Source organism: Benincasa hispida, chromosome 12 (genome assembly GCF_027475165.1).
Source record: "Benincasa hispida cultivar pf3 chromosome 12, pf3_genome.v1.1, whole genome shotgun sequence".
Lineage (NCBI taxonomy): Eukaryota > Viridiplantae > Streptophyta > Magnoliopsida > Cucurbitales > Cucurbitaceae > Benincasa > Benincasa hispida.
In genome coordinates, this window is record NC_143489.1 from 52,420,403 (window position 1) to 52,492,491 (window position 72,089).

Sequence of the window (72,089 nt, forward strand, 5' to 3'; positions counted from 1 at the left end):
TCAACTCAACCCAACCCAATAACAAAACTAACTCGACCCAAACTTTATAATTTGGTTTAGGTAGTCCACGTTATTTGGATTTTCAAATTTTTTGAATACCCATAAAATGTAACATGTGCTTATTGATTTGGATGAACTATTGGATAAATTTTTAGTAGAAAACCACCTATTCGTTCTGGTGTTTAGAAATAGTCCACTAATTGAATTTTTTTTTTTTTTTTTTGGGTTGTGAGTTAAATCAACATACAATGTTTTGGGTTTATCCTTACTATCTATTTAGGCTTTGAGTTTTGTTGCATAAAAGAGTTGGTGTTTGCAAATGAATTTGCTCTGGTTGTATATTTGGGGGTTTTCATTTGTCAGTTGTAGTTGGTTATTGGAGAAGACATAATTTTGATTGACATGCATGAAGATTAGATTGACCAAATTTGGTTCTTAAACCTTTGTTTGTGGTTCTTGTGTTCTTGTTAGGACAGGAAGGGAAATCATATAGCTTTGCTTTAGGTAATTACTAATTATTGTTTTTATTTATGAATTGTAAAAGTATGAATTACTAAGTTTGAATGTTGTGTTCATGAAGTTTGAATGATTTAGAGGGTTGAATTACATTTAATCATCAAGTTAGATTGGGCCGCTATGGGTGTGAGTATTTTGTTTTTTTTTTTTTTTTTTTTTTGGTAATTGTTATGCTCATGAATTTTTTTTGGTAATATTTTGTTAAGTTTTAATGCTGGAGAGTTATTTGTACGTTTAATCTTAATAATAATGTGCTCTAATGTCTCAATTTAATTAAATTGCAGGTAAACTTGATGTTTTGGAGGAGCATTTTTTGGAGTCACGAGCTCACAACATAGTCATCACACTTTCTCCTATATGTTCCTCAAGATATATTTTTGTAAACCACTATATCTATATGTAAACATTATTCTCTAGTACACTTCTCTCTCCTTTATGCAACAAAGAATAATATCAACACTTTGTTTAATTTCAATGTAAGTGAAGAAAATTTATTTGCTTAAATATTATTGATTTGGGTTCAATTTTAGGTTATATAGATCAGATTTTTTTAAAAAAAAAATAGAAGTAATTATTGAAATATTAAAAATAAAAATGGGCTAATCTCCCGAGAGGATAAACAGTCATTGGGAGTTTGAATCACGAAATTCATTTAGTGATTCAAACTCCCGACGGTGCAAAGAGAACCCCATGCCCGATGGTCTATTGATGTTGTCGGGATCTATATACTCTCGAAGCAACGTATAGACCATCGAGAGTTATGGAGAACTCCCGATGGTTAGTTAACATCGTCAGGAGATACTTACCCCCGACGGCGTATATTCCTTGTCGGGAGTTCACCCAAATTCCTGACTATTAGGCTTTACGTGTCGGAAGTAAGGCTTGCGACGTCTATTTTCCGACTATTCTCTCGACAAGGTCATGTGTGTTAGGAGATAATCTCCCAACGTGTTTTTCCGCTATGTCCCAATGACATTAGGCGTCAGAAAAATACTATTTTCTTAGAGTGGTGTTTGTATATTTGGTCAATCAACTAATATAATATGTAATATATATTACTATGTACATATACTCATTTCAAATGTTTGGAATACAAATATATTCATCTGATATAATATACATCTACTTTTTTTTATATGCTCCTACTAAACTAGAATACACATGGGATATATTGTTGTGATGATATTGATGTTTATGTATATATGATATATTTTGAATGTTATAGAAACAATAATTGGTGTTAAATTTCAAAGATAGAGTGAATAGAGGCAAGCAAGTATGAGGACCCAACAAGACAATTATGTAATTGTCTTAATATAATAAGATGTGTCGAGGCAACAAAGTGAAACGATAATGGGTTCAATGAGTAGACGGATATGATGACGGACAATAGGTTTCTCAAGACAAATCTAGTCATCTGCTCGTGGTTTAGTATGAGGTTTATATACTATGTAATAAGTACTATATATACTACAAGAATGCTTCACATATTATATATACGAAATTTATTTTTACATTTTATTTTTTATTCAAATATATATTGGCATATTTCAAATCATGTATTACTGTATTATCTTAGCTTATGTCCTAATTTATCATGTGTGAACATTAGTATTATATAGTATGGGGTATATATTTGCAAAATAACAAAATATACATGTGTATATATGACAAAGTAGGTGGAATATATATCTCAATAGAAATGAAACTAAAATTAAAATATAGACTATATATATTATATAACAACCTTAAATTTAGATTTGTTCTAAATATATTTGAAATAACTTTGTATATATTTAAAATCGTTGAATATATTTGAAATAAACTCATATATATTCATTAAAAAAAATAAACAAAATAGCGCATAAGAAAACAAAAATTTGTGATCATAATTCTATATTAAATGGAATCCACTGAAATGGAAAGTTCTGAATTTAAGGCAAAGTTTGAAATCTATTAAAAAAACTTATAACTAATTGGACAATTTGAAACAAAATCTCCTAAACTCGAGATATTTTAATTATGAAAAATCTTGAATTAAATAAATGAAAATGGAAATTCATTAATACTATTTTTAAAAGTAAAAAAATTAAAAAAAAAAAAAAACGTAAATAAGGAAGCAAATCGATATTACGAATTTCCAAAATTAAAAATGAAAATTTTAGTTTGATCCAAAATTATAACTAGCAGCTCTTTACTAAGATTTCGTTTGGCAATAATTTGATTTTTGTTTTTTTTTATTTTTTAAAATTAAGTCTATAGACACCGACTTTCATCTTCATTTTTTTTTGTCATCTAATTTTTATCAATATTTTAAGAAACCAAGCCAAATTTTAAAACTAAAAAAATAGTTTTTAAAAATTTATTTTTGATTTTTTCTTTAATTTGACCAAAAATTCAACCATTGTACTTGACAAACAGCAAATCATTCAAAGAAATATAGAGAAAATAGATTTAATTTTCAAAAACTAAAAACGAAAAACAAAATAGTTATCGGACGGAACCTAAACAATTTAAATTTTAAGATATTTATGAAATTTATGGTGTAGAAAAGATTTTTCAAATAAAAATCTCCTTTTAGTTGTCATTTCTAAACATTCGTTGGGTTACGTCACCAATATTTGAAGTAATTGTTAATTAATGATAAAATAAACCACGTTAAATTCTTTATCTAATTGTTGACCTTTTACTTATCTAATGGTGAGTGATCATAAATCTCTTACTTGCCCCTCTATTTCTTTTTTTTCTTTTTTCCTTTTTTTTTAAGTAGCTCTCTATTTTGTTGTGTTAAAAAAGTTTCTTACTAATAAATAGTTTTTAATAAATCTATAAACATTCAATTTCTTGTCTAATAACTTTTTTTATATAATAAATCTTCATATATTTTTTATTTTTTATCTAATAAATTATTAGGATATTAAGAAAAAAATCAAATCAAATTAATTGGTTTATTAGATTCAAATGTAAGACCCTAAACAAATCAATTACAGGTGTGTGCTGTTATGAACCTTCTAGTTTTATTGAAGTTTATATTCAAAAAAAAAAAAAAAAAAAAATGTAAGATCCTAAGCTTTCAATTTCCTGAAAAGCTAGTTTGATATTTTTTAAAAATTAACAAACTAAATAGGAAGCCTAAAAATTTATGGACTAGGTAATTTAACCTTTAAAATCCTATAAAAGTACCAATTTTCACTGTTATTAGTTTTAACTCTAAATTTCATTAATAGTTGAAGTATACAAAAAATAACTTTTTTTTCTAGTACAATATACAAAAATAACTTTTATTTAGTTCAAATAGTTGTCTGAGGTATATTCTCTAAAATTGAAATATAAAAACTTTTCTCTACGAAGTCATGTTCATCAAAATATATCAAATTGTAAACTCTAGTCACTAATTAATAATTGACGTCTATTATCTTTCTTGAGAATGAAGATTCGAATCGTTTGTAAATTTAAAAAATTACTAACCACTCAAACCTATATATAACATTCCAAAAACCAACAAAGAAAAGTAAATTTTTCAAGAGATTTTTGTACATATGACCCTTTCACATATGCCTAAGTGATTAATACTCATCTCCACAAACATATAAAATCTAACTTTCTACTTATCTCAAAAAGCACTATCACATTTTATACATAATCACATTAAAGATGGTCATATCCATCGTAATCCTAACGTGATGGCATTATTTAATTGCGATCTTCATTTTTTTCACATTGTGTTGTGCTTTTACCGTGAATTTTTCAAGAAAAATGAAGATTACGATAGATATAGTCATCGTGTTAGAACTATGATAGACATGATCATTCTTGATGTGATACTATCTAAAACATGATAGTAGATTTCATCTGTTTCTAGGCTAATCATTGATCATTTAGGGTTGGAGAATAAATATCAACGGGATAAAAATCTCATCTTCAACTACCTTTCAACCAAACCTCCCTTAAATTCTAATGCCACGAATTCAAACACCCCGAATGCGGCGACCATTTAAACTCAGCCGTCGCATTCTCCACACTATTATAAGAACTCATCTCCCTGAACTTCTTCCAATCATAAAGCACTGTCCGGAGATCGGCAACCTTTGCGGCGATGCTCCGGCAGCAATTGGCATGAACCGTCGCCACTTCCCTAGGGTCCCGACTGTCCTGACAAAACCCACTGAAGTAAAGCGTGTCAAGGAATCGGACTCTGAGGCCAAGCTTGCCGATGATTCCGCCATGGATGAGCTCTAGAAGAACATCCTGCTCCTTCTTCCCTGTGGAATTGTCTTTTAGATCATACCAATTTTGGAAGAGGGAAATGGTTTTGTTGTTTGATCGGACGAAGTAGAATCCGGTGTTTATGAAATTCTCCTCCCCAAATGGGTTACCGGAGAAACCGTCGGTGCTGATTTGGAGATCCTCTGTTTTGTTGGGGCTCAGCTTCGTGAAGGGGTTTCGAAGCCACATTACGTCCGTGTCCTGTGGAGGAGAAATCAATGAAGATTGGGATTAATTGGGCTTCATTCTTTAAATGGGCCATGTTTCATGTTTTGGTGGTTATTGGGCCTTGATTCAATAATTGGGCCCTCAAGAGAGAAGATGGGCTTAATTCTTGTATGTTAAAATAAATGATATTTGTAATAGTGAGTAGAATAAATGAAATTTTTTTAAAATATATTATATCTTTAAAATATTTGTAAATATGGAAAAGTTGACTAGTCAATTTTTGATATTTTTTTTAATTTTCAATTTCACCCTCTCTTTGTCTGTTTTGTTGCACACTTTTTTTTAGTCTTTTTATTTTTTTTATTTTCTTCTATTTTTGCTTCATCCCTCCCTTTTTCCATTTTTTCATTTTATTTCTCCCGTTTTTGTTCTTTCATTTCTCTGGTTTTTGCTTCTTTTTTTTTTTTTCTATTTAATCTTATTTCCTTTCTTCAAATTTTGCTTCTTCTCTTTCTCTTATTTTTTAAATTTTCCTTTCCTTTATTTGAATTTTTTCTTCTTCCCTTTTTTCACAAGAATTATGAGGTTGAGTTTCGTACCCAAGTCTTGAAAGTATATTCATAAGTGACTTAACACCAATAAGTCAATCATCAAGTTTGATTATTATAACAAATAATAAATATAAATAGCAAATGAAAATCTATTAGTGATACTAATATTTTCTATCACTGATAGCTTAATCTTTGATCATATTTTCATAGTTAATAGCCACTTATAGAAATCTATCATTGATAGCCAACTTAGTGAATTTAATTAATAAAGTTGAATCTTGAACTAAAAAGTAAGTGAAATGCCTAGAAATTATCACTAATAGCATATTTATCAGTAATAGAAGCTATCACCGAAAAGAAAAGGGACTTATAAATATTCGGAAAGGACAAGAAAGGGGCAAAAAGGTGTTTAGTGGCTATGATTGATAGAAGCTACTACTGATAGCATGTTACTAGTGATAGAAGCTCATACTAATAACATGTTATCAATGATAGAAGCTACCTGATAGCACGTTATCGATGATAGAAGCTATCTGATAGTACGTTATCGATAATAAAAGCTACCCGATAACACGTTATCAGTGATAGAAGCTACCACTAATAGCACGCTATCGGTGATAGAGAACTACCACTGATAGCAGGATATCATTGAGATCATTGATAGTATCTTATCAATGATATTACAGTGAAAGAAGCTATCACTGATAACCACAATATGAGTGATGTTAGTGATATTGGTGATAGAACTTAGTTGATATCTATATATCGAGTTTCTTTCAAGGATGATAACCTTGCGATGTTAGTGATATCGATGATAGAACTTATATGATATCTATATATCGAGTTTTCTTTCAAAGATGATAACCAGTTATAGAAGTCTATCATTGATAAACTTAAGTGTTAATATTTCAAGGTTGATTCTAATTGATGAAAGTCTATCAGTGATAGCGACTGATAGCTACTATCAGTGATAGCCATGATAAAAGATTATTAGTGAGGCTACTGTGGTAATCAAAGTTGTTGGTCTTCTTTCAAATTTGATCACTATTTATAAATCTATAGTTGATAGCCACTGATAGCCTTAAGTATTGATATTTCAAGGTTGATTCCAATTGATGAAAGTGACTAATGATAGATACTATAATTGATAGTAAATTAAAAGCTAATATTTCGAGATTGTATTAATTTTTCTCAAATTGAAAGCTATCGCTGATAGCAACAATCATCGATAGCAATTGATAGAAGCTATCAGCGATAGTAACTGATAACAACTATCAGTGGCTATCAGTGATTGCTTTTAATTTGAGAAAACTGGGAAGAAGTGAGCAAAATGGTGGCGTACTACATATTCTATTATTTTGGACTTGAATTCTATTTATGTAATTAACCCTAAAATAAATGAGTAAGTGATTTTGATAGATGTCTAATTTGTTTTTTTACTTGAAAAAGTGAGCATTTTAGTTACATATCTTTTTAATTTTATTTCATCTTTTTCCATCGAAATTTTAACATGTCACTTACTCACTAAATTTCTTAAAATGTAATTAGGGATGTTCAAAAAGCTCAATAACCTAAAATTCAATCAACCCAGTCCAACTTGTATCGTTTAGGTTGGGTTGAGTTTTGTTCAAATAAATAAAAATCTGATTCATGTATTCACCTGAAATAACCAAAACTAAATCAATCTTATTATTAATTTTAAAAAGTATGTGTTTTGTTACTTGAGGTCATGTGTATTTATTTTAATTTTATTTAATTTCATGATTTTTTGGAACATTATTCTCTAACAACTCTTAAAAATAATTTTTTAGCACTTTAGAAAGAAAATCTTTATAATATAAATTAAAATTTTGTTGTTAATTTTAATTCAATATATAAAAATAATTAAATAATTTCTGTCACATAGTAACATTTTACTTATTTTTAGAAAAAAAATTTAAATAAATGATCATCATCCAAACCAACCTAATCCAACTCAACCCAAATGTTTAATGGATGAGTTCATTTGGTTCATTATTTAAAAAAGACTATTTGAGTTGAAGAAACTTACAACTCGAAAAATTGGGTCGGATTGTATTTCAACCTGACCCAATCCAATCTATGAACACACTTAAATATAAACATAAATTTGTATTAAAATATAACCATTTTGGTATTTCAAATAGATACCAAAATGGCTACTTTTAAAAAATACGTTATCAAAATTGATAATTTTAATTTTGTAGACTTTTTTTTTTTTTTTAAGGTCGTATAATTCTCTCTCCCAATTTGTGTCAATTCCTTAGTATCTTATATAAGTTTACCATGTGCCAATTTTAACATCAAATTCAGCTAGAACAGAGTTTCAACTCAACCACAAAAACTACCATACCATAAAATAATCTTTAGCTACAAGATTCCCTGGCTAGCAATAAATCATATAATAAATTAACAATATAATAATATCAAATACTTAATGTAAGATATTGAGTTAATTATTTATTAAACTAATTTAAGATTCTAAAAGTCAAATCTTGCTCAATGTGTACATTAGACTGCTTGAGTTTAGATCCCTAGAATGGCTGCTTAAAGATGCTAATTTGGTGTGGAGGTGATTTCTATGGATGTTAACATCTCATTGGCTCATACTCAAATCCGGTTTTGAAAAAATTTATTAGTTAAATCATTAAATTATTTAGTTCATAAACTTCCAAAAATACCTAATAAATTTCTAACATCTATTTTGATAACTAAATAATTTTTTTATTTTTTATTTTAAAAATTAAGTCTATAAATATTATTTTTATCCATTATTTTCTATGTGTTCGATGTTTATTGTAAGATTGCTTTCAAATCAAACCTATCAGATCTAGTTTGGTAACTATCATTTTTCGTTTTTAGTTTTTGAAAGCTAAATCTAATTTCTCTTATTTTCTTACAATGATTTGAAGTAAATAGTTAAATTTTTAACCAAATTCCAAAATAATTTTTAAAAACCAGGAAATCTATGATGGAAAAAATTGTGCGAAACAAGCACAAATTTCAAAAAAAAAATCAAAAGATTATCAGTAGATCTCTAATAAATTCATTTTTAAAATTAATTAATTTATTAGATGTAAATTTGAAATTATTCAAAGATGATGTACATTTTGTGTCACAATGTGCCTTCTTCTTATTTTTTGTTTGACAATTCAAAAGCAACTAGCCATATTGTTTTAGAACATTTCAATTGACAGGTGGAACTAGAGTTGAATAGTAGTAGTTGTAGTTGTTTTTTTCTTTTTCTTTCTTATTTATTTATTTTAATTATTCGAGGGTGTCTTCCTAGTTTTATTTTTAGACAAGTTGTACAATGTAATTATACTAAGAACAAAATTTCAATTTATTAAATAGTAATCCACATGGATCGAATATCATTTAATATTTCAGATTTATATAAAAGGCTTTTGATCATCTCCTTCCTAATTGTTATATCTAGTCGTCTTTTTTTAAACCTCTACAACTAAGTTTTCATGGACAATACACCCTTTAAAATCATACCATATGGCAATATATAAAAATCTCTCTTTCAAACATAAATCAAATAGTTAAATCAATTATTAGTGAAGGTTAAATATAATAAGATGCTCATTAGGTAAGATACCCATGGATTAATTTGAGTGATCTTTTTTTTTTCCCTGTTTTTTTTGGCAGAAATTTGAGGGAGGTGAAAAATAGTTCTAATTAAGTTAATATTTTTTCTTAAAAAAATTGATATTAGTTTCATACGAGAGAAATTAGTTAGGAAATGAACGCAAATCAAATTAACACTTTACATAATCATCAAATATTGTATTAGTAATATTTTTGTAAACAACTAAAAAACAATAATGATAGTAATAGTTTAATTTTTTTTTTTTTAAAAAAATAGTACTATTGGTACTAATTATTATTGTTTTGTATTTGATATATATGTATTTTTCTGTTTAGAGTTTACATATTTTCGTAATTTTCTTCTTTTCATTTATAATATCTGACTTTCATAAATTTCCTCCGTAAATCAAGTTGGTTCGTTTAGGTCACATTGAAGAAAATCTTCTTTTCTAAAAGGCTGATCATATTTATTTTGTAGTCATGGTTTCTAATTTAAGTTATTTAGTCAAAATATATGAGAAAGAAAAAATATATTGTTTGTGGAAATTTCTGAGCTTTAAACTTGAAGAAGTGTTGTTGTATTTGGTAACAAATACTAAATTATTGTATTTTAGATATAATAACTAAAATAAAATTGCTATTATTTGTATTTTAAATACAATTTATAATTTTTTAAATAATTATTCTAAATGTCATATTTTATTGCTTTAGACTAATCCTTAAGCATTAAGGAGAATAGTTGTAATTAAACAAATCGATATGGTATGAATTTAAAGATTGAAATTTAATTCTACTAGAATTGAAACATATTTTAAAAACTGCCTAAGTGGTTTTAATGAATTTAATCCCAAACTGTTTTACCAAACACAAAAATTTGTTAAGATTTGTTAAACCTGTCAACCCAAAAGCACCCTTAGATCTTAAAAAAAAAAATTAATTTCATAAATTGAATCCTAAATTTAATTAAAACTTTAAGCCCCTTAACCATTTAATATTTTGTTTTTGTTTTTGAAAATTAAGCTTGTGAACACTATTTTCACTTCAAATTTATTCATTTGTTATTACTTTTTCACCAATAATTTAAAAAACTAAACTAGAGAACTAGAAAAGGTAAGCACCTTTAGTAATCATGCTTATGGACGTTATTTTCACACCAAATTGCTTCCTTTGTTATTACTTTTTACTAATAGTTTAAAAAGCAAGTCAAATTTTGAAAACTAAAAAAAATAGATCTTAAAAAGTTGTAAAAAAAATAGATCTTAAAAAGTTTTTTTATTTTTAGAAATTGGCTAAGAATTTATCCATTGTACTTAAAAATGCAAATTATTGTAAGAAATAGCATGTAAATGGACTTAATTTTCAAAAATCAAAACAAAAAACAAAATTGTTACCAAATGGGGCGTAACTTTCAAAAAATTGTTTTTGTTTTTGAAATTTAGATAGGAATGCAAATCATTATAAGAAATGGGAATAAAGTAAGTTTAATTTTCAAAAACAAAAACAAAAAACCAATGATCCTTTTGGTTTTTAGTTTTTATTTTTAAAAATTAAGTATATCTCATCTACATTTCTTACAATAATTTGCATCTTAGAATTCTTAGCCAAAATTTGGTTCTCAAAATTTGGCTTGATTTTTTAAATAATTAGTGAAAAGTAGATAATTAAAGAAGAAATTTGGAGGTGAAAATAGATTATATGAGCTTAATTTTCAAAAACAAAAATAAAAAATAAAATAGTTACTAAATGGGACTCAAATGATTACCAAATAGAATCTTAATTTTTTAATTTTTACCATAGATTCATTTTCTTCTAATTTTATCATAACAATAGTAATCATCTTAATAAACTCATTACTCTAAATAAAATACGATTTTACAACAAAAAAAAAAAAAAACAAATAATAAGTTTTGACCAATGCACCAATTATCCATTAATATTTTCTTTTCCCAAAATTCATAAATTTCTATGAAAAGAAAAATGGAACATAAGTTATTAGAGTTAAAATTGTAACATTATAACACTTATTGAAACTTTGATTTTAATTTGATAAAATAAAACATTCAGGGCTAAAATTGATGATCCTTTTTTTTTTTTTTTTTTTTTTTTTTTTTGGGAAACTAATGATCAATTCTCAAATTAATTTTTCAAAGGGAAAAAAAGAATTAAATAAAATTATGCTCGAAAAAAGAGAACGTACCGTGAAGATGAAGTTGTATCCCCGTTGGAGGACTTCCAAGAGAAACCGAGTCCTTCTCCACATCATCTTAATGAAATCCTCCGACATGTAAAGCTTCTCGCCGCCGAAATCGACGCCGTCCGTTACCAGCCGGAAGCAGTTCAGACGAAGGAACTGGCACCGTTCGTACGCCGTTTGATCGACGGCGACGAGAAGGAGGTGATTTACCAAAGGCCGCGTGCCTTCTCCGAGCCAGAAACTATCAAGAAACACGTTCAGCATAGTCGTAACCACTGCGGTTTCTTGATCGGCGTACGCCTTGTTTACGACGGCGATTATCACCGTCTTGTTTGCCATTGACGCTCTGGATAGAGCCAATTCAAGCTCGTCTCGTGGTGCAACAGAATCATAATCGCTGGTGTTATTCTGCAAACATTGAATCCAGAACAAATTCATAATCAATTTCAAGTTACGCAAAATCGATAGCGAATTCGCACGATCAATTCTAAATTACACAAAAATGACAAAGACTGAATCAAATAACTAGTAATGTTCAGCAACAATTGATCTAGAACCAATTCACAGAAATTGATCCTAAATTGCACAAAAATGATAAAGACAGATAATCACTAGTAATTTTCAGAAACGGTTAATCCGGAACCAATTCACACAAACGATTCTAAATTGCACAAAAATGATGAAGGCAGAATAAAATGACTAATCATGTTCAGCAACAATTGATCCAGAATCAATTCACGGAAATGTATTCGAAATTGCACATAAATGATCAAGAGCAAAACTGAATCAAATCACTAGTCATGTTCAGCAACAGTTAATCCAGAAGCAACTCATCCAATCGATTCTAAATTGTACAAAAATGATAAAGACCGAATGAAATAACTAGTAATGTTCATCAAGAGTTAATACAGAACCAATTCAAAGAAATCGATTCGAAATTGCACAGAAATGACAAAGACAATGAAATCACTTGAAATGTTCAGGAACGGTTAATCCAGAACCAATTTACACAAACGATTCTAAATTTCACAAAAACGAAAAGGATAGGGGACTTCATAAGTAGCGTAACAACAGAATCAAAATCCCGAGGATTACGGTGCAAGGATTAATCCAGAACGATTTCACAATCAATTAAAAAGCAGAGATAGAGAATGCGGTTGCGCCAGTGAGACCTGATTATGAAGCTTGTTGCTGCTGCAATGGCGTCCGTTGGAGAGAAGAGTGAAAGGATTCAAAACAGAGGAAGCAGTAACGCAAAATAAGAGAATTCCAGCGAAGAGCAGAGACGGAATCACATAATTACCGACGGAAACCTTGGGAAAGTCCATGGAAATGCGGTGGAAGAACGAGAAGAATTAGAGAATTTTAGGAATGGCCTTCTGATTTCTTGTTGAAAGAAACTTGAGTGAGCGCAATTATTAATTCTCACAGCTTCCTTCATTTAGAGAAGAAATTTAAGGTCAACCAGCGCGGGCAACCTTTGTTTGTTTCTTTTATGTTATTTTATTTTCTTTTGAGTTGAGATTCCAACCTCCACTGGAGGTTTAATATTTTCTTTTGAGTTCCAACGAACTCAAATCAAATCGAATGGTAAATTTTAAAAATTTATCATATGAATCGAATGGATCACTTGTTCGGTTTGGATCGAACCAAATCGAACTATATATATGTACAGTCATTTGGTTCTGCGGTTTTGTTTTTTTCCCCTTATTTTCTAAATGTTTATAATTCGGAATTTCCTTCCATTTTCTCTTTTTATTTACAACCTTTTCTAAATATAATTTTAAACTTCAAATCCAATCAAACATCAGAGATTTGAGGAGTGAGACTGTGAGAGAGATTTGGTCCGATGGAAGGAGGCTGGTCCAACGACTGATGAGTGAAACTGTGAGAGAGATCTAAGTGAGAGAGATTTGGTCAGACAGAGTCTGGTTCAATAAGTAAGACTATTAGAGAGATCTGAGTAAGAGAAATTTAGTTTGATGGAGGGAGCTTGGTCCGATGAATGAGAGAGAGATCGAAGTGAGAGATCTGGTCCGTCGGAGGAAGTCTAGTTCGACAAGTGAGAAAGAGATCAAGATGAGAGATAGGGTTGGCAACGGGGGTAGGGCTAGGCGAGGGAGGGTTCTCTGTCCTCATTCCTGATGAGGGATTTAACCCCATCCCCACCCTCATCAATGGCGGAGACAGGGGTAAGGATTCCCCGTCGGGAAACGGGTGCCCATGAGGATCCATTCCCTATTTTTCTTTTTGTTTCTCTATTAAGATTTTTTTTTTAATTTCTTTTCCTAAAGTTCTCTTCGGTTTGTGCTTGAACACTTTAGTTAGGTTTAGATTGAACTAAATTAAAAACTAGACTAAATGTAAAAAGTTAGATACCTAATATATATATATATATATATATATATATATATATATATATATATTTAGAAAAATATTTAAAAATCTAATTCGGGGTGAGGTCGAGGTCGGGGGATACCCTCCCCATCCCTACCTTGTCCCCAGTCCGGGGACCCTAAAGATGTCCTCTGTTTGACCTCATCGTCGGTCAAACCGCGAGGACCCAACCCTGCAAGGAATTTTACCAACTCTAGTGAGAGATGAAAGATCTTAAGAACAACCCCAATTAAAAAAATTGATAATTACCCCAAGAAAGTTAAACAGATTTGGCTTGGAAGATTGATCGATGATCAAGAAGAAATGAGAACTTGTTCCTCACTTCAAGATTTCAAACAAATGATAAAGGGAACTACCTCAATCACGTTTGAGAACTCCCCCCTAAGCAAGGTGAACCCCCACAACAGTAATAAGAATAACCCTAATTAACTAATTAATAAGCACCCCCAAGAAAACTAAACAAATTTGAGCTTGGAAGATTGATCAATGATCAAGAAGAAAGAAGAACTTGTTCCTAATTTCAAGATTTCAACTCTCCACAATCTAATTGATCAAACTAGATTGAAAGTTCTAAAAACATGCATTCTAAATACAAGAATACAAAGAAAGCATAAAGTTTGAGAGAATAAACTCTAAGAAAATTTCATTCAAATTCAAAGTCTTTTAGCTCTAACTCTTGTCATTGGTCCTTGAGGTATAATGATTGCTTCATGATTGGATTGACTTGGAAAGTTCTCCCATAAATTTTCAACATGAGCTTTAATTGAGCTAATTTGAGCTTTGTGAGCTTCATTTTTCTCTTGTAAAACTTCATGTTCTTCTATGATGGTCAGCTTCTTATCAGATCTAGTCCTACAGACGGAGACCTAGTTCGACAACTACGAGTGAGAGAAATCAAGGTGAGAGATGAGAGATCTAAGTCTATCGGAGGGAGACCTAGTCCGACGACTATGAGTGAGAGAGAGATTGTGGTCAATGGTCCCATTTGCATGTGTCTGCCTCACGAGGAAACGTAAGAACTAAGAAGAAGATGAACTGAAAAACCCTCTAAAGTCTAAACCCTAACTAATATTATATATTTTAAATTTGGTTTTTAATTTTGAAGTCGAACCTAAACGCTAAATTCGGTTTGAAAATTATACTAAACCGAACATAACCGCATTATTCGATTTCTAGCATTTTTCAGTTCGATTTTGTAATCGGTTCGATTTTCACAGTTTTGAATGATTACCCCTACCCTCATTGTAGCTCAAAAATTATGAAAGTGGGCTTAAACCATCAACCTTCTAAATAGTAATTGATACTTTATTTATTGACCTATGTTTGGATTCTACTTATAAAATTTTGAATTCTTCCCTCCCCCTTCCTTTTTTTCTTTTTAAGAAAAAAGAAACTTCATTAGGACGAAGAAAAGCCTATCCGTTCATATAAAGACTCATCTGAAAGTAAAACACGAGAAAGCTAGTTGAGGATCCCCTTAATTTTCACCTTCAGCATCGACTCCCTGATTTCCTCTTACCTGCCCCTTGGGGGGACAACACTTATGCATGACGTAGATAACATTAACTAACACTTAAACATCTAATTAAACCTATAGATAACAAATCCCATATGAGGTAATCATTTGCAAATCGAGAAGAGGCGCCAAGGATTCAATAGAGAAAACATCCAATCCATGTTTTTCTTCTTTTCTAGACTTTGCCACCGCCAACCAATTGGCTATGACAATCACGAATGAGCATCTCCACTCCAATACATGGCCATTTGAATGGCAAGAGGCATTAACCTTTAACTTGATAAAAGATTAATAACCTAAATCTAATTTGATAAAAGAAAAATGCATACTAATTATATGACTGGAATCTTGATGGCATTGAAAATGTGTTATCTCGTCTACCTAATTCAAAGTTGTTACTTGATTTTATGTATTTATTTAATGCTTTTACAGGTATCGAGCATCAAAGAGGTAGAATCGAGTGTTACAAATGTTTGGGGTTAATATGAAGCAACTAGGAATTAAAAAAAAATCGGGCTTCAAGAAGTGAGAAAATGACGGAAATGCCCCTAGGAGGTTAGGCACAGCGACAACGATAACACTAATTCTTGAGAGTAGCAGCAACGGTAGCACCACGGTATTCCAAAGTTTGACGAAAGACGTGCGAGCACACAATGCATCAACACTGCTAGGCGCTGTGGCACTGCACCTCAACTCGAGGGCACGTGAAGGCACGACATTGCGATGCTAACCAATTGTTATAAATTGGAATCTTCGAATTTAGGTAAAGGGAGGAGAGTCTAAGCTGATTTTGAGAGCCCCCAGCTTGGTTTTGGCCATTCTTGGCCAAAACCCATGAGATCTCTTTAGATTTAGACTTGTATTTGAAGATTTGGCGTTGGGGGATTCAAGTTTTGATGAATGGTTGAAGGTCTAAACGTCGATTTTGAAGTTTATTGGGCATTTTCTATGGATTTATGAGATTTTCACGTATGTTTTTGGAATTTTCTGTTTGTTCTTGTTTTCCTCTCTTTGCTTTAATTCATATGCAATGTATGTTCGATTAATTTGACAGATTGGTCATCCTAAGCATGTGTTATGTATGTTCGGTATGCATGTTATGGTTATCTGTAATTATAACCATAACATGCTTAATTTGAGTAGCAATAGGTTTTAGTTATAGTTAAGGTTCGATTGCTAGTTTTTCTAGGATCATCCAATAGTGAAAGATAATGAAACCTAAGGAAAGAAAACACGTTAGGTTCGATTTGGCTAATGTAACTTAATGTTCTAATCGATCCAAGAGACTAATATAGTTAACTAAGTAAATAGGCTTGCGTGAGAATACTTAGTTAATTTAGGAATCAACATCCATGTTGGTTTTCAAAAGGGGGAGTTTGTCTAGTTTTTCTAGATAGTCAATTCGGCTTAATGAATTAGGTAACCCACGAACCCTTGCATGGTAAATCATGAATTAATCTATAGATAACCCAACAGTCTCTTAATCGACGTAAGTAATCTCGCGTGTATTGTTCTCTCTCTCTTAATATATCTTACTTAACCCCCCTACTTTTCATAGACCAAATTAGCTTAAAGAGATTTTATCTTAGGCTCTATGTGGTTCAACCTAGTCTTACTACTAATACTATAAATCATGAAATATTATTTAATTGATAGATAGTCTTGACAACTTTTTGTCCATCAAATCTTAATACCATTGGTAGAGACATTATAAAATATTCTAACATTGATTTTTTTCCCAAAGAAATTGACGCTTAGGTAAAATAAAGTGACAAGTATAATATAATGTTTTTCAAAAATAATTTTTTATTTATTGAGTTAAAGCTAGACAATACACATATTTTAGCATAGTTTTCTTTTGTGAAAAAAACAAAATATCATTTGAACTTTTTTGTCTGTGATATTCATAATAATTTGACTTGTTAATTTTCCAAAAATGCAAACATAAATGTTCTTTAGCCAATTAGACGGGGTAATTTTTGTTTAAATGAATAAATTTTATGCTACGAAATGAATAAATTGTTGTTTTGTTTTGTTTTTTTGTTGGATGTCATTTATTGGAAAATATATTGAGGTGTCTCATTTCGAGAAAAGTCGAGGAGGTGTCTTATTCAAAATTAATTTTCTCTTTTGTTTTTTTTCTCATTTCACACCTTAAAACGTATTGTTCACTTCTTATAGAGACGACTGGATAGAGAAAATAGATCTTTACTCTCATAAACAAATCAAATGGAGACAAAGTGCGAATTATAGCTCAACAGATTAAGCACGTGGCTAACTGCCTTTGAAGTATGGTGTATAGCTTGCCAATATGTACTTGTTTCCTTAAAAGTTGAAAATTAAAATTCTCATATCCTATACTAAAAAAAGTAGCTTTATTATAATTATTATTTATTCTTTATGTTCAATTATTTTCAAAAGTATCAAGGTAGTATACCCACCGTTTCAGTTTCTTATATAAATATTTTTTTATATATAATTTAGATTAAAATACTATTTTGATTCATGTCTCTTGAGTTTTGCCTTATATTAGTCCATATATTTTCAAATTGCAATTTTAGTAAATGTATTTTAATAAATTTTAAAATTAGTTATTTTGAAGTTAATTTTTTTAATCAAAATTTTGTAAATAATAATAATTTTTTTTTTTGCAAGAAAAGTAACAATGTAAGTATGTTATCCAATTTTATGGTTAGTTTATGGTACTGATAGTTGAAATAGACGAAATACCTTTTTGGTTCCTGTTTGTGTATTTAGTGCCTAATGTTTCAAATTGGCCACTTTAGTTGATCTCTTCTATTAATAAAACCATTAAATTTAATTATAAAAATTACTAAATGATGATGTGGCAAGATGATTAGGAAAAAAAAATATTTTTTAATTTTTTTCCTCTTCTTTCTTTCTCCTCTCTTCTTTCCCTCATCTTTCTCCTTTCTCTTTCTCTATCCTCTCATTTTTACTCTAAATCCCTCCTCCATTTCCATCTTCTTCTTTTTTTCTTTTCATTTTCATTCAGATGCAACTTTTCCTTCCAGCTACAAACTTAATGTGTCATTTAAAATTTTCAAACATCAACTTTCCTGTTATTTTTGCTTTAATTTTATCTCTCTAAAATTTCAACCCTTCTTTCTTCACATTAACCCTGCTCCAGAGGCAAGGATGAAGCCATAGGAAAGTAAATTTCGAAATTTGGTTGAGTAGTTAATTTTGAAGATGGGTAGAATGACACAAGGTTTATATCAACAATTTGTATACATCTTCAAGTGATTTTTAGAGAGTATTAGTCATTGATTTTGATATAGAACCAAAGGAAAGCTATCATTATCTGTCATGTTAAGCAGTTGTAAACGTTTAGAGGTTGAAACTTGGAATGAATTGATGACGAATCCACCAGAATGGCTCATAGAGGAGACTCATCTGGAAAATTAGGGAAGAAGTTTGGAATTGAGAGCAGAGTTAATTGAGAAATGAGACATTGCTCCGAAGTTGAGGTGGATTTTTCTGATTGGGTAGTTACCAAGAATTGATTTTGCCCACAAAGACAAAGAAAGAAGAAAATAACTAAAGTCGAAGGATGATTCTGGTATTATGTATAATGTTTATTTATCTTAAAGTTTTAGCATCTTTTTCTCCTTTGATTGAAAAATGAAAAAGGAAGTTGCATTTGAATGAAAAATGAAAAAGAAAGAGAGAGGGGATGGAAAGGGAGGAGGGATTCAGTGTGAAAATGGGAGGAGAGAGAGGAGAAAGAGAGAAAAAGAAAAAAAATTAAAAATATATGTATATATATTTCCTAATTTTCTTACCACATCATCATTTACTCAATTTTTATTATTAATTTTAATGATTTTATTAGTAGGAGACCATTTAAATCTATTTTTAAAAATTCAATAACTAAAATAGCCCATTTAAAACATTAGGAATCAAATACACATATTCTTGAAAATTCAGGGATGAAAAAGATATTTTTTTTCCCTTAAAGTAAATTGAAAACTAAAAACTAAGACAAAAGGAAAACGAATCTCTACACACAATGCAACTACAAAATATGGATGCTCTCTAATCTAAATACCTAAATGTTCCACCAAAGGTGGATGCTCTCTAATCTAAATACCTAAATGTTGTTCTTTGCATGACATACCAAACAATAAACAAGAAGCCAGGAACAAGATATCTCATTTGGTATGCTCGAATGCCGTCAACAAATTATAGATTTGAAGTTAATTATTGAAACAACCTAGACCCTTAAGTAATTTTCAAAAAGTCAACGAACTTATCATTGTCGATAAACGACCGATTCCTAGCTTTTTAGTTATAATCAAAATTCAATATATTGATATCGATGGAAATATCGAGGCCTTGATTTTATGAAAATATAGATGGAAATATCTATGTCGATAAAAATTTTGGAAAAATTTATAGAAATTGATGAAAATTGGTATAATTAGTTAATGAAACATTGATTATGACTTAATTAGATTATAATTGACCATTTTTAATCATAATTCTTATAAAGTAAGACACATTTAGATCTCTATTGTAAGTGTCTGTGTAAATATTGATGCGAAAGCAAACATTTTAAAAATAAATGGAAAATAATTACAAAGTAATATAAAACTTAGGAACATTTTGAGGTGAAATGATGTGAAAATTATGAAAGTTTTGGATGGTTTTTTTTTTTAAAAAAAAAACACATCATTTTGTGTGGAGAACTCTTCATAATATTCTTCCTATGAGAGTGACGTTACATCTTAGTGGTATGGATATATATACTCACTGCCCTTTTTACTATGAAGAACCAGAGTCTATTGATCATGTATTATTTTGCTGCCCCGGGGCCATGGAGATTTGGAGTCATATTTCTTGTTACCATCTAATTTTTGAAGATTTCAATCTAAGTTTCATACATAGATGGTCCCATCTAAATGCAATATGTCTCTTAAAGAGCTTGGTTCAATTGTAGTAACATGTTGGAGTATATGGAATTATTGAAATCAATTGATAAATGGTGCTACTATTCCTAATATTCTTGTCCGAACAACTTAGATTCAAAGTTATTTATAGGAAATCTCTACTAGTAAGAAGTCCCTGAATTGCTCTTATGCCGATTATTTATCCAATTTATGTTCTTCTTCTTGTTGGGGTTGATATCCTAAATCTCATGGGTCCTGTAGTTTGTAATTGTATTGTACAAACAGCTTTTTTTTATTTAATAAAATCTGAGAAATTCTATTCGACATTTAGTAGCATTAACTCACAAAACCAATAAATAAACATCCAAGGTTATCTTTTGTAACTTAAACATGTATGTAGAGACATATAGGTGGATTGTGTTTAAGTCATAACATGAATGGTCTGTAGTAGATAAATAAGGCTAGATACCTTATCCTGGTGACACTACGAATATGACCTGCCTTGTAGATGTTACAATTATTGTAAAGTTCTAAAAATGATCTGATTCTGATCATGCATGTAGAGACATATGAGCGGGGGTATTTTTATACAAAAGGGTTTGTATAAGACTGAACCATGAAATGAATAGTCTCATTATCTAACACCATTAATAGTAGAGACTTACATTTCACCAAGATAACCATAGGTGACATGACCTAAATCCTGAGTGAGTTGTGAACTCCTACTTATGAAGGCGGTCCTTTAATTTGCATGGTGAGAGTGGTCAGTTTGCCAACTCAATATGCTTACCATTTTAGGGATTCATTTGATTGGGGTGTTAGGAACACAACACAACTATACAAGAAAGAATTCACTCATTCCTTAATATCGGGTTTGGTCATAGTTGGACTATGACTTATTGTTCATTAGAGGGATAAGTGGTACTAAAAGAGTTAGATGTAACTACAAAGGCAAAACGGTAATTTTGGCCCAATTGTGCTTACGAGCAATTTATGAAAGGTCATCGCGCTATTGACTGGTTATATCTAATAGACACAAAAATATATCTATAGTGCGAAGAGTGCAGCGGTTGGTCTTTAGTGGAGTGACTGATCATTAACGAAAGTTGGGTAATTTAATTAAAGGAGTTTAATTAATTATTCAAGTACCATTGGAGCTTCAATCTAGAGGTCCATAAGAATTATTGAGAATTATTTTTGGATTAATTTGAATTGTTCAAATTAATTGAGGGATTAATTATATATGATATAATTAATTTAAATTAATTATATGTGATATAATTAATATAATGTATTTGATACATTATAATATAAAATTTATCTAAAAGGATATAAATATTTGAATATGATTCAAATATTAATTATATGAATTAGATTCATATATTTAATATAAATTTGATTTATATTAAATTTCATATATTATTGAGAGAATTTTAAACTATAGGTTATATTATATTTAATATAATGGAAACTATATGTTATATGTTATATTAGATATAACATATAGTATAATATATACGTTATATATTAAGATGGTTAATGTATAATTATATATTAAATAAATTAAAATTAGTTTTAATTTATTTTTATTTTTAATTTAAATGGAGGGAATTATTTCTAATTTCCTCCCTATTCTTCTCTCAATGAAGATCGTGAATGCGAGTTAGTTTTTTTTCATAACGTTCTTCTTCTTCTCCCAAAATATAGATGCTCCGTGTGGAAAAAAAGTGAAGCCAGTATTCTCATGAAAGTTGCTCTCTCTCAAAATCTTTTTCCCTCTCCCAAAATCAACAGAGCTCACAAAAGTCCCGTAATTCTCATATCCTAAGGAGAATATAGAGGATTATCTTGTCTACATCGAGTGTTGCTGTTTTTGTTCGTGTTCCAAGGTGGGTTTGCGATCGGTAGAAGAGGAAACTTGTGAAGGTCTCTGGACTTTAGAGGTTATATCTTTGAACCTTATTTTCTTCCTCTATGTAGTGTTCTTGAGCATATGTTGTAATTTATCTTCATAGAATGCATAATAGGGTGAATTTTATTTTTATGTGTAATTTGAATTTGAAAAACAATCTCGCTTCCATCTCTGGTTTTTACAAACCATCATGTGGTATCAGAGCAACGTTTTTAATTCCCAATTTTTAAATTTCCAATATTAAAATTCGCTTTATGGTGGGTACTGCACATTATGCTTTTATATTGATGAATGTATGGATTTTACCATTTTTTATGTTTTCTGGGTTGGACTCCACTCTATTTTTAAAATCTTCCATGCTCTCTACGAAATTTTTCTAACGAAATAGTACATATATAGATTGTTAGGCCTATGAAGATTCATATGTGAGAATGAAATTGTCTCTCCCTCAAAATGAAGAAACAAAAGAATCATAATAATAAAATAATCAATGAATAGTTTTTTTAATGTAATAAAAGAGTTAAATATTATTTAATTATTCTCGATGTCAATTATTAACCCAAAACATATATACAAAAGATGTGGTAAACTTGATAAACAACTATTCGTCGACTTTACAGATGTGAAGAGTGTTGTTGATGAGATTTGTGTGTTGACAAAGCACTTAGGGAATCTTTTTTTTTTCTTTTTATCCTTGTGATAAGAATCAAGTTGCTCATATGATAACTTGTCATGCTATTGATTTCTCAAATTTATTTGATACTTTTGTTTCTTTCCATTCGAAAGTTCGTAAAAAAAGTTAGGTTGCTAACTTCTCCAAATAGACGTGTGATATTATTGTTAGTGGCTTTTTGTATTCATTGTTCCCTTAATTTTGGAGTTTTATGAAGTTTGCTTCTTTCAAAAAAAAAAAAAGAAATAATTTTTTTGGAATGATTAACACGATACATATTAATAATACACATTAAATGAATATCTGTTGACATATCACATCAGTTTATTTATTTATATTATATTATCATTTGTAACATAAAAAAGTATTTACTTATATTTATTTTTTATTGTACCATAAGCGTTTGAATAATCAAAATTATGAATATTTGTTTAAAAAATTACTATTTATTTCATCCTATCAATCAAAATACTTTAATCATTTTTTAAATTAAAAAGGCAGATTCCTTAGTACCATAAGCGTTTGAATAATCAAAATTATGTAGATTTGTTTAAGAAGTAACTATTTATTTCATCATAGCAATCAAAATATTTTAATCATTTTTTAATTTAAAAAGGCAGATTCCTTAAATATTCTAGAAATTTATTCCTCTTGTATTAAAAAAATCAAAATATCATTTTAGTTTGTATACTTTAATAAATCTTAAATTTATTAACACGTGAATAAATTGACGAATTGTCACAAAAATATATTTTTTCAAAATTTTTTTTAGTGTTTTCAATATAAATTTTAAAAACATTATTTCCTTGTACGAAGATTCTTTTTGTTATTTAATCAATTTCGATATAGAAAATGAGTAAGTAACTTCACCAAGGACTAAAATTAGAATGTATTGAAAGTATATAGATTAAATTGTACATTTGAGAGTGCAATAACTTAAATTTATCAAATTCTAAATTATGGAGACCAAAATAATATATATATAAAAAAATAAAGGTAAAACGACACTTGAGAAATTATAAATTATAGGGATTGTGACAATTGTACCCTAAGGGCCCTGTTGACATCTACTAATAGGTCTTTTATAGATGCTTGGAATAAAAGATACCTAAGAATAAAATGTCTGGAAATAAAAAATAATTGTGTTTGGTTGTGCATAGTAAATTCTATAAGAAATTTATGGAAAAAATTATGTTTGTATTTAATTTATAAAATTAAGTATGACAATCGTATATAACTGCAATAGATTAATTAATTAAAAATAATCATCATTTAATATATTGATAAAATTTAATTAATTAAGAATCAATAATAATTTTAATTATAAATATTTTAAAATTGAATAATTTATAATTAAAATTAATCAATTATTATATTAAATGAACGTCATATTGATTATAATTTAATACTTAATCATTTTTATGATTTATTAAGTTCAACATTAATAAATTTATTTTTCATCAAGTAATATAAGAAAATATATTTAATAAATAATATATTATATAAAAAATGAAAAATGAGATTAAAAAAATATGATAGGTTAATAAAGAATATTAACAAAGAATATTAAAAAAGTTTTATATGGTTATATTGAAATAGAAAAATCAATATAAAATAAAATAAGATAAACTTTTATTTTGAAGAATATTAAAGGTTATATATATGTTTTGGTTTTTGAAGCATCATCATTATAGCAATGCCATAGTGACACGGAGGGATGGATGTCCTTTTCTAAGGATCTCTTTCGTGAGAAGTTTATGGTCTCAAAAATCATTTTTAAGGTGTAATTGGTTATCCTTTTAAAATAAAAATGGTCAGCAAAATTAGAAATCAGATTTAAGTTTCAGCAGTGATTGGGTGTAATAATAAAATATGAATCAACAATTGTGAGTTATTTGGCAGCCTTAGAAAAAAAGGATGGAATACACTTTGAATTTTAAAATAAGTTTCCCACTCAAGAACATTTAGAAAATCATGTTTCCTGATTTTGACATCAAACTTTTTTACTGAAATTTTATGTACTTTTTGGGACTATTATCCCAAAAACACTACTAAATTTTCCAAAACAAATGTTTGTATAAAATAAATCAATCATCAAACTTTTTTAGTGAAATTTGATACACACAAGTATATGCATCTAATTTAATATAGTAAAATGGTCAAGAGATTGAATATCGTTATTTGAAATTAGGTATTTAATTCAATTAACTATGAGGAAATTGTCTAACTTTATTTAGGAATTCATCACTTAGTGGTGATTTTGCCAACATAAATAAAATAAAGAGAGCGATAAACCATCAAAAAAAAGAATTCACCAGCTAAATTGTCCTGGGATGTCCATTTCATTCAACAAGGTGTAGATTCAAAGATTTTTTATTCCATCAATTTAAATATTTACCTAGGCATAGAATTTTACTATCTAGGTTTTCTCTCTCAAGCCCAATCCTTTCTAATATCTAAAAGTCAAGCATATTTTTATGCAATTGAACTATTAGACACAACATTGAGATTCTTCATTATTAATCTATAATATTTTTCTATCACTTTCGTGCATAATCTAACGTCAGTTTAATATGCTAGATAGCAATTAAGCATTTAAATAGGGAACCACAAGCATGATGAAAGGAAAATAGAATTCAATTAATCAAATTATTGAAGTCCAACCACAAACAATATGAAATCAATCTAACCCTAAGGCCAATAACAAATTAGTCACTCATGTTCAGCATCTTCAACATAATCATGTTGTACATAATAAATAAAGAGAAAAAGTAAAAGAACATGAAGTCCATTGATCACGATTCGTTGCGAGCACTAAACTCCACGTTGTCCTCTCGATCTCCTCTACTTAATCTCGATGTTTAAGCTCTGAAAAATCCTCTAAACAGTAACCTATTTGGTTCTGTGGAAGCCCTAGGTGAACTCCTCACCCATTCCCTTCAAATGACGACAAAACGAAATAAATGGATGGGCACAAGTTGTCATAGTGTTGTGGCACCAAAAGTGTGTGCTACGACGCTAGATGAAAATCACACACTGAAAAATTTTTCAGCATCGCGACACCAGACTGATGATCTATCTCTGGTTGTGGCATCGACCATGGCACCACAGCTTGTCGTGCTCCCTTCTTTCCACAATTTTGACCCCTTTTTACCTCTTCTTTGTCCTACGTCAAACTTTGACCTTCCTAAGAGGTATTTTTGTCATTTTATGTCTTGATTAACCCATTCCGATCTATATGCTCGATTTCTACTATTTAAACAAATAAAACATCAAAGAGCACATTAAAACAATAAAACTATCCAAATCTAAGCTTAAGACAACACTTTTCCGGTGCTTTTCGAAATTTCATATATTTCTCGAATAATTATACCAAAAGGAGAATACTACTAAACTCCAAACAAATGTTTGTTTAAAATAAATCAGTTTGGGAGAGTTTCACTTATTTCTAGAACTTTGAAAAACCCTAAAAATAAAACACTACTTTTAATACAAGTTTTGAAGTTCATTAAACAAACATTTTATTCTAAAACTTTAGAAAGTTTACTTGAGTTAAACTTCTAAAAACAAAAAGTTCTTATTTCAAAATTTTGTTCTAAGCAGTAGACCATTTATTTTATTTCCAGCTTCAATGTTGAAACTCAATTTTAAAAATTGGAGAATTCTTATCTTGAAAATCTACACTTAAAAATTGACAATTTAGATTCATTAATATTGATTTTGAAAAGAGACCATTCGTTTATTTCAAACTAGATTGTTCATTGTCAAAACTATTTGGAAAGAGACAATTTTGTTTTATTTCAAATTTCATTGTTAAAACTATAATTTTTTAACATAAGCAATTTATTTGATTTCAAACTTTATTGTTAAAAAACAATTTTGAAAAGATGCAATTTATTTTATTTCAAACTAAATTGTCAGAAAAATAGATTTGAAAATATAGGCAAAACAAAACTCTAATCAAATCAAATAAAATTTGACTAATTCAATCCGAAAATCGTTTATGTTTGGTCTACTGAAGTAGCTCATTTAGACTTAATTGCCATAAGCAGGATTTCGTTATGGCCCAATTTTATTTCACACCATTGATCAATTTCTAAATTGAGATACTATTTAGAAATTATAAATTGAAATCAAATTGAAAATTTATTTTAAGTGAATTATCAATAATTTGAAATTCAATTTAGAAACAAATCAATTTAATTAATTTGAAATCTTATTAGAGAACTCTCTATTAAAATTAAATTGAACTCCATAATTAAGATATGGAGAGTGAGAACCGAGAAGAAAGAAAATATGGGAAGAATAAGTTTCTCCAATTTTTTTATATCAATTTTTAGTTTTTTTTTCATTATATTAATAGGTAAAAATATAAAAGTCATAAAAATGTAAAAACATAAACTTTTTCACTCTTTTGCACAAATAAACTTTTTGACGTCTACTTAAACATAAATTTTTAGTTTTTAGTTTCTACGTTAATACCACTTCTAAAATAATAATGAGAATTGTAATGTAACCCTAAAACTTAACCAATTTATTACCATTAATTAGATGAAAAACTAATATATTATGGAATAAGCAAGTTTAATATTAATTTGGGTGAATTTTGTAGTATAAAAGAATAGGATTATTATTTTAAATGATAAAACTACTAGAAATATTTTTAAATATAACAAAACGTCATTGTTAATAAGTGATAAACATTTATACTTGAAAACAACCCTATAGAATAAGGTTAATTCACCACTTTAGATTTTAAATTTTCAAGTATGTATCAATAAGATTTCTATGCATTGTCTATCATATTAGAATTCAATTTCATCTTTTCACATAGCCAAATCTTTCCAACCTCGTAATACAAATTTATTGTTCGTTTACAACGATGTTTAGCAACATTTACTGCATTCGTAATCTATTCATTGGTGAATGCATTTATAAGCAAATTGTTCATCATCACCATTTTTTTTTTTTTTCCCCATAGAAGTGTTTCCTTGACCATCCACATCATTTTGGTTTATTTTGCTAATGGTAAGGATAGTTTTGAATAGTATTTTTTTAAAAAAAAAAAATGCAAAGAGATATGTTTTAAACTTTATATATATAAATTAGGCCAATTAAAAACTTGTTAAATTTTTTTAATTAAAATAAAAGTCAACCGTCCAAAATCCAACAGGTTTCTGTTCTATGGGATCTGCCCAAGGAAAAATTAGAAACGACTTGCGGTCACATTTTTAGAGGGGGTTTCTACTTAGAACGCCTAAAAAAAAATCTTATATTTTTGTAAATGTCTTAAAGTTTGATTTTTTTTTAAAGATCATTTTTATGGTTAATTTTGAACAGTTATACCCTTTTTATTTATTTATATCTGTTTTTTTTATATATTTTTTTCTATTTTCGGGTTACTTTAATGATGGGAGAGAAAATACATTTATTATATAGATAGAAAATGTATTTAATATAAATTTTCTTATTTATCAATTGGAGAGAGAAAATACATTTATTGTAATTCTTTCATTTTTCAATTTGGAAAAAAAATGCATTTAATGAAATTTTATTTTCTATTTAAGTTGGTTTTCACATATCAACTTATTGGTTTTTTTATGAATTAATGGTTATTTTAAATATACCTTAGAATATTTTGACAGATTCATGATTATTTTAAATATACCTTAGAACGTTTTGATGGATTCATAATTATTTTAAATATTTCTTAGAACATTTTGTTAGATATTTGAAAATATTCTAACTAATATGTGAAATATACTATCATTTATAAATTAGAGATTGACTTAGTGTTTGACATAAATCATAGTATAAGCTAATATATGAAATATACCACTATATAAATCTTCATAAATTTCATTTAGCCCACAGTATATATATTATAATACATGAAATCTAAAACAAAAAAAAACAGTCTCGTTTATATCAACTAGATGAATACATATACCATAATATTTATCAAATTTCCTACCAAAGCTAAAAAAGAAATACATATATCACAGTATATATAAAAAATAAGAAAAAATAAAACTAAAAGTTGAATTGGGTCTACCATTTGTTTGCTCTGAGTCCACCGTCACCGTTTATTTATTCTGAGTCTACCATCGTTGTTCATTTGCTTTGAATCCGTCATTGTAGTTCGTCCGCTCTGAGTTCGTCATCGCCGTTCTTGTCATCCCATGCTCATCCCATTGTCGGATCGCCCCATGTCATCTATCTCCCACCTGTAACTCACAATCACACCGTCGGAGGGAGAAAAGAGAGGGGAGGAAGAAATAACTTTGTAGCATGGGGAAGAGAATATATGCATGAGAGAGAGAATATGCATATGCATGGGTAGAGAGAATAATATACCTAACATATGTGAGGGCTAAATTGTAAATAACCACTAATATTAATGAAAATAGGGAGATTAATAGATTTTTTTCTTTTTCTTTTTTTTTTTTTTTGGCAAAAAAATGAAATGTTCAAAACTAGCCTCTTTAAGGTCACGTAGAAATCCCTTTTAAAGAAGTCATCAAACCCCATGGGCCGGACCGGGTCGGGTCAAAATCATTCCCAAGTGTATGAAGCTACCATTTTTCCAAAACTATTCTTCCAATTTTCGAAACTACCCTTTAGTCTTTTATTATTGACTCACAAAGTCTTATATAATTAATTAAACTCTTATTAATTTCTTTTTACGGCTTAATTATGATTATGGTCTTTGGTGTTTACTATTTTCAATATTGAAGGCTTTTTAATTTTATAGAATCACTGTACTTTTGAAGATTGAATATGCAATTTAATGGTAAATACCAAAGGGAAATGGCAAGACTCTAGTTTATATTTTTTAAATGAAATTTACGAAAACTACTTTTTTTTTTCTTTATGAAAAAAGAACATGATTAAGGTTAACTAAAAAAATATTTTGAAAACATTTTCAAATTGAAGGGAAAAACTCAAAAAAGAAAAAAAAAAAACAATTTTGATCATAAATTTGTTACGTTCTATTAATTAGATCGTGATGTGTTGCAAATTTTACCTAAAATAAAGTTATGCACAAAATAAATTTGACTAATATACAAATTAACCACCAAGTAATTCTTTTGAAATTCATAAATTTTAATCAAAACAATCATCTCTAATGTTGTTTTCTCTTAAAATTTATCAATTTCATATATAACATCTGCAGATTAAATTTTAATTTTATAATTTTTATTAAAAATTTAATAAACAAAAAATGAAATCAAATTTGATTTTATTAGTTTTTATGTTTTGTTGTCTAAAACTTATTTCAAGTTAAAAGCTAAAATTTGAAAATTAAAAGAAAAAGTACTTTTCTTTTCTTTTTTTTTTTTTTTTATTTTAAAAATACAATTTTCAAAAATCGAAAATTAAAATTTAAAACAACATTTGATAAACCATATTATTTATTGGGTTGATATTTCATTTCAAAATGGATCCTATAGAAATGATAAATATAAGAAAGTGTCATTAAATCAGCTAAATTAGAAAAATAGAGAACTAAAATTAAAACTCTTAACATTCAATATTGAAAAACTTGTCTATAACAATAATTAAATCCCACAAAAAATTTTCAACTCTCAAACTGAGTAGAAGGAGCAAGATATTAAATATAGAATTTAAATCCTAGTATCCTACCAACCAAGCAAACAAGACTTGTCTTGTTTAGCCATTCAGCCCAATTAATTAATGCAATTGATAATATTATATAATTCATTTCAAAAACTAAATATGTAAATATTAAAGAAATTATCTTGTTAGAACAACAAGATTATGTAACTAAGGATTACAAATGTAATAAATACTATTTAAGTTGAAACCCAAATTTCCTTGTCCTGTAAACATCTCATAACTTGTGTATAAACTATTTTATTTCACAAGTTCTACAAGATTTTCAGATCCAAAATTTATTAATAGAAACATCAGAGCTTCCTTAGATTGAGAATAACTCCATTTTTAGGCTCCACAACCAAGCTGAAGGCAGGGGAATGCTCATAAGAAGATGAAAGAGAGAATTCAAATTTTGACACAATAAGGCTCACAATCACTTTCAGCTCTATCAATGCAAAATGTTGGCCGGCGCACACATGAGACCGGACCCCAAACGGTATGTAAGCCTGTGGATTCTTGCAAGCTTTGAGGACGCCATTACTGAACCTCTGGGGATCCAACAAGAGCGCGTTCGGTCCCCAAATATCAACATTATGATGTAGCATTGAGATCGGAATTTGAAAACTCATCCCTTTGAATCGTAATGTTTTTGAATTTTATGTCTTCCAATGCTTCTCTTGTGATAAAAACACCTGGTGGGTACAGCCTAAGTGTCTCTTAAATCACCATCATCAACTAACAGGCAATCAGAAATTAATTAAGATCATAAGAATTGAATTCTTGTAACCAAACAAACCATTCAAAGTTTCGACATTAGTAAGTAAAACTACCGTCTTCATGTTCTTAATTGTTTCTGCATCGAGAGCGTGATCTTGACAACATTTGAGTACTTCAGAACGAACACGAGCTTGCCAATCCAGATGTATTGCTAATAACATCAAGCACCACGATGTTGTTATTGCTGTCGTCTCATGGCCAGCAAAGTATATGTTTTTGCAGTTATCAACAATGAACTTGTCTCGAGATATCTTCAACTAGTTATTGTCTTCATCAAGACATTTTGCACCCTCAAGAATTATTTGCAACAAGTCCTTTTCGTTTGAACCCTTCTTGATTCATTCATTTACCACTTCTAAAACCATTGATTCTATTTCCTTCTCAAGCTTCCATATTTCTCTATTGCTTTTGGTGGGGAGATACCTAGCACATAAACACTTAGATTTGTTACTCACACGATATAAATCAAATCAATATTTAATTACATTGATGGATGGTTTCGGTGTCAAAATACGTATAGCTCAACAGTATCAGTAATTAACATTTACTCTTTTTCTTAAGGTCGGAGGATCAAATCTCCCACATATATACCTGAACCCAGGGACACCAATGCTTGCTTTGGACATGATAACTTGAAGAGCTCTAAGTTTTCGGAATTCTCTTTCCCTTCACAATAATTACTTCTGAAACATGCTTTCGAGATAATATCGGCAGATAAGGTTCTAAGATAGCTATCAATATTGATTTCATATTGTCCTCCATCATTGTCAACTATGGTTTCCCATGATCTTACCATAGACTTTACAGATTCCACCATAAGATTTGTCATGTTTGGTAAATTCAAAGATCTTTCAGTTCATCTTCTATCATTTAAACCAAATAATTAGCCCTATAAATAAATGGATTTTCGTTTTAAAATCGTTAAACTATAATGGGATAAAATGTATGGATCTATTAGACACGAAGTTAATTTTATGTCAAATAGATCAATGAGGAATCTGTGATGGATCTATTATATATAAAAGGCTAAACTACATATTTAGTTCATGAACTTTGAATTCTGTGTCTAATTGGTCTCAGAACTTTCAGTACTACAAAGTTAGCTTATGAGCTTTTGAAATTTTATGGATCAAGTAGACAAAACTCTCAAAGTTCATGGATTAACATATAAGAAATTAAGAGTTCAAAGACGTTTAGAGGACATGCTAGATCAGTTTTAAATTTAAAGACATATCAGTCATTGAATTTAAAGTTCGCTCGTCTATGAAAATACATTTTTAAAGTTCATAGACATAATAATTTAACTCTATGACTACTAAGGCTGTTAATTTAACTCAAAATATGAAATCACCCCCACATCCATAAATTACTTTTAGGTTAAAAAACATTTTTTGACCCTAAATTTTTATGAGTAACAAATTAGTCCTTAAGCTTTAGTGTACTCTCAAATTTGTAACAATTTAATCCATAAACTTTAATGAGTAACAACGTAGACCTTATACTACTTTGAAATTTTTAATAATTTAGTCCCTATAATGAAAAATCTCATCAAAATTAAGTGTCAATTTTTATTACATAATGACTTGGTCAATATAATTTATAACTAAATTTGATTTTCTGATCTCTATATGTGTAAGAAATTTCATTAATTCTTAACAATATATTTCATGATAGATACTAAATCATTACAAAAGTACATGAACTAAAGTGTTACTTCAATGAAAGCTTAGTGACCAAAAGTATATTTTAACCCTACTTTTATCACATGATCACATTGGATTATCTATTAACCCAATAACTAATAAACTATAGTTTGAAACAAAAAAGACTAAAATGAAAAGTTAAATCAATTTTGAAAACAAAAAAGCAAGAACAAACATGGTTGGATTAAATGTGTTTACCAATTTAAAAAAACAAATGAAATGATATTTTACCTCGACTATATCAAGGTAGAGAGGAGCAATAGTCTTCCTTTGGTGGACCCAAATTGGGCCACTTGATCCAAAATACCCAGGCCCAATAAGGGCCCACTATCCTTCGACAAGTGGGCAGGCTTTCCCAAACTTAACGTGGTTGATAGACCAATTTCCTTCACCATCTCAACGTCCGTTATGCAAAATATTTGAACTGTCCCGCTCGAATACACGAAGTTTCGCCCTAAATCAACCGAATAGTAGTAATATCAACTTAAATTAAAAGTCAATTTTGAGGGACGGTTTTCAAAATCATTGATAGAAAATGATATTTTATTATATTTAAATTTTTTTTTTTTAGTAATCATGTCATTTAAAACAATGGGTTAAAAAGTGATTTTGAAAAATCTTAATTTTTTTTTTCTTTTTCTATGTTTGGTACTATTAATTAGGAATAAATCAATCTCTATTCTATTAAATGGGGAACAATGATTAAGTTTCTCTTTACCTTAAATTTTTTTATAATTACTCTTTTGCCCTCACCCTCACCGTCCTCCATAGTTTTATACGTACCTTTTTTACACATTTTTTTTCCATTTAATTTTACATTCTTCTGTTATTTTACCATTAAAGTCACACCTCTTTGGTATACATATCTTTTTGTGTTGGCCAATAACTCTCTTAAAAAAACTAATAAAACAAAAAAAAATTTATGGAAAGAGCATGAAAATTTCCCTTTTCCTTCCAATTTCAAGGTAACAATTTGAGAGAAACCATCACTAAAGATTGAGAAAAAAAATAGGGAGAGAGATTCAATAAAGAAAAAAGGAAAAAAAAGAAAACAATGGTGAATTGTCTACTAAGATGGATGATTTCCTTTAACTAAAAATAAAGAGAAGTAAGAAATAAATTCAATAACGAATCAAATCTTGGGATGAATGATGGTGGAGACAGGATTATGATAGAAGATGCTTTAAGAAATTTGGAAGTTCATACAACATGTGAATTTCTCTATCTTTTTTTCCCATATTATGCTAAAATTAGGATTAAAGATTTCATGTAGTTGATTCAATATCAGGTCTACATAGAGTGAAAATTAAGTAAAAAAAAAAAAAAATCTAATATTTTTTTGTCATTAAGTTGTTTTTGCTTGATTTATTTGAGATAATTGTTTTTACTTGATTTGTTCGAGACATATTTGAAAGTGAGAGGGTAGTTTTTGAAAAAAAAAAAAAAATTAATGTAGAATTGATTTTGTAAAAGTGATTTTTATTTAATCATTTCAATGTATGGTATGATATGATTTTTTTGTATACATTTAAAAGTGATTTTCAATTTTGAATTACTAATATTAGAGAAGAAAATTGAGGAAAAATCGTGATTTGACGCTGGAAAATGTTAATATTTATACTGTGCTATATTACTAATTCTTGGTCAATCAGATTCCAAAATGACCAAATTTTTTATACTCCCAAAATCATTTTTAAAGTGATTTTTACTTTTCTAAAATCAAATTTGTTTATTTGTCAAGCTTAACTATAGTTAGGGTGAAGTGATTTTGGTAATAGTAAAAGTGATTTGGTCATGTCAAAATCACTCTTTCAAACTTCATATCTTATTTTATTTCACCTCTTAGATTACGTTCAAACTTTATATCCAATATTTCTATTTTCGAATAATGAAATTTATATTCGTTCAATCATTCAGCACCCATCACGTTTCATATTTAATATAATTAAAAAAGACGTATAGATTATCTTAACTATTATCTCTTTCATTATTTTTATATTTTTCATTTACTATTTAAATTAAATTAAAAGTCAAATTCATTTTTATAATTCATGTTCTAAAGATTTTTATCACATGTTGTTAGGGTATACTCCAACCCAACTGTTGTTAGGGTTTCTAACCGCAGATATAATGCCTTTGTGTCTATTTGAAATTAGACACATTCCCTCCCTTCTATGCACCACATGATCCCATAAATTTCTCAAAAACCAGCCCCACGAGTCAGTACTTTCCTCCGGTACAATGGCATATGCAACCGGATAAACGTTACCATTTGCATCAACTGAGATAGTTATTAACAATGTTCCTTCATACTTCCCATACAAATGGGTTTCGTCAATTTGAAGTAGCGGCCTGCAAGGCTTGAAACCCTCAATAACAAGTCCAAACGACCAAAACATGCTACTAAATATTACAATCCTTTCATCACAATCCACCTCATTTAGCCTCTAGTGGACGACTGTACTGGGGTTTGTGATTTGTAAGATATTCATCCATTTGGGCAGTAAATTGTATGATTCGATCCAATCTCCGAATATCTTCGCAATTGTCTTTCTTCTTCCGTCCCACACTTTCCAGTAACTGACGGAATAACCATACTTCTTCAAGATAATATCTTGTAATGTTTTGATGTCAACTGACGGATTTTTTTCACTATGTTGCTTACCTCAGATGCATTTAGATCTGAGTCCAATTGATTGTGATCCTGACTCAATCTTGCATACACACAAGAATGTAGGCCATTGTACTGGGTAATTTCAAATTTATCGTGTTTTTTTACGGCTAACAGCGCAAAGTCTCCACGTGCACCCATTGCCATATCTTTTACACCTGACATCCCATGTTGTTTTCTTCGACTCAATGAATTCAGAATTTTAATGTCGAATGATTGAATAGTTTTTTACTACATTTTTTAAATCCAATTTGGAATTGAATATCATCCCTTTAAGCAGTGAATCAGACCCCATATTACTATCTTCCCCCGTTGTCAAATCAGATTCAATGGTCATCTCGTTCAGGTCTATTTCAGTAAATGTTTCGTGGACTTCATATACGCCATAAAATTGACCAGATAGCTGATCTAGATCAACATCATCATTGTCTATTTCAACTTCTTCGTCGTTTGTGGCAATAGTTGGATCACAATGCTCATCCTTCACATCATGACTTTCAAACTCAATAGTAGTTTCAACTTCTTCTCTCGTTGATGCTGGACTTGTGACACTAGGTTGGGATATATACAGTTCAACTCTATTTGGAGGGTATGGAGCGTTGCTCATCATGAACCGTACATTAGTCTCACTTTGTAATGAGATAGGGATATAGAAAGTAGATCCCGCTACATAACTACCATATCTAAATATTACCTCTACCCCATCATCTCAATTTATGGATAATGCATCACATAATCCATCGATTAATGTGTTGAAGTCAACTTGATGATGCATGTTTATACGAAGAGATGGTTACCTATCATATTCTATCTCGTTTGACCCATTAACAATGTTTCCATGCATATAACATAAAAAATCCACAACGTCCATCGTAGTTTGGCAAATGCAATATGATATTTATTATAATATTTGTAAGTATATATTAGGTCAACTATATTAATGTGTTATTACTATTTTTTTTAAATATGTAAAAATAAAGGAATGTTTTTTTAAAAAAATAATATCTACCATCAAACCAAAAAATAATAAAAAAAATAGTTACAAAATCATTGTTATATGCATCATCATTTGACCATAAATCAATGATAAATATTCTTTTAAAATGACATGAATCTTTGTTCTTTAATCATCATAAAATTTACAATATTAAGGTGAATAATCCAAAATAAATTGACTAGATAAACAATAAACATAACAACAACAACACAATATTACTAACAATAAAATTAACATTAACATTCAAACATTCAATATTCAATAATCAATACATTATTCCAAATAATAGTAAATAACTATATACATACCCTTTGAATGACTTGATTATAGAATTTTCTCGGAAATAACAGCCACTGTAAAAAAAATAATACAAAATTATGGATATTTTACATATTTGTTTCTCCAATTAATCCATTATAAAATACAACGTTTTAGTAATATCACTATTTTTTTCCATTAGAATATATTAATAATTTTACATTAAAAATTTTCTTTCAACGTGAATCAAAGATAATTTTTTATTTTTAAAATTTTGAGTTACATTATTTTTACTAAAAGTATTTTTTTACTATGTATGAAAAAAATATTATTTTTACTATGTAATATTTTTTTATTAATGATTTTTTATATGTTTAAACTCTTAACTATTAACTTTAAATTATTTCTTTAATTTGTTTTAATTTTTTTCTTCTTTTCTCCACAAAATAAAGTAATATCATTATTTTTTTCTATTAGGAACATATTCTTAATTTAATATTAAAAACTACTAATAAATTTTAAAATCTTGACAAAATAAAAAAAGATTTAAATATAACTTTTACATTTAAAAGGATTTATTTTTTCCATTAAGAACATATTTAAATACATATTTTTAGATTTCGTTAAAATTTTCTTTCAACGTGAATTAAGGATAATTTTTTATTTTTAAAAATTTGTGTTAGATTATTTTTATTAAAAGTATGAAAAAAAATATTATTTTTACTATGTAATATATTTTTTTTATTAATGACTTTTTTATATGTTTAAACATAAATAATTGAACGTTTTATTTTAAATCCAATGTCACTATCAACTTTAAATTCTTTCTTTAATCCGTTTTAGTTTTTTTTTTAATTTTCTCCACAACATAAAATAATATCACTATTTTTTTCCATTAGAAACATATTCTTAACTTTACATTAAAAACTACTAATAAATTTTAAAATTTAGCAAAATGAAAAAAAATTTAAATATAAATTTTACATTTGAAAAGATTTATTTTTTCCATTAATAACATATTTAAATACCTATTTTTAGATTTCGTTAAAATTTTCTTTCAACATGAATTAAAGATAATTTTTATTTTTAAAATTTTGAGTTACATTATTTTTACTTAAAGTATGAAAAAAAAACATTATTTTTACTATGTAATATTTTTTTTTCGTTAATGACTTTTTTATATATTTAAACATAAATAATTCGAGACTATTATGTAATATTTTAAAAATCATAGTTGAACATTCTAAACTATATTTTTAAAATAATTATCATAATTTGATATGCATAAGAAATAAGTTGGGTTTATTTTGAACAAAGTGTGAGTTGTTTATAAATATGCATAAGAAATAGGTTAGAAACTTTATACTTCTTTTTTATCAAAGTGTGAGTTGTTATCTAAATAAAATTTTTCATCCTAAAAAAACTACCAAAGTAACAATAAAATTGCAAGGTAATTATTTTTAAAGAAATAGATAAAAACCAAAAAGATATACTTACAGTTTATTATATTTAACCAAAGAAACATACTCATTTTGATGGCTAAATACCAACCAAAAAAGCAACAATAGAGTACCTACCAAATACCAACTAGTAAAGTGGACTACATATAACACAATGTTAATCACATATAATTCTCCCTTATAATAACCCACTATAAAAATATATATCAACTTATTAAAAGAAAAATATTGCACATTACCAAAAAAAACTTTGAATAATATCCATTGTAAACAAAATAAATATTAAAAAAAAATCAGTAAAAATAATCAAAAACTTAATTCAAAGTTAAATAACAAAAATATATCAACTTACCAAATAAAATACTGCACTGAAACAAGTTAATGATATGAAGGTGGAAATGCGCGACGCGCGAGACGCGGTCACTTTGACCTGCGTCAGAGTGAGTTGACAACTCACTTTGACGTGCGCGACGCGGTCAAAATGCGTCTGTTCAACAAACGCATTCTGACCATTTTATTTATTTTTTTTAATGCGCCGTAAAAAATAAAAATAAAAATAAAATAAGACGCATTCGAATGGGGAGAAAAAAAGTCCCTCTTGAGGACTTCGATGATGAAAGGGAAGATGAAATGAAGGTTTCGGTGAAGGAGAAGATGAAATCGGTGAAGGAGGATGAAATTTGTGAAGGAGAAGATGAAAACGGTGGAAGGAATGAAGGAATGAAGGAAGGTAGATTTTTTATGGTAAAACGAGGGGGAAAACGACAAAATTAGTCAAAATGCGTCTGTTGAACAGAAGCATTCTGACCACGCGGATCAAAGTGAGTTGACAACTCACTTTGACGTGCACGACGCGGTTAAAATGGGTCTGTTCAACAGACGCATTCTGACCATTTTATTTATTTTTTAATGCAGTGTATAAAATAAAAAAATAATAAAATATTCCCGAATGCCTCTCTTCAAGAGACACATTCGGATGGGGACAAAAAAAGTCCCTCTTTCCCCTACCCCTCCCTAATTACCTTTCAAAACTTCCCCCAAATCTAAATAACCCAATTAAAACATCATAATATTTTTTTCAAAATAATAATAATAAGGTCATAATCCTTATTTTATTAAACTAAATTTTTGGCCGGTAACTAGGACTAATTTTGTTACTTATAAATATATATTACCAAATTACTATTGACTACATTTTAAGTTGACATGAGCATAGCTTGATTAGTAATTGAGACATTACAGCATAACTAAAAGGTCAAACGTTCAAATTCTCATCCCACAAAATTTTTAACTTAAAAAGAAAGAAAAAAATATGATCAATTTTCTAATATAGTTGACCCTCTTTGTTGCTTTGAAGCACCAGCATCAAGTTGATTGAATTGAATGATCCCCAACACTTCATTATTACTTTGATTCTCCAACTTGGTAACAACAAACAAGTTCACCTTCCTCAGTGTTAGTTTGAAATGACTTTTCAAAGACACAAAAAATATATTTTCTTTTTTTCAAACCCTTGAAAGTCATAGCAAAATGACTCATAATGTGTCCCCAAAACTTGATCATCCTTCAACTGTTTTTGGATTTTATTGAAGCTTATGGACATAAAATAGCCATGGTTAAAAGTTGATCTCAATTGAGATTCTGTTTCCATACCTTCCTTGCCACCAAACCCATTGTTGATATATTCTTGATGATCCACTCCCATCTCTAAAGAGAAGTTAGAAAACCTTTTGCAGAGTGTAAGAATTTCTTGGTAAATAATGATGAAAAGTAAAGAGAAGAGAAAGTGGCACACACTTGTTATGTGGAAAACCCTAGTATAGGGAGAAAAAACTACGATGCAAAGAACTTTTATTATAATAATGTGTTACAAAGTAATACCCAGAGACTACAGTTTAAATAGAAAAGATGAAACCCTAGGGAACACATGAAAAGACAAAAATGCCCCTAGGGCAAATATTCTATTTTTCAAACTCCCCCTAAAGTTGGAGCGTAAATATCAACAAGACCCAACTTGCTAACACATGAGTCAAAGAGTTGTTGTGATAGTCCTTTTGTGAGTACATTTGCAATCTGCTGACTAGAAGGAACATAGGGAACGTAGATATTTCCACTGTCAAGCCTTTCTTTGATAAAATGTCGGTCAATCTCTACATGCTTCGTTCTGTCATGCTGAACAGGGTTGTTTGCAATACTTATAGCAGCCTTGTTATCACAATAGAGTTTCATTGGCCCATCATGACTTTGGTAAGATCAATTAGGACCTTTTCCAACCATATTTCTTCGTATATCCCAAGGCTCATGGCCCTATATTCAGCTTCGACACTACTTCTGGCAACCACCCCTTGTTTTTTACTCATCCATGTAACAAGGTTACCCCAAACAAACGTACAATAGCCCGATGTTGACTTTCTGTCGACCACTGAGCCTGCCCAATCAGCATCTATGTAGGCCTTGATGCATCGTCTGTCTGACTTTCTGAACATTAATCCCCTGTCTGGAGAAGCCTTTAAATATCTCAAATTTCATTCCACTGCCTTCATATATTCTTCATAAGGAGACTACATAAATTGGCTAACCACGCTTACTGCATGTGCAATATCTGGTCTCGTATGGGAGAGATAAATGAGCTTCCCGACCAAATGCTAATACCTCTCCTTGTTAACTGATGCACTACTACTCAGATCACTCAGCTTAGTATTTGCTTCCATAGGAGTATCAACAGGTTTACATCCTATTATATCTATCTCTTTAAGCAAATCTAGCATATACTTTCGTTGAGAGACAGAGATGCCTTCCTTCGACCGGGCCACCTCTATTCCGAGAAAATACTTTAACTTTCCCAAATCCTTGATCTCGAATTTTTCAGCCATCCTTTTCTTCAATCTTTCTATTTCTGAAGCATCATCCCCCGAGATTACAATGTCATCAACATATACGATTAGAATTGCCATTTTCCGAGACACAGACTTCTTTGTGAACAAGGTGTGGTCTGAATGTCCCTGACTGTACCCTTGCAATTTTACAAATGTAGTAAATCTGCTAAACCAGGCCCTCGGAGACTACTTCAACCCATACAAAGACTTTTTCAATTTACAAACTTTGTGACTGAACTGTTTTTCAAATCCTAAAGGCGAATTCATGTAAACTTCTTCTTCTAATTTGCCATTAAAGAATGCATTCTTCACATCAAACTGGTTGAAAGATCAATTCTTATTAATTGCAACCGAGAGGAGCACATGAACTGTGTTTAACTTTGCTAATGGAGAGAAAGTCTCTAAGTAATCTATCCCAAAGGTCTGAGTGAAACCTCTGGCCACTAATCGGGTTCGGCTCCGACCACAGGGGCGAAGGATCCATCAGCGATCCTGATCCTCTCATTCCCAACACTCGGGTAATAAGACAAGAATGGGTCGAACGTGCCAGTTAAATGGTCTGTAGCTCTTGAGTCTGGAATGCATGGTTTTCTACCGTTTATACTAACAAGGCCACAAGAGTGATGCATACCTAATTGTGCGATGGCACTGACACCCACTGTACTAGAGTCGTTCTGACTCGTCTCCTGATTCTGTGGTTGATGACCAACTGTAGATTCACTTGCTAAAGCACGTCCAGGTCCTGATTGTCATCTTTTACCATTTGGAGGACGACCATGTAGCTTCCAACATTGCTCCTTAGTGTGCCAGGGTTTCTTACAGTGTTCATAGACTGGAGGATCCTTTCCATTTTGTTTGTCAGTTCCTAACACTTTAAACGCAGCGGAATCTGTTGATTTAGTTACTGGGTTATTCATGGCATTAGACATATCTTCCTTAAGACAGATTTTAGAACATACTTCCATCAAAGAGGGAACTGGGCGAGTTCCCAGAATTTGACTTTGCACAGCATCAAATTTTGGGTTAAGTCTTGCCAAAAAAATCATAGACCCCGTCTGTCTCTTCGAACTGATAGTACAAAACTCCTCCACACGGACAGCTCCAAATCAATTCTCAGCATAAATCCATCTCTTACCAAAACACAAACAGCTTATTGAAGTAAGCTATGACGTCCATGGTCCCCTGTTTACATTCATGGACTTGTTTATGGAGCGCATATAGACGAGCTCCATTTTGTCATAAGGAGTACAACTTTTTCCCAGCCTCCCAAATATCCCTTGTAGTAGCAGCATACAACAGGGGCGTTCCAATCTGGGGTTCCATACTCCCTATTAACATAGATCGGAGTAGAGAGTCCTCTCCTTTCCATACGCGTTCCTGAGGGTCGCATTGTCTAGGTTTTGGTATTTCGCCAATCAAATACTCAAACTTATGACGACCCTCGAGAGCCATTCTCACAGATTGGGACCACGAAAAATAATTATGGCCATTTAATTTCTCTCCTACAATACAACTAGTAGGATTCCTAGAAAATAATTGAGTTGTAGATAAATTAGGGAAAGGTTACCGGGCTTTCTGAATAATTATGGCCATTTGGCGTAGTTCCAAGCGCCTCTCCAAAACTAGCCATTTGCTGCTGTATTGACTCATTCTGTTGTTTAATCTGAAATTGCAACTGGGCCAAGTTCTTGAACGTGTAGTCAGATCTGCTTGGCTGGAAAGGATTAGAATCGCTCGATTGGAAGGAATTGCGAGCGATTCCGGCAGCCATATGTGATGACGGCTTGAGAACAGCTTGAGAGATCGAAGCTCGTGGCTCAGATCGACGCTACTCACGCAACTAGGTATCACATCTAGACATCAATGCCTACTATCTGACTCCATTCATCTCGTGCGGCTGGAACAATGGTCTTCTGTTCATCTCGTGCGGCTGGAACGACTGCTGGGTATTATCCAACGGTTGGAACAACGAGGGTTGGAAAATCAGGTTCGGCTGGGACTTCGCGGTGGCATGGACTTTGCAGGCGGTTGGACCTCGAGCACCGGCGATTGGGCATCGCGTGCGGTTGGAACAACGCGAGCGTTTGGCTGGGCTTCAACACCGTCAGCGAGGATCAACGCATGTGGCTTGGACTCGACCGAGATCTACTGGTTTTTCCAATAATCTCCATAGGCGGCTGGCCCATGCGATCCGACCTGTTCGTGCGGCTGACTAGGGCCGGAATCAACAGACCCGTGCAGCTTGTTAATGGCTGATCCAATCATCTCCTGAAATCAGGGCATCATCATCTGAAAATACGGTTCCATGGCTATTTTAACGACAACTTCGATTTCTGTATTTGTAGTGCCAGATGGCCTTTGCGATTCTCCTATTGGGTTTTCCTCAATGGTGGCTAGATCTTGCTCTGATACCATGATGAAAAGTAAAGAGAAGAGAAAGTGGCACACACTTGTTACGTGGAAAACCCTAGTACAGGGAGAAAAAACCACGATGCAGAGAGCTTTTATTATAATAATATATTACAAAGTAATGGCCAGAGGCTACAGTTTAAATAGAAAAGATGAAACCCCAGGAAACACATGAAAAGACAAAAATGCCCCTAAGGCAAATATTCTATTTTTCAACAAATAACAATGCCAATCCTTTCTTTCTTTTCTTAGCATCTCCAAGGCAACTTTTTGGTTAAATTGCAAATTTCTAGTCAGAATTTAATCCCTATGATTTGATAAAATACTCATATAGGAACTCTTATGAGGATTTTACCAAACTATACGACCTAAATTCTATATTAAATTCTAACTCTCCAAACTATAGGAACCAAAATTTAAATTTAACCCAACTTTTTTCTTTGTGAAACTGCAGACAATGGGATTCACCAGCCTTGAGACCAAAATGAGATGTGCATAGAATCATATCAGCAGTCAAGAACTTGGATCATTTAAGGGATGTTTAATTATCAGAAACCATCAAACCTTTATTACAAGAGGCTGCATTCGTTCGTTTGGATCTGTTCTTGGAAGCTTCAGTACTTCCACTCTCTCAGATCAACAAACTTTCTACCAATAATCTCCACATGAACAAACACCATCTTTAAAATGATGGAATCGCTTCATATCCCGCAAAATGATCTCTCTCTTACTCATTTTACTGGCATATTTCATGAAAGAATGACAATCCACACAGACTCTAAGGTTTTTCACAATCCTAATGGTCGTTCCGGGGCCCGTACTAACAAGCCCGAAAGCAAGTGCCAACTTCTCACTATGATATCCCAATGCTTCTTCCTTTTCTTCCTCTTCAATATTATGAAGTACACATTCAATTTCTTTTGTGTAGCCCTTTTCTCTAGCACCTACACTTATCTTATCTAATTTTGAGTATATCTCTACAGCACGGTTATGAGTGTTATCACCAGAAACAAATCTATGTAATTTATCATCCACTTCAATAAAGCTCCATCCTGGATCTTTTTTTGCACCACGATTTTGCATAGAAACTCGCACTCTCTCTGCATCTTCCCATCTCCCTACTGCAGCATATGCGTTTGACAAAAACACGTAACTCCCCGGATGCTTCGGTTCAAGCTGAAGAAGCTTTTTGGATGCTAGTTCTGCCATTTCAATGTTCTTATGAGTCCTACAAGCACAAAATAGAGCACCCCACACCACAAAATCCGGATTTATGGGCATGTCACATATGAACTTTAGAGCTTCATTTAGTCTACCAGCCCGGCCTAGCATGTCTACAACCAGTGTATAATGCTTCATAGAAGGCTCAATCAAGTAGTCATGTCTCATACTGTCGAAAAACTTAAGTCCATCGTTTACTTGTCCAGAATGGGAGCATGCAGTAAGAACAGCAAGAAAGACCACACCATCTGGCTTTGTTCCTGAAAACATGCTGAGTTTTGAGTTTATGAACAAGAAAGTATAAAATTCAGAGAATGACAATCATGATATGAAGTCAAACCTGTAGACTTCATCCATTCAAAGTATTGTAAAGCTTTCTTAAAATATCCATGGATAGCCCAGCCCCAGATCATAACACTCCAAATAAGAAGACCCTTTTCCTTCATTTCATGGAACACTTCTCCTGCAGACTCAATATTTCCACATTTTGCATACATATCCACAAGTGCAGTTCCAATTATTAGATTTAATTTGAAACCATTGCCTGAAAGATAACTATGGATCCTTAGACCAGCATCTAAGGCACCAACTTTTGCACAAGCTGAAAGTGCAGAGACAATTGTGTAAACATTTGGCCGCACGCCTTCTTCAAGCATATGAAAGAAAGTTTCCAGTGCCTTTTCAGGGTCTCCATTCTGTGAAAATCCATTCACCATTGTAGTCCAAGAAACAACATTTTTTCCAGGCATTTTCTCAAACAGTTCCTTTGCTTGACCCAAGTCCCCCTTTCTCATGAAACCATTGATCAAACTATTCCAAGATCCGGTATCCTTCTTCGGCATTGACTTGAATAGCTCCGTAGCTTTTACTAAATCCCCCACTCTACAATATCCATTAATAAGAACATTCCAAATCAACACACTTCCATTCTTTACACTGTCTGGACTTTCATCAAACACCTTCAAGGCAGAACCTAACTCCTCAACTTTCACGTACATATCCACCAACGAAACCCTCACAAAAGAATCAAACTGAAGACCAAACTTCAAAACCCCACAATGCAAAGCCCTCCCAACGCCACCATTGGAAAGAGCCGCCGCTGATTTGAGCACAAACGGAAAAGTAAGCCTATCAGGGCTAATTTTCCACTTCAGCATTAAAACAAAGTAAGAAATTGAGCTCTCAAACCTGAAATTTTCGGCGAGTCCTCGAATCAACGCATTAAAAAGGAAACTGTTCTTCAACTTGAACCGTTGAAAGATGGAGACGGCATAGTCGACAGAATTTAGCAAAGAACACGAAGAGATGAACTGGGTCACAACCCGGCTGCTGGAGAAGATGTTGCAGCGGTAGAGTTGACCATGGATCTGATGGAGGTTGTGGGTCGAATTGGAAGCATGAATTAGATCAATGAAATGGGTTTCAAGAGATGAAATCGGAGATGATGATGAAGACATTGAGCTGAAAAAAGCGAGCCTTGGCTTGTAAAGAACATGGAGATCTTTCATTCTGTTATTTCCAGTTTAATTCCATCGAAGGGCATAGAATTGAAGTATCGGATCTATTGATTTGGAATTTTGAGTGTTGGAAATTTTTGCGAGGTCTGTTTCTGCCGTTTAGAAGAGTGGGAAACGCGTTGGATTGGAGTTGGGACTTCGGCAGTTTTTTTTTTTTTTCCTCCTCCTTTCTCTCCGGAACAACTTAGGATTGGCAATAGGACCGTGTCAAGTCGGGATGGGGAGGGTTCCCTATCTCCATCCGTGTAAAAAAATTTACCTCTATCCCTACCCCATTTCCCGGGGACAGGGTAGGGATTCTTTGGTTAATCTTGCGTGATTCTCTGTTTAAATTTTTATATATTTTCTTTTAAATTTCATATATTTCATTATTTTAAAATTTGAATCCTAAAAAATAGACTAAAATCCATTAAATAAAATAAACAAATGGTAAATCCATGAAATAGAATAAACTAATTCTACAAATTTCCAAGCTCACAAATCCATAAGTCAAATTTTACAAATTCACAAATCCACAAGTCAAATTCTACAAGTTCACTTATTAAATAAAATTTGAATAAAAGTTTGAACTAAAATAAATTCATGTCTTATACAACAACCAATATCTTAAGTTTTAGGTCAAATAAGTATAAAATAAAAGTGGACCAAATAAATATTGGATAAAATAGATATGAGTTGGGCTAAATTAATTCTCGGGGCGAGGATTCCCTCCCCGTCCCTGACCGAGGACCCGAAAAGAGTTCCTGGTTTGACCCTTATCCTCGATCAAATCAGGGATTCATCAACTCGATCAGGTTGGGGTCCACGGGTTTTTTTTCTCATCCCTAGTACAACCAATGAAGACAGAACAAACTTAAAACATAGTAAATCAAGAATCCACCCATGGAGGATGGTCTTCAAACCACATAGTAAAATGTCGAAATCTACAGGCATGGAAAGCTAAAACATGAGCCACAAAGTTACATTGGCAGTTTGCCCAAAAACCCAAGGATAAACCCGCTAAGGTGTATATCTGAATGACATCAACAAAAATCTGAACCTCGTTTGCATGTTTGGCATTTCCATTTAGGAGATTCCAAAGGTTTTTGGAATTGGTTTTAACCTAACAGGAGAGAGATGTCAGCCTTAAGTGCTCTAAAAGTACCATTAAACATGGCAAATGCTTCAACAAGCTCCAATGGACCCGTTACGGAAAAAATGGTTCTCCATAGCAAGCATGACAACACCATTTTTATCTCGAACAATGGCGTCGATACCTATATCCCCATCCAACCAGGCTTCATTAGAATCCACCTTGAAGGAATCAAGAAGAGGGGTTAACCTATGGGTGTCCTCCGTAATAACCAAAGAAGCTCAAGCCGCATGCGATCCCCAGACACAACCCTGAATCAAACTAAGGAGAGATATGGCTATTAGAAATCAGCAAATTGCATCTGTGCCAAATTGCATAAGCAATGAGCGTGAAAACAAAAATGTCAAAAGGGTTCAAAATCTCATTAGCCCGGCAAAAAATAGTATTATTTCCTATCGGCAAGAGGAAGATGTTGGCTTTTTGGCCTTTAATCTTGAATTAATTAATTAATGATTTGTGATATCAAACCTGCTCTTATTCATTAACAATTTGAATGTTTCGAAATGGCCATTGCGTAGAGCTTGGAATATCGATTCCAACGCAATTTGAATCATTCAAATTGGAGCTCAATTGGAAAAGATATAGTCAAAATAAGTTTTTTTTTTAAAAAAAAAATGACCTATCAAGACTTTTTGTTCTTAATCAAAGTGAATTTGTGTCAGTTGAAAATGTAGGAGTGACACATGATGGACTTTTGATTTTTGTTAGAAAAAAAAATAATTTTTAAAAATATATATATTATTATATTATATTATATTATATTTGTATCTAATCGTTAGTGGTTGAGTTTAAAAACAAATTAACCACATGCAATAGTTTTATTGGCTATACCTTTTCTCTTCTAAGAAAAAATATATTATTATTATTATTGCTATTTTTAAATCTTCAACATTGATTTAAATTTCACAAACATCCAATTGCCCAAATTGAATGTGGTTTTTTTACCTACTTTCCTCTCTTTTTAAACTCTTCATCTCCCCTATGTTTCTATAACAATTTTCATCATTTTCAATCCTCCATAAAATACAAAGTCTCTATTGTTGCTCTTGAAAAACCTCTGAGGGACCATTAAGCGGAAACAGATCATCGTAATTCCTAAAATTTCACAGAACAAAAATTTTACAGCGAATGAAATAAAAATTATACAATTCACAAATAATACACCATGCTTTTAACAATTTACCAAGAAAAATAAATAGGATTCAGAACCCATACCTTTGAAGAACGATTCTTCAATAGAATTTCCTCGATCTCCAATTAGGCACTACCACAAAAGTGACCTTAGTATTTTCTAAATGAGAATTCAAGAGGAGTGGGGCTCTGGCTATTTTGGTTGAGAGTGATTTTTTTTAAAGATGAGAGGAGAAGATGGATCAAGAAAAAAAAACATATAGAACTCTTCTGTGAAATTCTGTGATTCATTCACTGTGAAAACCAAGGAGAGCAACCCCCCACTAGCATGTACTAAAGAGAAAAGAGGGGGAGTTACAATTCCCTCCCAAAAATATTTTTCAAAAAAATAAATTAATTTATTTTAATCAATAATTTAGTATATATATTTATATGATAACTACCTTATCATATAATGTATATTAAACTATATGTTATATCAAATATAACACATACAACCTATATTTTCTATACTTTGCTTTCTCTTACCAATAGCTTTTAATATAAACCACATTTATATTAAATTTAATTATATGAATCTAATTCATATAAAATATTTGAATCACTCAAAGATTTGGTCGAGGAACGGGCGCTTCATCTTCTAGGGTTTAACGCTACTACTGGTGGGTTTTGTCCTAGGTGGCCGTCCGTTTGTCTGGTCTCTGTTCCGTTCGAAGGTCTCGTCTCCTCATCCATTCAGATCTGTTCCGTTCCATTCGTCTGGTCTGGTGGGTTTGTTCATTGCTCCAATTCGTCCGCCGTTTATTCAGTTCGTCTGGTTTAGTCTGGTGGGTTTTCATCTCCAGTTTGATTTTTTGGTTATGATCGGGTTTCAATTCTCTCAGACTAGTTCATTCCGATTCACGTCAGTTCGTTTTGGTCAGTCGCTGCTGATTCGTCCGAGGTGTTTCAAGTCGAGGTGGTTGGTCCGAGGTGCTGGTTCGATTCGTTTGGGGTGCTCGTTGTTGTTCTGGGTTTGTTCGTGCCTTTGAGTATTGAGGTGCGGGTTAACCACGGTGGAAGCAGGTGATGATGGTGCGTAAGCGGTCGCCTTTAAGACTGAAGGAGAAGAATGGAGGTCGAGTTGCTCGACAACCCTTTCATCTACTTAGACCGGAGATCGATTTGGGTCTGGATGTTCGTTCTTCAGAGGTGAAGGATTTAGGGTTGTCTAACGGTCGTTCTGAAGAGGGTGAAAGGTCTAGTACAAAGAGTGTTGACAAAGTAGGGCTGGGGAGGTTGACGGTGGGTGTTCCGGAGGCGGTCGAAGGGAAGCCACTGTCGTCTAACCTAGATTCGGTAGTAAAATGGGTTATAGAGGTAGATCTGGGTGGGCTGGGTTTTGGATCAGTTGATGGGCAGGGGAGTTTGGGCTCGTGTGGAGTTGGGGACAAGAGTCTTAAGGGTGTTTCTGGGAGCCTTGAGAGTGTTGGGGACCCGGATGAAAACCAGGTTGTGAGGGGTGTTGGGTTGGACCTTGAGGGAAATGGGGTGAGCGGAGTTGAAGGGAGTGGTCTAGTGTAGGGAGAGCTAAGGAAAGGGTCAAAATGAGTGGGGGTTTTGGTGGGTGGGTCAAGTGGTGCTGGGCCAGAGTTGAAAGGCTCAGGGGAGCAAAAATCAGGCAGAGAGGGGGTTTCACGGGTTGGGCCTTTTGGTAGTGAGGGTCATTCAGTGAACACACGGGATATTCGTGTATGGGGGAGTCGATTATCGAAACCGGTTTAGCTAGTGGGTTTGGTCCTAAGTCGGTCATGTTAAAAGAGGGGGTGTTTCTGATGGTTCTGGTTACGGCGTGAAAGGGGGTAATTTGTGGATGGCCCTTTTTAGGTCGAAGTTGAGGTTAAATTTAGAGTTCATTCCCCTAGTGGTTGAAGATGATAAAGTTATTGTTGAACCTTGTGAGGAGATTATTGATGAGGGTGTTTGTCTGTGGGAGAAATCTTTGGTTGATCAGTTTGTGGATGTCAAACTCCCATATTCTATTATTTTTCAAATTATTCATAGAATTTGGGGACGCGTAGAAATGCCAACTATTACCTTGTTGGAGAACGGTTTGATTATCTTTAAATTTCAGAAGGTAGAATCAAGGGATTGAGTGTTGGAGAATGGTCCATGGCACTTAGGTGGCAAACCAATCTTATTACAGCAGTGGTCCCTAGGTATTGTTCCTAAAACCTTTGTTTTTTTATTCTGTTCCTATCTGGATTAAACTGGAGCATGTTCCCCTGGAGTTGTGGACGGATAAGGGTTTAGCAGTGTTAGATAGTGTCGTGGGTCAACCTGTTTCTTTTGATGTGGCAACAAGAGAGCAGCGACGGTTATCGTATGCGAGGGTTTGTGTTCAGGTGAATGGTGATTTGTTAATGCACCCTTCAGTCATTGTTAGAATACAGGGTCAGGAGATTATTATTCCATTAGTGTATGAGTGGAAACCTCATAGGTGTACTTGATGTGGATACTTTGGGCATACTGGGGCTGTGTGTGAAAAGTAGGATGTAGAAAAGGGTCAGAAGTTGTGTATTGTGGTGGTTAATGAGGGGTGTTTGGGGGAGAATGGGGGTATTGAGAGTGCGAGGAATGTGCAGGACGTGGGTATTGGTACGAAGAGAGTTAGCCCAGTGGATGGGAGTAAGGGTGTGGAGAGTATTGAAAAGTTTACTATAGTCAGTCGTTGTAGGCAGGATAGAGGAGATGTAGGGCATAGGGGTGGCAGTGGGTCACCGGACTCAGTGCCCTTGAGGAACAGAGCAGTTTATAGGTCCCTTGGAATTATGGGGTTTGTAAAGCATGTTGATGATCGAAATAAGTTTGATATTTTGTATGATGAGGGGGGGGGGGGGGGAAGCTCGTTGGCTTTGGCTAGTACAGGCAGATACTGATCCATTGTTTGTTATGGATGAGATGTTCGAGAGTTCGGGCAAAGGCCCAGTAGGAGGTGGTAGGTGTGATCTATTGCAAGGTCCATGATTTGGTGTTCCTGGAATGTTAGGGGTTGAAGGACCCTGTTAAGTGTAGGATGGTGGCAGACTTTCTAGTTTCATCTTCTGTTACTTTCTGCTACTTGTTTGAGACGACGGTTCGTCGCGAAAATTTTGGTATGGTGATGGGTAGGTTTGGTGATGCATGGAGTTGTGTGTGTAGTTATAGTGTGCAGGGAGTTGGGAGGATATGGGTGATGTGGCAGAAGAGTGTCTATGAGTTTTCTATTGATGTTAGTGGGGATCAGTTCATTTCTGGGACCTTAGTGGATATTGTGTCTAGTGCTAGGGTACATATTGGTATTGTCTATGCCTCTAATCACGTTAGCAAGAGAAGGAACTTGTGGTCTCAGCTGATTGATGTGTGTGTCTCGTGGCAGCTTCCTAGAGTTGTTTTGAGGGATTTTAATGTTATTCGTAGTAGTTCGAAGGATTTTGGTGGTTGTTCTAGCTTGAGGGAGATGGAGGAGTTTGATGGAGCGTTACTAGAGGTGGATCTGGTTGAGTTGGGTGTGACAGGTAATTGGTTTACTTCGACTAGTAAAATTCAAGGGAATGGTATCTTATGTTGCTTGAATCGATGCTTGTCTAATGAGGCGTGGGAGGTAGCTTTTCCATATTCGGAGGTTAAGGTTGGTCAGTGGGGGATTTCTAATCATAGCCCTCTTCTGGTTTCTACAGGGGAGACGAGGAGTAGGCCGCCTCCCACTTTTCGTTATTTTTCTCATTGGGCGGAGACTGAGGGTTTTATTGATACTATCAAGTCAGTGTGGAGAATGTCTGAGGATATGTCTCCTATGGTTAGCTTTGTGTGAAATTTGAAGGCAATGAAGAGAGTTTTACGTGCTAGGTTTGGGAGGCGTATCTCTGTGCTAGCTGATGAGGTGAGGGCGGCTAGGCAGGTTTTAGAGGTTGCTCAGGTGAAGGTAGAAAGGGATCCTGCTTCAGAGTCAGTGTGTGCGGAGGTGGCTCAAGCCACTGAGGTATTTTGGTCAGTGGCGAGATTGGAGGAGGCGTCGCTCCAACAGAAGGCCAAGGTGAGGTGGCTGGAGTTAAGTGATATGAACACAACTTTCTTTCATCGTTGTGTTCGTTCTCTTCGCAGTTGTAGTGGTTTATTTACGGTTGTGGATGCTAGGGGGACTCACCAGATGGTGCATGACAGGGTAGCAGGGGTGGCAGTAGATTTCTTTCGGGGTTGTTTAGGGTCTCAGCCAGTGAGGTATAGGGATCTTACTGCCGAATTGGAGATATTGTGCAATTCAGCTGATCCGAGGAGGGGGTGGAGGTGCTTCGTTGCCCAATGAGTCGGGATGAGAGTAAGAAGGCTTTATTCTCGATGAAGTCTGGGAATGCTCCTAGGCCTGATGGATTTTTGGTTGATTTTTACAGAGCTGCTTGGAATGTGGTTGGAAATGATTTCTGTGATGTTGTGCTGAATTTTTTTTAGTCCTACTACCTGCCTGGTAGAGTTAATTCTACTGCTATTACTCTTATCCCAAAGAGGTGGGGAGCTGAACGTATGGAAGAGTTTCGTCTTATTTCTTGTTGCAATGTAGTGTATAAGTGTATCTCGAGGATCTTAACTGAGAGATTGTGATTGTGGTTGCCTATTTTCATCAGTGGTAACTAGTCTGCGTTTGTTTTGGGTAGGTCGATTTTCAAAAACATATTATTGTGTCTGGAGCTTGTGGGGGGCTATAAGGAGGGCAGAGGGAAGCCGCGTTGTGTGTTGAAGGTAGACCTTCAAAAGGCATATGATTCGTCAATTGGGATTTTCTGTTTGGTGTGTTGCTGGCTATAGGTACGCCCCTCCAGTTTGTTAGTTGATTGAGGGCTTGTGTTACTTCGCCTATGTTCTTTGTGATGGTTAATGGTTCCCTTTAGGGGTTTTTTCCTAGTAGAAAAGGGTTGAGGTAGGGAGATCTGTTGTCTCCTTTTTTGTTTGTGATGGTGATGGAGGTCTTGTCTAGGTTGTTGAATAATCCTTCTGTGTGGTTTAGGTTCCATGATCGGTATGAGCGTGTGGGCCTGACTCATTTGGTTTTTGCGGACAATTTTATGATTTTCTGTGCAGCTAAGAGAGATTCTTTAGAGTTTGTGAGGCAGGTCCTGGCAGATTTTTCAGGGCTGTCTGGGTTAGTTGCTAATGTTGGAAAGAGTTCCATGTTTGTTGTGCGTGTGGAGTCTAGGAGGCGGAGGAACTAGCAGCGTTTATGGGTTTCTCTCTTGGTTCACTGCCTGTTAGGTACTGGGTTTACCTTTATTGGCAAATCCATTGAGGGCTAGGGATTGTGCACCTTTGATTTAGAGGATTACAGCTCGTATTAGAAGCTGGGTAACGCGGTCTCTCTCCTTTGTTGGGAGGTTGCAGCTTGATAGGACTGTTTTACAATCCTTTCAGGTGTTTTAGTGTAGCATCTTCGTGTTGCCTGCGTGTGTCACTTATGAGGTTGATCGTCAGTTATGTAGTTATTTATGGAAGGGTAGTGCGGTGAGTCGGGATGGTGCATGGGTGGCATAGGATGAAGTGTGCTTGCCGTTAGGTGAGGGGGGGTTGGGTGTGAAGCATATGGCCTCTTGGAACCAGACTGCTCTAATGAAGTTGCTTTGTCTTCTCTTAATTAAATCGGGTTCATTATAGATGGCGTGGGTAGAGGCTTATGTTTTGCGTTGATGGTTTTTGTGGACTGTTCGGAGTGAGGTTGGGAGGTCTTGGTGCTTAAGGGCTATCTTGCAAAGTAGAGATAGATTCAAGCATTTGGTTCGTTTGATGATTGACGATGGTCGATGTTGTTTTGTTTGGTGGGATCCTTGGCTTTCGGAGGGTGCGATTTTGGATTCATATGTGTCTACGGTGGTTTATGATGCAGGGAATAGGCATAGTTGTCGGAATTCATGGATGGTGAGGGAGGTTGGAGGTGGCCTACAGTGTCCTGGGAGCTTCTTAAGATCTGGGGTCTTATTCAGGCAGTGGGCCTAAGGTAAAGGGGGAAGATTATTAGGTTTAGGTGCCAAATGCGAGTGGTCGATTTTCAATCGCTAGTGCATGGCAGAGTTTGCGTCCTCGTCGTCCTAGGGTGTCTTGGGCTAGTATTTTATAGGTGGGGGTAGTATTCCGCGTCACTTCTTCTATGCATGGTTAGCTGTGAGAGACAGGTTGGGTACGCGGGATTGGTTGAGGAGTTGGGGTGTGTTATCAGGGGGGTGCCTTCTGTGTGGGGAGGTGTGGAGTCGCGAGATCATTTATTTTTTAGTGTGGGTTTGGGAAAGAGGTGTGGTCTAATGTGTTGCATCAGTTGGGCTCGTTGCATCGGGTGGCGGGTTGGGATGTGGAGTTGAGTTGCTTATGCCAAGTGGGGTCGGGTAAGAAGGTACGTAGTAAGTTATTCCGTATATTCTGGTGTGCTTCCATATACTACATCTGGCAGGAGTGTAACCAGCGACTGCATGGAAGTAGACCGAGGTCGGTGTCTGCTCTGGTTCACCTTATGGCCTCTACGATTCGTGCTCGTGCTTCTTTCTTGCGGGTTGATCTTCTTGGTCTTATATAGTGTGTTTAAAGATGTTTTTTCTTTTTGTACTTATCATTGTTCTTTGTTTTGCTGTTGTCCCTTTTTTGTGGGGTTTTGGTTTCTTTTCTCTGGCTTTCTCTCTGATGGTTTGTGAGTTTGCGTTTTTGCGTTGGTTTTGTTCTGGTCTTATCTTCTAGGCTTTGTTTTGGGTTTTGTTACCTTATTTTTGCTTGTGCTTTGATGCTTTGATATCTTGATCTCGGGCTGTAGGATCCCCCTTGTTGTATAATAATATCACCTATTCTAAATATATATATATATATATATATATATATATATATATATATATATATAAATCATATTTAAATATTTATTTCCTCTCATAAGTACTTAATATTATAATGTATCAAATAAATTATAGTAATTATTGAAGGATCTCATACCGAGAGTTCCATGAGCGGGCTTAGATCGCTCCGATTTCTCAGTGACCGAAACATAAACGATATGCATTCCATACAAATAGTTATGCATATTAAACTCATAATCGGCATGCTCAGAATACAATAAAACACAAGGAAGGGATTCATACCAAATGAAGACACTCTACGAACAACTAAACCCAAAGCAGCGGAAAACCTCCCACCGATCTACTAGCACCCGGCAAGTCTGTCGACTGTAACAACACGATCCAAACGTACATGAACAATATCGTGGGGACGACACCACCACAAGAGAAACCCGGGTATCCTCGACGTCAAAAACCCAAAGAGTAGGCTCTGGGGAGTTTGGTAGAGGACGGAGGAGAAGACGTCGTGTAAACAATAAGCAAGTGGGAGATGAACTTTGCTATCGTATAGCGGAAATGCTTATCGTATAGTAGAGTTATACGATCGTTTAGGAAAAACTGAACGATCGTTTAGAAAAGATGTATACAATCGTTTAGAGAACGCGTAAACTAGATGATCGTTTAGACGAACAAGCTTCTATCGTATAGGCTCTCACGATCGCTCTTTCACGGATTCTTTTTGGGCGCGGGCGATACGAATGCACGATTGAATAATAAAATGATAACGATTTTCATAGCTTTAACCCGCCAGTTACCATAACCTTCATAACCCACTTCCCACGTCCGAATGTGGATTAATCGGTTAATTATCAAATAATTAATCAATTAATTTAATTAATAAATATAATCATATTATATTTATATCTTATAGTTTGATATCATATATCTACTATAGTATTTTCTCTTCTACTTGATATAAATCATATTTATATTTAATTTCCTCCAAAATAATGTATCTCATACATTTAGTCAATTATATCATATATAATTAAACTTCCTTTAGTCAATTTGAACATTTCAAATTAACCCAAACATTGGTTCTTGACTTTATCCAAGCTAATCAGGTGACCTAATGGACCTATGGCTCGAAGCTCCAACAGTACGTGAATAGCTGACTAAACTCTTTAGCCACGAGATTCACCATCAGTTAACTATCAGTGATTCCACTAAAGACCAACAGCTGAACTCTTCTTACCACAGATATATTTCTGTGTCCATCGGATATAACCAATCATGAGTACGATGACCCTTCACAGATGCTCGTAAGTACAGCTAAGCCAATTTACCATTTTGTCCCTGTAGTCACATCTCACTCCTTAAGTACCACTGATTTCTCTAATGAACAATACAACATAGTCCAACTATGTGTGAACACCTCTCGGGCCAAGAGAAGGTGTGTGGCGCCACATCGTTTAAGCCTCGAAATCAACCCTTAAGGGAACCATCTATCTACTTACCTCTGCCTCGGGAAGGAATGAATTCCATCTTGTGTAACTGAGTTCCCAGCTCCCAAATCAGACGAATCCCCAAAATGGAAGGTTTGAATCAGCAACTTGGCCACTCGCACCCATACAAATTAAAGAACCGCCCTCAATGGCAGGAGTTTCCAATTCATTCAGGATTGAGGTCATGTTACCTATGGTCATCCTAGTGAAGTGAAGTCTTTGTCATGAACGGTGTTATATAACGAGACATTAACACTTCGTGGTCAGGTCTTATACAAACTCTTTGTATAGGACGCCTCCGCTCGCATGTCCCCAACACGAATGATCAGGATCAAACCATCTGTGGCAAGTCACAACACTTATAACCATTCCACAAAGCACCGCATTTGTAGCATGACCAGGATAAGGTTTCCCTCCGATATCCATATACTACAAACCATTTTGGTTATCACTCAAGACATGATCCACTTGTATGTCACCATATACATGCTTGAGTCACATACAGATAACTAGGGATTTTATGTTTATTGGTTTGTGGTAAAGCAAATAAAACAAATAACTGAGCAAAACAACAAGATGTGAAGTAAATTTTATATATTAACAATAACTAGTGTTCGTATATACTGTTTACAAACTACAGAACACGAGACTTTAGGGCATCAACCCCAACAATTATATCACATATAATTGTATTAACTTAATTATATCACATATAATTAATTAATTTCCTCAATTAATTTGAACAATTCAAATTAATAATAAAAAAAAAAAAAACTGATTCTCATTAATTCTCATTGAGCTACTAAGGTGACCTCATGGACGTGTAGGTTGAAACTCCAACGATATCTGAATAATTAATTAAACTCTTTAATTAAATTATTCATCATCCGTTAACTTTCGGACACTCTACTAAAGATTGACAACTGCACTCTCGCACTACAGATCTATTTCTGTGTCCATTGAACATAACCAATCAACAGTACTATGACCCTTACAAATTTCTCGTAATTACAGTAGAACCAAAATTAACATTTTGCCCCTATAGTTATATCTAACTTCTTATGTACCATTGATCCCTCTAATGAACAATAAATCATAGTCCAACTATGATCAAACCCCTTTCGGGCCAAGGACAGTGTGGCACCATATTGTTCAAGGCCCGAAATCAACCCTTAAAGGAGCAATTTATCTACTTGCTCCAACATTGGGGAATGAGTGAATTCCTTCTTGTGTAGCTGTGTTCCTGTCTCCCCAATCAGATGAATCCCTAAAATGGTAAGCTTGTTGAGTCGGCGATTTGGTCACTCTCACCCATATAAATCAAAGGACCGCCTTCATAGGCAGAAGTTCACAACTCATTCAGGATTCAGGTCATGTTACCCATGGTCATCCTGGTCTATTATGAATGGGCGTTAAATAACGAGACTAAACATTTTTTGGTCCGGTCTTATACAAACTCCTTTGTATATAATATCTCTACTCACATATCTCCACATGAATGATCAGGATCAGATCATTTGTAGCACTTTACAATAATGGTAACATCTATAAAGTGGGCCATAATCATAGTCTCACCAGGATAAGATATCCAACCTTATCCATCTACTACAGACAATTTAGGTTATCACTTATACATGATCCATCCATATGTTTCTATATACATGTTTAAGCTACAATATAGCCTTGGATTTTAGTTTATTGGTTTGTGGTTAATGCAACTCAAAAAATGAAATAAAATATCACATATTTTATTACAAAAATAAAATGTTTGTACAATACAATTACAAACTATAGAACCCTATGAGATTTAGGGCATCAACCCCAACAACTCTCTCCAAGCTTCAATTTTTTTCTTTTCATCTAATTCTTGAGAGAGATTCATTGTATGGTGAGGATTGATTTGTTATATGCTCAAAATTTGTAAATTTACTCTTTTAGAGAGTTCGAAAAATGTGTTTCTTTAATTTTTTTTTCAAACTTTTGTAAGGATTGCTCTCGATCTCACAAAAAAAGTTATTGTAATGGTTTGATTCTCAACCGCGTAAAGGATTGGGTTTGTTCATGTTTTGGAAAAAGAACATTGTAACAACTCGACTCTAAGTCGTAGAAAGAGTCACGTTTGAGTTACATATCCAAGAGAAGTTTGGGAAGTGGATGTAGGTTGGATTATGTTGAACCACAATAAAATCACGGCGTTAATTTCTCTATCCCTCTTCTAATTTATTTTTACAATTAATTTTTGTTATTACATTTTATTGTTTGAAATTTATTGCAACTTGTTTGTTCTTTAAATTAATTATTGTTTATTTTGGTTGGTAGTTATTAATTTTAATATCATTTACACCAATTTCTTATTAGAATTAAATAGGGTACTAAAAGGTTCGGATTGGATGGGTTAGGCATCCTAAGTCCAACCCTTGTTTGGGGCATGGATTTAGAAAGTCTTAGCTTCCTATATCCTTTTCCCATGGGTTTGAATAGTGAATAGAGGGGCATGGATTTAGAAAGTCTTAGCTTCCTATATCCTTTTCCCATGGGTTTAAATAGTGAATAGTAAACTATTCAAACCCATGGGTTACTCTCCCCCCCCCCCCCTTTTTTTTTTCTAATTTAATCTAAGAAGTACGTCAGCCAACCTCCAGACATGACCTTCGACGATCACTGTGGCCAAATCAGCCGCCACCCTTCGACGACCGTCGTGGGCCAACTCTGGCATGCGGCATCCACCTCCGACCAACTTTGGCGAATACCCTCGGCCAACTCTGGTACCACCTCTGGCAAACGTCACCAACCAACTCTGGCCACCACCTCCAGCGAATGCCACAGGCCAACTCCGGTCGCCACCTCCTATGACCGCCACCGACTAACTCTGATCGCCACCGGCTAACTCTGGTCGCCACCTTGGTGACTGTCGTCGGCCAACCTCTAGTCACAACTGGCAGACTCCGACCACCATCGACCAACCTCCGGCAACGCCTTTCCCCCCACACTAGCGAAATTCTAGCCACAAACTCCGTTGGCCACCCTCCGACTACCACCAACCAACCTTGAAAAACATTAATAGAAATACTCTTAGTATATAACAAACTAGACAAATTTGTATATAAAAATACTTTTAAGAAAGAATTGCAATATATATATATGTTTTTTTTTTTATTTTAATCAGTTTCTATCAAAAGTGTTTAATTAAAAATAAATTTTTGAAAGATATTTGTTTTAAGTCATTCCAAACACGCCAATAGACTGTAATTGTATAGTTATATTTATTTAGGTTATATGTATAGAACTATATATGTTTGAAATCTCTAATTTAATTTAATAACATTTTGATTTTCTTTTTATTGGTCAATTTAACTAGCTCGAAGATTTAGAATCATTTTCTAAACGTAAAGAATTAAAATGTTTAAAACAACATAGCGATCAAATAAAAACTAAAACTCAAAATTTATGATTTTTTGTTCCTCAAATGTAATTTGATAAGAAAAAAATATAGTTTTTCAATAATTGAATTTAATATTAAAATACTAGTTTATTTCAATTTTAAGTTAGCGCATTATGGTAAAAAAGAATGATCATTTTCAAATTGGTTAAAGTAAATTTTAGTTCAAAATCTAGTAAGATTAAAATATAAAATTATTAAAATAATAGATTAAATACAATAATAATTTTAGTCAAAATCTCTATTTCAAAATTTTTTTTAAAAAATATTCTTCTAAATTTTTTTAGTTTATTTTAGACTTAACTATATTAAAATAATTAAGATGATAAATTTAAACCAATCTAAATTCTAATCGGTGATTAAATACAAGAAAATATTTCACAAACTAAATATTTATAAATCTTTACTTTGTTCCCATGCTTAAGTCTGTACTCCAAAAGCCTATACTCCAAAACAGTTTTCTTAAACCCAGGCTACCTAAACCTCCCAGCCTAATCTCCCAGGTTTAACATTCCTAGGTTTAAGATTCCAAACCTGCGCGTGAAACGCCCCCAAAAGGGTTAGTTTTAATTTTTTTTTTTTTTTTTTTATTAGTTTGAGTTAACTTTATTTGTATGAAATTCTTGTTTAAATTACTTATTAGCTAAAAGTGTATTAATTGCTTAATTGGGTTTACATTAGGAAAAAGTTTTCATTAGTTTAAATAAACTTTATTCACTCTCTCCCTAGGATTGTCATATCGATTCTATTAGAGCTAGTTGTTATTGTTTGTAATACAAAATATTTTCATAAATCATTTTGGATTAATACTCATTATTTGAGTTTTTCACTCCTACAGTTTGTATCTTCTTTCAAATATTATTTTGATACATATAATACTTATTAATATATTGAAAAGTTATTCGAAAAACTTAATTACTAGAGTTATGGCAACTTTAGAAGGTCAATGTGTTGATAAACCTCCTTTTTTCGATGGTTGTAAGTATGATGATTGGGAAAATAGAATGAAAACCTTTATGCTTACTATAAATTTCAATATTTTATATGTTTGCGAACCAAGATCTGTCTAAATTGTAAATGAATAATGAGTTGCTTACTTTTAATGCCAAAATTATAAATATCATATATTGTGAATTGGATAGGAAAATATGTGATTAGATTTTACATTTGGAATATGCATATGATATTTGAAATTTTCTTGATGACATGTATAGTTTAGAAAATTCTCTTTGTAATACTAATGATTTACTTGATGTGAAGAATAATTATAATTACCAAAAATAAGAAATCTTCTATTGGATAAAGGGAAAACGTGATGTATATTCCTAGTTTGACCAAGGGTGGGGTCAAACTAGGAAAAAATTTTGAGGCCCCGTCCAGGGATGGTATCCCCGCCCCGACCCCGACCCCGATTGATATATTTATATTTTTATAAATATATATTTATAATATATAAAATAATTGATTTATATATGTGTTTATAATATATAGTGTTGGAGTACAATATTAAGTTGTTCACGTTCAGCCTTCTCCTTCTGCCAGTCCAGTGTTGAGTGAGTGCCCTACCTGCCGTGAAGACCGTGAAGCCGTGACATGAAGACGGAAGTGTGAAGACCTTCTACCCGCTGAAGCATGAAGACCTTCTGCCTTGTGTCGTGTGCCGAAGCATGAGTGACTGTCTGTTCAAGTGACTGTCCCGCTGAAGTGTGAAGCGTGAACTGTTCGTAAGTGACTGTAAAGACCTGACCCCCTAGGACTCAAGTTAGGCCGTTACTAAACACATGCATGCATGGAACTTAAAACAACATCCTTTTATAGTGAAATAAATGCTAAATAAATAAGTTGAACTCAAAATACCTTCATTAAATTTAGATATTAAAAACAGACGATAAGATACCCATAAATCACAAATGATAATAAATAGGTCTGAAAACAAATCTTAATAGTAAGTTCAAACATCAAATTGAAAGTTGAAAAACATGGAAAGAAATCTAAATATCATGAGTGGAAGCATAAAACTGGTCCCCAGTGGCTCGTTCAAGGATTCATCTGGTCATTTGCCAGTGCGTTCTTGCCTTTACCTGAAACATAAACATGAGAAAGGGTGAGTATAAAATACTCAGTAAGTAACCCCACTACTGGGTTCGAGCTAGGCATCTATATCCTTTAGATGCCTACCTCTGGTGGAACATAAAAATTGATCTAGTCCTTATGGGACACATACATACATGCAAAACTGGTTTCTATCCTACTGTATTTAAGTATGCCCACTACCTCTGGTGAATCTCGAGGGAAACACAATATCTGGTGGATCCCGAAGGAAACACAATATCTGATGGATCCCGAAGGAAACACAATATCTGGTGGATCCCGAAGGAAACACAATCTAGTAAATCCCGAAAGAAATACAATCTGGTGAATCCCAAAAGAAACACAATCTGGTGAATCCCGAAGGAAACACAATCTGGTGAATCCCGAAGGAAACACAATATCTGGTAAATCTCGAAGGAAACACAATCTGATGAATCCCCTGAAAACCACCCTCGACACAGCCAACTTCACGGCCCACCCCTAAACCAACTCCTCAATCAAATAACCTCCATCAAACTTGATCGCAACAATTTCCTTCTATGGAAAAACTTGGCGCTTCCAATCCTTCAGAGCTACAGACTCGAAGGGCCTGACCGGACAAAAAGTTTGTCCACCAATGTTTTTGTAACCTGCGGTCGGTGAAAGCATACCGACTGGATCGACTGGAGCAAGAGTTGCTCCGCACAGCGCAGAAGGAAGCTTCGGCAGCGGTGCTTCCAGCTCGTCGACAACAATTGAGGTAAATCCTCAATACGAAGCATGGATGGCTGTAGATCAACTCCTCCTAGGCTGGCTATATAACTCCATGACATCAGAAATTTCCATTCAAGTGATGGGATGTGAATGTGCAAGAGATCTATGGACTAGCATTCAACAACTCTTTGGTGTTCAGTACAGGGTTGAAGAGAATTATCTGAAACATGTGTTTCAAGCAACTAGAAAAGGTAATTTGAAAATGGAAGAGTACCTTCGAACTATGAAAATGAATGCTGACAATCTTGAGCAAGCTAGTAGTCTAGTGCCACTAAGAGCTATTGTTTCACAGGTGCTACTAGGACTTGATGAAGAATACAATATCATCGTGGCCGCGATCCAAGGGAAAGCGAACTGTCATGGCTTGATATGCAATCGAAACTTCTCCTGTATGAAAGGAGATTGGAACATCAGTCAAGCAAAAAGACGACAGTAGACTTCAACCAAGTCAGTAATGTGTCAGTGAATATGACAAATACTAGACATGTCAACCAAAATAACATGACCAATAACAGCATCCAGTCTACTAGGGGAGGACAACGAGGTGTGGTGGCCATGGCAGAGGTCGAGGTAGGGGAAGAAACAACAACAAACCTATGTGTTAAGTTTGTAGGAATGTAAGACACATAGCATTTTACTACTTCAACAAGTATAACAGAGATTTTGTTCCCAATTCTCCTCAAAACAAGGGACAACCTTTCCCCAACAACCAGACCAAAAACACTCAACCTCATCCAACAGCCCTAGCCACTTCCTATGGAAACAATCCCTTTCTGACAAGACAAGAAAACATGGCTGATGTAAATTGGTATACTGACAGTGGTGCCTCCAATCATGTCACCTCAGACTTCAACAATCTTAGCAACCCGACTGAATACTCAGGTACTGAAGCAGTCACTGTAGCTAATGGTAATACTCTCGAAATTTCTCATGTTGGAACTGCATGTCTATCTAGTGATGCCTGCAATTTGAAACTAAATGATATGTTATGTGTGTCTGCCGTAGCAAAAAAATTGGTCAGTATATCTAAGCTAACAAAAGACAATAACATGTTTATTGAATTTCACACTGATTACTGTCTTGTTAAGGACAGGTACGGGACAAACGGTAATGAAGGGAGTACTTAAAGATGGATTGTATCAGTTAGAAGGTGCAGAAGTCAGCTCGAAGTCATTAGGAAACGGAGTACCATCGCAGCTAGTGCATAAGAATAAAGATCTATCTGCTCTTAGCATATCTTCGAAGCATAGGGTGTCTAAGGTTACATGGCATAGAAGACTTGGCCATCCTTCATCAAAAACACTAGAATTTATTATCAAAGGCTATAATCTCTCTATATTATCTAATGAAGAGCTCAAATTTTGTGATTCTTTTAGCTATGGAAAATCGCATTTCTTAGCCTTCCCTAACTCTAACTTAAGAGTATCTGCAAACTTTGAACTTATACACACTGATTTATGGGGTCCAGCTCCTCTCCTGTCTATAGATGGGTACAAATATTATGTTATCTTTGTTGATGATCACAGCAGGTACACATGGATCTATCCTCCGAGGTTAAAAAGTGACATTCTTGCAGCCTTTCAACACTTTCTCACCATGATACAGACTCAGTTCAATACACTGATCAAGTCCCTACAGTCAGATAATGATGGAGAATTTGTCAAGGTACATAAAGTCTGTCATCAACATGGCATTGCCTCCAAGTATACCTGTCCATATACGTCAGCACAAAATGGAAGGGCTAAGAGGAAGCACATACACATAGTGGAGACAGGGCTAACCCTACTAGCCCAAGCACATCTTCCTTACATCATTGGTGGGATGCCTTCTTATACCCAACTCTGCTGATTAATGGCCTTTCTACCTTTGTCCTAAATGGACAGTCTCCAATGGAAGTGATATTCAAAAAGAAGCTCAAGTTTGAGGAGCTTCGAATATTTGGGTGTGCATGTTTCCCCTGCCTGAGACCGTACAAATCACATAAGTTGAGCTATCACCCAGAGAAGTGCATCTACCTCGGCCCTGCTGTGAATCACAAAGGCTAGAAATGCCTCAACCCCAATGGTAGGCTGTTCATTTCTCGGCATGTTGTGTTTGATGAAACTAATTTTCCTTGTCAGGTGTCTCCTTCAGCTGCAGACCAGCCAAGCAAGCAGTTGTCGTCCACCCGGTTTCCTAGTTGCCCCTCAGTCAGGATACACTGCACAGTGACTCTATGCCCTCTACGTCCACAACCTCACCATCACCAATTATCAGAATAACCCATACCCAATCACCAACTGATACCTCTACAGACAGTCCAGCCTTCCCACCTTCCTTTTCTGATCGTCTACCAACAAATTATTTACCCGACGATTGTTTACCCCCATCGTCTAGTATCCAACCCACTGATCGCCTATCCACCAATTGCTTACCCAGCGATCGTTCACCTCCCGATCATTTACCCAGTGATCGTTTATCTAGCGATCGTTTACCCTCATCGTGTAATGTCCAGCCCACTGATCGTCTACCCACCAATAATTTACCCAGCGATCGTTTACCCACCACCCACTTACCCACCGATCATTTACCCATCGATCATGTACCCACCGTTTGTTTACAACCCAATTATCTACCCTCCGATCGTTTATTTCCTGACTCCCCATTGCCTACCGCCCAACCCGCCAATCGTTTACCTTCGTCGTCCACTGCCCAGTTTTCACCCAATGTTGTCCCACACCCTGTACCTGTAAACACTCATCCCATGATTACCCATGGGAAGGCCGACATCTTCAAACCCAAAATACTGTTCTCCCAAACCCACAAGGATTAGTCTCTAACCGAACCTACACGAGTCACTGATACGCTCAAAACCACGCAGTGGAACAACACGATGAATGATGAATTTCAAGTACTAATGAAAAATTAGACCTGGACTTTAGTTCCTCCGTCACCGTCGATGAACATTGTTGGGAATAAGTAGGTATTCCGAATCAAACGGAGTTCTAATGGCTCCATTCTACGTTACAAGACCCGACTCATAGCAAAAGGCTTTCATCAAAACCCGGGCATTGATTTCTTCGAGACATTTAGTCCAATGGTAAAGGCGGTCATCCAGATTGTCATTAGCCTTGCTGTATCCAAAGGGTGGCAGCTGAAACAGTTAGACTTCAATAACGCCTTCCTTAATAGGGTCCTTGATGAAGAAGTTTACAAATGAAAACCGCAAGGATTTGTTCATCCTCAACTATCGAATCATGTTTGTCGCTTACTCAAAGCCATATATGGCCTCAAACAAGCGCCAAGGGTCTGGAACCATACACTGAAGACAGCACTATGTAGTTGGGGCTTTCAGAATGCTAAGTCTGATACATCTCTCTTTATATATCAGAGCACTTCTACCTTGATACTCTTACTGGTATATGTTGATGATGTAATCATCACCGGCATCGATCCGCAGGTAATCAACAAGCTAATAACAGCCTTGGACTTCAAGTTTGCTCTAAAGGAACTTGGCCAACTCCATTACTTCCTTGGAGTCCAACTGCACACTGTCGCCAATGGAGTTATACTAAATCAGGAAAAATATGTTGAGGACCTACTCCACCACCTTGACCTTAGAGATCTCAAACCGGCACCCTCTTCGAGTGTTCTAAACAAGAAACTCTCCATCTTCGATGACACTTCTCTTGACAATCCTTATATCTATCGAAGCACGATTGATGCCCTATAGTACTTAACCACCACGAGACCTGACATTACATATGCGGTTAGTCATCTAAGTCAGTACTTAAAGCAACCTACAGACGTTCACTGGCAAGGGTGAAGAGAGTCTTAAGATATGTGAGTGGCACTCGACACTTTGGCCTCTACATTCAACATGGGTCCGATCTGTCTGTTTCAGCCTTCTCCGATACCGATTGGGCAGCCAACATAGACGATCGAAAATCAGTTGCTGCTTATTGCATCTTTCTTGGAGGTAATCTTGTCTCCTGGTCCTCAAAGAAACAATCTGTTGTATCCCGGTCCAGCACAGAGTCTGAATATAAAGCACTTGCTCATGCCTTTACAGAAATCATCTGGGTGCAACAACTACTGTCTGAGATTGGTGTCAAACAAAAGTCGGCTCCAGTCCTGTGGTGTGATAACCTTAGCGCCGATGCTCTAGTCGTCAATCCGGTGTTTCATGCGCGGACCAAGCACATTGAGATCGACATTCACTTCGTTCGTGATCAAGTCCTCAGTGGTCAGCTTGATGTTCGTTATATCCCATCCTCCGACAAAATCGCGGACTGCCTCATCAAGACCTTAACACACTCACAGTTATTCCACCTTCGAACCAAACTCGGTGTAGTAGAACTACCCTCTCATTTGAGAGGGGTGTTAAGGATGCCAACTCAACCAGCCACGTCACCACAGAAAAATCCACTCAACAGCCCCGTCAACAGTGCAAGACTTCATAATTTACAATCTTACCACTTTACCATTTGAATAGGATTTACCAAAAGAAGAGGATGGTTACAATAAAGGTCTAACCATTTTTTTGTTGAGTTATTCTTGCATTCCCAAATTAGCGATTCCATATTGTATAAATACAACACCTATATACATTTCAATATATAAGAAAATATAAAGGAAAGGTTGGCGTGCCACTGTCGTGTACCCTCTGCACTATCATCTACCTAGCTAAAGTTGTCGTTTACCTTTGTTTAAATACTATCGTTTACCTCTGGACGTTATCGTCTACACGACATCGTCTATCACTTGACTCTAGCATCTACCTCCAAATACTATCGTCTACCTCTTGACGTTATCGTCTACACGACATCATTTATCACCTGACACTATCGTCTACCTCCTTCAGACGTTATCGTTTACCCCTCTAAACGCTATCATCTGTCACTTGATGCTATCGTCTACCTCCACTTATATGCTATCGTTTATTGCGTGACACTATAATCTACTTGTTAGTGTTGTCGTCTATCTTTTGACTACTATCGTTTACCTCCCATCGTATGCCTCTTCAAATGACAACTTCACACTTTAACTCTAAGATCTGTTGTCGTTCAAGTCAGTAAAAATTTCCTTTCGTTCTCCTACTTGGCCGCTTGATATTTTTTTCCTTGTAAATTTAATCCCTCAAAGTTAAATTTTATAAAAATTAGTAAAATGTTTGAAAAGTATGTTTGTGCATATTTGAATGCTTTGAATTTTAGGCTTGAGTATGTTTGAAAAGTATGTTTGAATGCTTTGAATTTTGGGGATGAATATGTTTGAAAAATATCTCCATAATTCTAATTCTTGAATTTTGGGTTGAATATGTTTGAATGCTTTGAGTCTTTTTTAATGCTTTTGGGGTTTGATTTTAATTCGAAGACATTCCATAATTCTAATACATTGTTTGAGCTTTGAATTTTGGGTTGAATGCATTGAATATGCTTGAATGCTTTGAAAACTAAGTCCAAGTCTAAAGAGGATTTTTTAAATTAAATATTTGGTAGGTGAAAATAATGCCTTCATCACCTTCTACAAATAAAGATTCTCCAAGTCCAATTCCAAGTCCAATCCCAGATCCATCCCAGATCCAACCCAGATTCAACCCCAAATTCAAACCCAAATTTAACTTCATGCTCCATGCTCCTCGAATGATGATAATTTAAATATTGATAATTGTGTTATTCTTGGTGAGGGTATTGAGAAGGGATCTTTAAAGAGGAGATTGACATTGGTTGTTTGGAACCATTTTAAGAAACAAAAAATAAATAGAGTAGAGAAGGCGGTTTGTAATTATTGCAAACAAAAATTAGGGGAGAAGGCGGTTTGTAGTTATTGCAAACGAAAATTAGGAGTGAAAGTAAAAATGGAACCAAACATTTGCAAGTTGTACTAGGTGAAATTATACATATTTTATGTTAGCCAGTGTATTGAAGTACAAGGCTATTTTTTATCAATTAAAACAAAGAGAACCAAAGTACAAGTGTTTGCCTTTGGATCAAGATTGGGTATTAGCAAAAGAGATATGTGAGAAATTGAGAATATTTCATCACGTGACTGAAATATTTTTTGGATCCAGATATCCTACTGCTAATCTCTTTTTTTCCAAAAATTTATAAATTGAAATTGGCTATTTCTGAGTGGACGAATTTTGGCATTCAAGAGATAAGAGATATGACTTCAAATATGATTTCAAAGTTTGATAAATATTGAAAGAAAACTCATGAGGTAATGGTCATAGCTGTAGTTTTGATCCACATTACAAATTGAATTTGATTGAGTTTTACTTCCCTAGAATTTATGGAGATACTTTTTTTCTTGAGGTGGAAAGGATTAAAAAAATTTGTTCAGATTTGAAAACAAAATATCAATTGAGGCATGAAAGTGAAGGTGATGATCATCACTCTACAAATTTTAGATGGAACATCATAGAATATAGAATTTGATGATTTTAATGATTATGGCTTGTTTGTATCAAATTCCAATAATACGCAATAGTTTGATGCATATTTGGATGAACCTGTCTTATCTCGAACATCTGAATTTGACATTTTGAGTTGGTGGAAATTAAATGGTATCAAGTATCCCATTTTACAAGAAATTGCAAGAGACATATTACTCATCCCGTTATCTAGTGTTACGTCAGAGTCTGCTTTTAGTACCTGTGCTAAGATTGTAAGCCCACATCGTAATAAACTTCATCCGAAGATGATAGAGGCTTTGATGTGCCCTCAAAATTGGATTGCAACTGAAGTTTTAACAGGTTAGTTTGTTTATTTTATTTTACCTCTTTTTAGCATTTAATATATTAATAAATATTTTCTTTTATTATAAATATGTGATAATATAAGGTATTAGCACGGAAAAAGAAATTAGCAATTATTTTAGAAGATGCAGACGATTCTGATGAAGATGGCATGGTAAGGTATGTTAAGGATTAATATTATTTTCTTATGACACTTTTTATTTTTTATGGTCCAGCTTTTTTTTTTTTTTTTGTGATATTATTTATTAATTACATTTTAAATGTAGGAATGAATAATATGCCAAGGAGAAAGATTTGAATGTGAAGTCATCAGTGAAGAGAGAAAAACGAGCAATTTATATATTTTAAATGTATAATACATTTGTCTATAATTGACTTCCTTATTCAAATTTTATTTAATTTTAAGTTGTAAACTTATTTAATTGATTTGTGAGCTTTTTGTGTTTATTTCATATATTAGTATATTATATTTTGTTTATTTTTTGTGAACTAGTCAAATTTTAAATAAAATCACTTGAATTAAAGAAATGAGGAATCTGATAAACTTATTTAATGGATTTGTGAGATTCTAAATTGTGTTTATTTCATAGATTTAATTATTAAATTTTGTTTATTTTTTGTGGACTAGTCAAATTTTAAATAAAATCACTTGAATTAAAAAAAAATGGAGAATATAGGAGAATCCTCGTGGAAAACTAGTAGGGGAATCCCCGCGGGGAAACGGGGAATGGGCCCCCGGGGATTCTGTTTTCCCGACGGGGAATCCTCGCTTTCAAATGGTGGGGACGAGGGCGAGGATGAGGTGAATTTTCCCCACAGAGTCGAGGATGAGGGACCCCCCGCCTTGCCTGGCCTTGTTGCCAACCTTAGCAAGCGTAATTCAAGCGATAAAAGCTTCATATGTACGGGTTCGAATCCTAGGTAAGGCCATTTTATTTTTTTTTTTTAGTTTTATTTCTTTCCTTTATACCTCTTTCTTTTGCCCTATTTATTTTATATTTATTTCTTTACATTGTTTAATATTTATATTTATATTTATATGTTAATTTAATTTTTTTATTTTAATATTTCCAATATCTGGATTTTCAAATTTTAGAGTTCATTATGTACATTTAAATATTTTTAAAATTTTTAATTTTAATTTTTAATTTTTTAATATGCATGTTTGTTTATTATTTTAAATTTAAATTTTTTTATTTAGAGTACATCCAAAACCAATTGGAATTTTATAATATACAAATTTTGTTGACTAAAATATTCATTCAGGTTCACTTTAATATTTTACAATTAAGACATTTACATAATAATAAAATTGAGTTGGATTTGAATCGACATAATTTAAGGCCAAGGTTTAAAATATCAATGTCAATGGAAATATCAAGGTCTTAATTTTACGAAAATTTTGATGAAAATATCAATAAAATTTTATTTTCAATAGATATTTCTAGAAAAATTATAAAAAAAAAAATTCAAAAATTAAATTTAAATTAGTAAATGAACATTTTATGATTTTTAAACAAGTTAAAATGTGTATTATTTATATTATGTTTACATTACTGATACTTTATTGCTTATTTTTATGATTCATGAATTTTTCTACAATATAATGAAAATATTGATTCACCACTCATGTAGATGTCAAATCCATGGAAACATAGAAATATCGGTGGAAATATCGAAGTACTAATGAAAAATTTAATACTATGTTTAAGACAAATGACTTGAGGAAAAATATAATATTGCAATTATTTTATTAATGTATGAGCGATAGAAACAATTGTATTAGTGTTATTAATTTTGCATCGGGTCTTATGTATTTGATAATGTAAATGTTTTATAAGTACCTTTTTATATTTTAATGTATGTCATATATTTTTTTGTTTTACATGATTAAATTATATTTAAACTATAAAATAATAGAAAAAGTAAGGAAAAATACAAAAAAGCAAGAAGTAAGAAATGATTATCAAACAAGTTTATGTTTCTATTTCTTCTTTTCAAGAAACAAGATAGAAATAGAAATGGAAATAGTTACCAAAGGTATTTTTGTTTCTAGTTCTTAAAAGAAAAAAAAATAAGAAATAGGAAATAGGAAACAAGAAACAGGAAACAGGAAACGGGAATATTATCAAAGGGACTCGTAGTTATTGAAATATGTATTGTGTTGAAGTTAATTGAAATTATGTATGTGTATCGATTGTGATTCAAGTTCATATTTTATATCACACACCTCTTTGGATCTCTTTTTTCTTGA

General features: G+C 33.1%; 4 protein-coding genes and 1 pseudogene across 5 annotated transcripts; 2 read left to right on the forward strand and 3 right to left on the reverse strand.

Moving 5' to 3' along the window:
• Nucleotides 1-3,980: 3,980 nt before the first annotated feature.
• On the reverse strand, nt 3,981-12,887 carry LOC120068008 (uncharacterized protein At1g28695-like). The gene is made up of 3 exons (XM_039019667.2): nt 12,480-12,887; nt 11,311-11,715; nt 3,981-4,983 (listed from the first exon to the last, which is right to left on the reverse strand). Exons 1-3 carry the CDS (start codon nt 12,633-12,635, stop codon nt 4,471-4,473), a joined length of 1,074 nt encoding a protein of 357 aa, XP_038875595.1. The 5' UTR covers nt 12,636-12,887; the 3' UTR covers nt 3,981-4,470.
• Nucleotides 12,888-30,649: 17,762 nt separating this feature from the next.
• LOC120067529 (cytochrome P450 714C2-like) lies at nt 30,650-36,099 on the reverse strand (annotated as a pseudogene).
• Nucleotides 36,100-43,533: 7,434 nt separating this feature from the next.
• Nucleotides 43,534-46,501, reverse strand: LOC120068557 (Tetratricopeptide repeat (TPR)-like superfamily protein). 2 transcript variants are annotated; one of them, XM_090307739.1, is made up of 3 exons: nt 45,899-46,433; nt 45,051-45,809; nt 43,534-44,970 (listed from the first exon to the last, which is right to left on the reverse strand). In XM_090307739.1, exons 2-3 carry the CDS (start codon nt 45,706-45,708, stop codon nt 44,138-44,140), a joined length of 1,491 nt encoding a protein of 496 aa, XP_090163865.1. In that variant the 5' UTR covers nt 45,709-45,809; nt 45,899-46,433; the 3' UTR covers nt 43,534-44,137. The 2 variants fall into 2 exon arrangements, with proteins under 2 accessions (XP_090163865.1, XP_038876300.1); XM_039020372.2 differs by having other exon boundaries at nt 45,051-46,501.
• A 3,841-nt stretch (nt 46,502-50,342) lies between these two features.
• Nucleotides 50,343-52,322, forward strand: LOC150032063 (uncharacterized). The gene is made up of 4 exons (XM_090308369.1): nt 50,343-50,606; nt 50,746-50,874; nt 51,022-51,318; nt 51,519-52,322. Exons 1-4 carry the CDS (start codon nt 50,343-50,345, stop codon nt 52,320-52,322), a joined length of 1,494 nt encoding a protein of 497 aa, XP_090164495.1.
• Nucleotides 52,323-52,810: 488 nt separating this feature from the next.
• Nucleotides 52,811-53,715, forward strand: LOC150032064 (uncharacterized). Its single transcript, XM_090308370.1, has 5 exons — nt 52,811-52,915; nt 52,958-53,013; nt 53,161-53,293; nt 53,395-53,423; nt 53,511-53,715. The coding sequence occupies exons 1-5, from the start codon at nt 52,811-52,813 to the stop codon at nt 53,713-53,715; spliced, it is 528 nt and encodes a 175-aa protein (XP_090164496.1).
• Nucleotides 53,716-72,089: the final 18,374 nt, after the last annotated feature.

Bases quoted from the DNA above. Each gene is read 5' to 3' on its own strand.
- LOC150032063 (XM_090308369.1), top strand. From the start codon at position 50,343: ATGGCCCTTTTTAGGTCGAAGTTGAGGTTAAATTTAGAGTTCATTCCC. The intron at 50,875-51,021 runs GTGAATGGTGAT...TGTGAAAAGTAG, and splicing joins ATGCGAGGGTTTGTGTTCAG to GATGTAGAAAAGGGTCAGAA. The intron at 51,319-51,518 runs GTTGATGATCGA...CTGGAATGTTAG, and splicing joins TTATGGGGTTTGTAAAGCAT to GGGTTGAAGGACCCTGTTAA.
- LOC120068557 (XM_039020372.2), bottom strand. From the start codon at position 46,218: ATGAAAGATCTCCATGTTCTTTACAAGCCAAGGCTCGCTTTTTTCAGC. The intron at 44,971-45,050 runs GTTTGACTTCAT...GCATGTTTTCAG, and splicing joins TGAATGGATGAAGTCTACAG to GAACAAAGCCAGATGGTGTG.
- LOC120068008 (XM_039019667.2), bottom strand. From the start codon at position 12,635: ATGGACTTTCCCAAGGTTTCCGTCGGTAATTATGTGATTCCGTCTCTG. The intron at 11,716-12,479 runs GTCTCACTGGCG...CAATGTTTGCAG, and splicing joins GCAACAAGCTTCATAATCAG to AATAACACCAGCGATTATGA. The intron at 4,984-11,310 runs GTACGTTCTCTT...TCTCCTCCACAG, and splicing joins GATACAACTTCATCTTCACG to GACACGGACGTAATGTGGCT.
- LOC150032064 (XM_090308370.1), top strand. From the start codon at position 52,811: ATGAGTCGGGATGAGAGTAAGAAGGCTTTATTCTCGATGAAGTCTGGG. The intron at 53,014-53,160 runs GTGGGGAGCTGA...TGTTTTGGGTAG, and splicing joins ATTACTCTTATCCCAAAGAG to GTCGATTTTCAAAAACATAT. The intron at 53,294-53,394 runs GTGTGTTGCTGG...GGTTCCCTTTAG, and splicing joins CAATTGGGATTTTCTGTTTG to GGGTTTTTTCCTAGTAGAAA.